The following is a 72,089-nucleotide window of genomic DNA, read 5'->3' as shown; positions in this document are numbered from 1 at the left end:
AGTCCCTGAGAATGAGTTCCCTTGAAGTATTTTCCACGCACCATTTACAAACTTCTGTTGTTTTCCACCGTGCCATTTATGCAATGTCTTTCACATAATTATCTTCAAATGTATTGGTTATGTGTTTGTTATAAGACACCATTTTAACAGTTGAAAAGTGCTCTCCTTGAAATGAACCCTTCCTACAGCTGACTGGATGAACACACTGCTAGCTGGGCTGTCAATGACCTTCACGTTTTTGCTTGTGAAGATAATTTCACAGATGTCCTTGCAACCAAACTGACAGCGTTAAACTAACCATGCATAATACATCAATCCAGAGAGGAGTGGAGATGTTGTGTGCTTGTCTGTCGGACGTCATAAAGTCTTGCTAACATTTTGAGGGTCTAATTCAAGCATTAAAGTGTAACAGGAGGAGCCTCCTTGATAAACCAAGCAACTTTCTACACAGTTACTGTCCCAAAATAGCACAAAGGATTCATATATCAACTCCTGTGTGTTGTTTAAGGTACATAATGATCTGCACGATGACAAAATCAGAAGCACTTTTGTTCTGAAAATGTAAATCAAGGAGATGTATGTGGTGTTATGGTGCTTTATTAAACTCTCCCTGTTTGACAATGACCGTTTGGTCCTCACTATATTTAGTCAAACTGAAACTCAGTTCATTGAATCAGTGCATGTTGAGGTTAACAAAGTATGACGTCCTGGTGATGCCTTTAGTGACTGCATGACTTTAACATTTAAAATCTCTCTGTCTCGAACACAAAGGCACAGTATTTATTTTTTACAGTAGAGAGTACAATATTAATGATTTCACAGCATATGCCTCCATCCTTGTCTTTACTTTATATTCCTCCATCTGAAGGGCACAGTGGCCTCTGTCAGGCTACTCTGTGGAGTCAGAGGGGAGGAGTCGTTAGCTTTGGATATTAGTCTGCTGTCCATCATCCACTGCTGCACTCTGGGGCCCCCAGAGACACTGAGAGAGGGGAAGAAGGAGGCGAAGGGAGGGGAGGAGGGGGAGGAAAGGAGGCGAAGGGATTGCATGTAATTGTGTGTGTGTGTGTGTGTGTGTGTGTGTGTGTCCATCAACCCGTAGAGAACCTCTAAAGTCCCAGACAGAGGGAGGTGTGTACTGCTGCAATGCGTAAAGGCATCACAGTTTCATGGCTTCATGCAGTGAACAGACTGACACTGAAAGCCTGAATGACTGACTTACTGCCTCAGGGATTTACAGCATGATATATAATGGGCTTATTATCTGAATAGCTCACATAATGTAGATGATTACTGAATTTATAGGCTTTTCAGGTACATAACACATCTCCGAACAACCACAGGTGACGCCATCGTGCAGGTCCATTGGAGTATTAACGGGTCAAAATAACTGCCCCTCGACTAATGTAAAGTCCCATAATTTTATGAAAATCTAGGTAAAAAGAGCAATACTAAATCACTGAAGTACTATTTTAGCAGCTATTTCCTACAGCTCTATGCCACACTCCACTCCTGGTTTAAAGGGAAGAATTGGGGGAAAATCCTAAAAATGACAATCCCTACAATACATTTTTTAATGTGTGTGTGCAGCAACCAAAGGGCCTTTCTAACTCTGTCTTGAATTAACAACCTATAGCTAGTGCACACAAATTTGAATAATTGTGAAGGAACAGCGATAGCTCTGCAGAATCTATTCTATAACTTCCTGATTCATGATTTCCTCAATGTCATCCTTAAAATAAGAAAACAAGTATTGCACATTTACTAATACAGGACATAACAGTAGCCAGTACAGTTTCACTCTACTGTTTCCTTTTAATCATTGGAACAAGCCAAATGTAGTAAGAAAACTAGCATATTCTCCTCCGAAAAAGGTGTCTTCTCAGTGTAGCCATTTATTCTCATTTTGACACATTTACAGTGATTATTCTCAAATAATGAAGGAATGTGTTCACATCTAACACAACTGCTACATTAGGTGTTTTTTTTTTTATCTCTTAGAGCCTTTAAAAACAATTGCGCCGTATGTTCCCTTTTAAACATGTTTCATGGTACAAGTGAATAATTATTTAATCACAAACCATTTGCATATAGTACTTCATATAAGCCCAAATACATTTCAAGTAAAAGTCCTGATGGAGAGAAAATACAACATAAAATGTCTTTCAACCAATAGCCAACACAGATGAGTTTGTACTCACTAACTCCAGTATCACTCCCCAAATAGCCACTGTCCATAAGCTTGTGGAATTTGAACACATTGTGCATATCTCAGTTGTCACATGGAAACCCTGTATGTTCCAAATATCTACTCCAAAATGAGTTAAAGGTATGATATTAACATTTCCACATTAAAATGTCTAAGACAACTAGACCTACCTTATATATAGCGTTGAGTTGTGTTGTACTTACATTAACCTACAATTTTTCAACAATGTTCAAACTCAAAAAAATCTTTCATTGTATTCAAGGTAGTGGTCCGTTACATTTGGTCGCCTGTCAACTGTCTCTGATAACCTTCACCCAATAGTTGCTCTAACTTCCGGGAAAACAAGGGACACACCAGATGATACATCAGAGAGTAATTGTAAATCATACAATGTCAGAATTATACTCAATAACAGTAATACAGTATTTGTTTCTGCCACACAGCATAATTTTTTTCATTAATTACATGCCAATTTGCAACAAAGTAATCCAGTAGAGAACTGATTTATTGATATGATGTATTTCAATATCGATCCAGCTTATGCAGCCACCAAGCTAATGCGAACGGTAATATTATAATGTTACAACAACTTTCAACTCGCCCAGTAGTTCTTTTTAGTATGACTGTTTTGACGACAGATAACGGCGCTGGGCTACCCCACAACGTCAGCTAGCTGTATGGGTATAAGTTAGCAGGTTGGTGAGTTAGCCAGTCACTCCCCGCCACTCGGAGGGTTAGGAGGCAGCTACCACCACAAGTACGATCTAATTACGTCAGAAACACTGCAGCTATTTCATTAGAATCAAATGACATAACGGGAAATAACTTTAATACATGAACTTGTCCGTTAATACATCAACTCGTCCACTATTTCTGCCTGAGTCACATCAGACAGAAAAAGTCTGTCTTTATTTTGATTGAAAGACCCCTAGCTGCAGAAATGACATACTATGTGTTTTGCGTTATAGTCTTTAAAAAGGTTTAATCCACTGTCTTTCTTAACCCACACAACAGCAATTAGACTTATCGTTCAATTTGACATTCAAATCCCCAAAATTCAAGTTTTTCACAAGTGTGACGCCAGAGTTTGCCATATTGTGGTGTCAATAGATCATTCGCCTCCTGAGGTCCAACAGCATGCTGAAGGAGTGGTGAGGGAAGCAGCTCTGTGTGACAACTGGAAACGCTCCAGTGTATGAGACGAAAACATGAAGAATGACATAAACAAGTGTAAAACTGTAAGGTTACTGTATATGCTTAACCGGATTTCCTCACTTAGCCTTAATAAGTGGGACAAAAGGAAAGGAAGGGTGCAGCTTAGAGACTGAGTCATAGCATGGTGGCAGTCCAGCAGGTATCACTGTGCCGTCGATGGAAAAGCACGACCAGGACTGGGCCTCTACAGACTCAGAGCAAGTTTTTCTTCTCTCTGTGCCCTTGTTGGCCCAGTCACCGGACTGTAGTGTTTGCCTGTATTGTCCACACACTTTGACTGCAGGCTGATGGCAGTGCAAATCCACTTGCTGCCTTCGCTCTCCTCTTTATCTTCGCCTGTACCTGTCTGAAATAGGAATACAATACTGCAGGAGGATGGGCCCCCCACTCTCCTCTACAAAAACACTTGGAAAGCATTCAGAGCGGAGCACATCGTGCCCTAGAAAGCTAGTGCAGTAGAACTGTCACGGAGCATTGCAGGGAAGAGAGGAACGTGACAGCACGGTGAGAGCTGGATTCACGCCCACCACACAGCCAAATATGAGCATGAAGGTAGTGCAGTGGACAGCAATAGCAGATCTCTGGATTTCTCTGAGTAGATTTAAGATTTAGTTTTTGTACAAAACCTGTAAGAGCCTCTTTAGGTTTGAGATATTGTCATGCAGATTGGACTGCCCTGCCCTAGTAAACATCATGGGGTGAAAACACCATCCAACTTGCCCTCTCTGAAGAAGGACTAAAGAATCACTTTCAAGAACTCCATCATGGTGTTCATCAAGTGTTCCCATCCAGTGGATACACTTATTTCCCTGAATATAACTTTGATAATAATTTTACAGAGACAAATTTTAAAGGGAATTTTGAAATGACGCAAAAAAAAAAAAGAAGCAAATTAGTCATGCTTCCATTAACTGGTTTGGAATCAATAAAATAGGCTAGACAAAGCATAGTTTTGTCAGAAGTTGGCGCTATAGTCTATGCTTTACACATGGCTGTAATCTGCCATTACAGTTTTTTCCAACAGCTTACACACGTTTTCAAAACTATGTCTCCTTTTTTCAAAACTCTACACACAATTCCTAAAACTGCACACACAAAATGCTAAATGCCTCACATCTCCTTCAAAATGAAACACTGCATTCAAAATACCATAAACACATCTCAAAATGAAGCATTTGCATTAAATGGCAAACACTTTTTTCATAATAGTAAATTTTTGGATATACCATGTACACACTGTTGTTCTAAATCTAAGGCTCTTTTGTCTTTCATAGGCTTATATCTTCATTTACAATGTTCTAGAGTGAAAGTAAATCTGCTAAAAGTGGTTGAAAAGTGCACCTGTAAAAAACAATGTAATTTTACAGTAAAACAGAAAATATTTATTGGGCAAAACATCACGTTAGTAAGAGTAGCACAGTGTTGTACTGTATACAGTAGCATGAAACAAGAAAACAAAAGTATAAACATATGTAAACCAAAGATATCATTTTTAGAATAAAGAATATGTGTGTGTGTGTGTGTGTGTGTGTGTGTGTGCATGTGTGTGTGTTGTGAGTGTTTGTCCGTGCTTGTGTGTCGGGGCAGGGGTGTGTGTGTGGGGGGGGAACAGAATTGTATGCACTTTGTGCAGAACAAAGTCTGATTGATTAGTAATGCTGAAATAGTCATTAGATAGTTGCATGCAGTATGGACGCCACCATAAAGCTACTCAAGATGGGCTTCTCTCCCTGATCTCATCAGAGATGGCTCTCCTTCCTCTTCTTCCCTCCTTCTCTTCCTCGTTGTTATCCCCTGTCTCTTCCTCCTACTCCTCTTACTCTCTGTCTATTGTTGGCATCCATTGTTCAAAACAGGTAATCTGACCTTTGACCTTTGTATAGGCCTATACTAAAGCAATGATTGGTTAGTGTTCAGTTATGACATAATGTGTTTGCAAATGTGAGGAGTGTGTGTGTGCCCTGGTAAATAAGTGTAGCATTTTGATTGGTTGTGTTTAGAAATGGATAGCAAGTAACTTCCTGTTAGATTTTTGTTGTCTTAGGTAGAGAATTGTGTGTAATGTTTTGAAAAAAGTGTTTTATGCAATTGAAAGCTGAGTGAAAGGCTGAGAAATAGCTTATGGTTTTGGAGATTTGCTGTGTAGTTTTGCACTTTGAGTGAGAGGTTTCCAAAATCGTGTGACATGAAAAGATTTTGTGTGTAAGCAGTTGGGAAAAAACTGTAAACAGAGGCCTTGGCCATCTACTATCTATTAGAGAAAAATGGAGAGAGGTCTTCATTATAATTTGTTTCAATTGGGCAACTTTTAATTATTCTTTCATGTCAGCTAGTATTGGCCATGTTTTATGCTGTCCGGAGACAAAGACATATTATGGGAATATCTGGGAAAGACGCCGACAGCGGAAACAGTTGATCAGTCCTGTGAGATGTTCGCTACGTCAGAACTTATTTGGCAAAGGCGTTTCCATATCCCAATTAACGCATCACATTTTTTTTGACAAAGGTAAAACACACCTTACAGTAAGCAAGAAAAAAAACTTTGTGCAATTCAGGAAGTTTTAACGAATTTTGCCATTTCCATAGAACTTTTCTAATGCGATACTTCTAAATGCACATAAAAATACGTGAATGGAAACACAACTAGCATTTTTGTATTGAACATTATAAAATGGAGAGACAGAATAACAAATGTATATATGGTTCACATTATCTTTTGGTTGGCCACTTTACAGTAGCTCATCGGCTCTAACTGGCTCAAAGGACAACGTCTGAGGTCATATCACAAATTTAAAAAGGCAATGTGGTCAAAGTGCGGTGAGTCTGGCTCACAGACTGCTGTGAATGCTTATATTAGCTTATCGTCATGATTTGATACTGCCTTGTCATCCCCCCCAAAGAGAAACAAAGGAAGCTGAATAGAGAGTAGTTGGATCGGGACCAAGGTGTCCTGTTCGCCTGAGGAGACAAACTGCACTGGAGGCCGTTTCCCACAGAGCACCTCTGACAGGTCGTCCCTGTCTAAACAGATGACTGTCTGCAATCATTTACACAGAAGGTGTAGATGAGTAAACAGATGACAATACCTTGTCTGTACTTTCACTCCACAGAAAGAAAAACATTTTTCGCAAGTGTGGAAATAAGAAACATTTTCTAATCTATTCAAGCAGGTTTTGTAAAACTGTCCTATTAGAGGTAGGTCTATTTGGCTGTGCAGCAAAAAAGAAAATATGACTTTTACCTTTTTGTCCATATCTAATCTTTTCATGGCTATTCAGTGGAGACAAATCAGACAGGATTTCAAAAATCTTTTGTACCTGTGTTACAGTAAAAACACACTTGCAGTGTCCAACCTGGTTTTGAGAAAAGAAAACAAGAAGACAAAGAAGAGCCTGCATGGAGAGTGATGCATGACATATGAGACTCACCACCCCCAGCTTTTAGTGCCTTCTCCTGTGTGTGTGTGTGTGTGTGTGTGTGTGTGTGTGTGTGTGTGTGTGTATGTGTGTCTGTTGGCTGTTCTGTGAAGTTGTCCTAATTAATAGCTGAAAGTGTTTGACTGAAAGCAATGTTCCTTAAATTAGAAAACCTTCTGTTGTCCGACTTGGCAGCATAAACTAGTCACATTAGCACCCATGTTCCAGAGAGTCATAACAATGATATGTTAATATATTTGCAGAGCACTTTCCTAAACAAAATGCTTTAAAGTACTATTTATGAAAAGAAAAAAGCTACAATGAAAATTTTTCACAAAATTTGCCCATCATTCACAGGAAATGAACACAACAAATATCTATCTATCTATCTATCTATCTATTTATCTGTCTGTCTGTCTGTCTGTCTGTCTGTCTGTCTGTCCGTATGTCCGTCCGTCTGTCTATCTATCTTTGGCTACATAACCGATTAAGCTGCAGGGTTTTTAAATAATAGTGAACATCAACCATACTGAAGGAGACTACATCAGCAATACGGGGAACGGGTGCTGGTAATGTGTGTGTGTGTCGGGGGGGGGAATGCTGTAGTGATTACAAGTAGACCTTGATGCAGTGATCACTACTCAATGTTAGTAGCTTTATGAGCTTCATTCGTCCAACCATCTTTTATTTTATGTGTAAATCCTTCACTTTCTCATTGTCTCTCTCTCTCACACACACACACTCCCTTCTGTGATTATGATTGTGCTGACAAAGCAGTCTTGTGTGTGTGTGTATGTGTATGTGTATGTGTATGTGTCTGTGTGTGTGTGTGTGTGTGTGTGTGTGTGCGCGCGTGCGCACATTTCCCCCATATGTCCATTGCCATAGGATGACAGAGAGGCAGTGAACGAGCAGGGAAAAGCCTTTGAGTTCTTCCCATGTTGAAAACACTGTTTACTCACAACATGGACGTGGTGCCAGTGACGTCACTCAAAACTTCCTGATGGGAGATTTCATATGGGCGTACTTCCTGCTTTGTCTCTTATTAAAGTAAAACGTAAACATTTAAATGTGGGCAAATAGGGTGGGAGTAAGGGGTAAGCTGAGAAAGGATTTTAGCAAGGCATTATAGCATAAAACACGTCTCTCTGTAAGCCTCAATATTACTTTTCTAATGAGACAATCATTCACAGAAATAAAGCAACATTTTAGACTTTTTGTGCAACAAATGTGGCCTTGGTATTTCAAGAGAGAGAGTTTGGATAATGGTTCATTTAATGTCACAGTAATAAAATCAGAACATGCCATCCACAGACTCTCTCTCTCTCTCTCTCTCTCTCTCTCTCTCTCTCTCTCTCTCTCCTCTCCTCTCTTTTCTTCCAGAATACTATGAATCAGTGTTTATTGATTATGTTTTGTGTCTTGTCCTGGAGACAACCACACACACACAGACACTCACAATAACAAACTGCTGATACTGAGGTTTCCAGTTCAGTGGAATACATAATGTACACTCAGAGGGGCCATGCATATTTGATGGCTATAAAAAGGTAAGGCTTGGGGGAGGTAATGATGGCTCTCCTGCTAATTCTCCAAGCACAACACACTTTCTACCTTAGAAAACTATGCATCATTATTTACAATACAAACAGCACAGTGAGACTATTGCCATTGCCCTGGTAGAAAACCATATTTATGACAAAACAAGTCGCAGCCATTACGTCGTCCAGCAAAGACAGTAAAACAAAACACCCTTTGGCCGTACAGTTTCAACCTCAAATATTTGCAGCTACAGCCAATGCAAAAAGCATTTTCTATTCCTCGGTATTGCTCTGTTTGCTCTTTAGCTGAAAACGCCCATACAGCTTCTCCCTGCGTTGTGACTTTGCAGATATGATGTGTGCCCTTGAAAGACACCTTGGCTTGCATTGCAGTCATGATGATGGCGATGAGAGCAGCACTCTGGTTACACCGCTGCCCCTCCGTGGACGATGTGGAGAAGTGCATCCGGGTAAAGCAGAAATGTGCATGTTATGATGGAACTACCTATCGTTTGGTCATGTGGGGTGGAGGGAATTCCCTGAGTGACTATATTATATTCTATTCTGAGTTATTAAAATATATATATATATAACAGATGCCATTTGTGTGACAAGAACAATAAAGAAGTCAAACACAATCTGTTGGAATCCGTTTTCAAATGCTGTCTGACACCAGAAAACACTGCGGTGTAAGCCTAAACATTTAAATGGAGTCAGGGCTCTAGTCCTTTAAATTGGCTTGTTAGTAAGTCTAGTTTTTTTCGTCTCGCCCTGCATTATTGAAGTAGAAACAGACTATGAAATTACAACAGGACTCTAGGACAACTGTTATATTATTTTGGTTGCATGGTTACAGTTGAGAATCATACACTGTAATAGGTAGGCTAACTTGTGGTACAATATTGTATATTATTTAAATGTAACCAATTCCATGCCAAAATATTCCTCCACTACTTTCCTTCTTCATTTCTTTTCTTTCTTCTTTCACTTCTTTTCTATATTTCCCAAAATTTCCAAAAATTTGCAGTATTGTGTATTTTTCATAGAATTTATTCTTGGAAAATAAATGCTAGACAAATACTAAAAATCATATTGTACAAAATAATTTCCTCATACTAGCGCCTGCTCTCACCCAAATACCAAACCTCTTAAAATGTCAAGTGATGATAATGTAATATCATTAGAGGCAAGCAAAATATGCATATCTTCTTATGTGTGGTTGTCAAAATCCAGTCCCACAGTGTTCCAACATCATCTACCCTGTTCCAACCAAACATCATCTATCACTGTGGCGTCGCTGTGGCAAATTCTCCTATCAAAAAATGTTTCCTTGTTTTGGCAATTCCTTTCATTGAGTCAAAAGGCTAGTACATTAAAGTAGGGCAGATAAAGCAATACTGAGCGGTAATAATTGACAACATGTGTGTCTGGACGTTGGTCTCGATGGGATGTTGTTTATCTGCTGCATTTGTTTGCTGTGTACTTGTTCAGGCAGGAAAATCCTGTGTGCTGTTATTTTACACATAACTAAGCTGCTCTCTGCACCCCGACCTAGCCGGTTAAAAAGAAAACTACAACTGGGCGATTCTTTATCCAACTGCAACATTGTGTCTACATGTGTGGATGTAAGAGAGGGAAAGAGAAAATCAGTGAAAATTAGGAAGAAAGAGAGATGCCTTGTGGGTATTCTGCATCACATGAACAGTAGGGAGGGTGCTGTTGCAGTATATTTTACTTTGGTATCACTTGGGCATGGTAAGATGAGGTATTGGATGTACATTTTTCTGTTTGGTTTTACATTTGAATAAGCTTTTATAACAATAAAGAAGAGTAAAAGAAATTCACTGAAGTCATTTTGGAGACTTATCAGAAAATAAAAATAAGGATCAATATTACCTCTAAGCTGATTATTTTTTATTTATGTTTCATTACACTGTAGTACCTTGTCAACTATCACTCCTTGCTTTGCTGTCACTTGCATTTATTCAAGAAAACAGAAAAGTCACCAAAATACCTTTAAGACATGGACTACAATAGCATTGTGACCTGAATGGCAGCTTTTATCCTACAAAACCACATGACTTAGTCACAAGTTGTGGAGTTCCCACATTTTAAAACCCTCTTTTTTAACCCTCTCTCTAACATCATTTTACTGCAGATATTGTTCAATATGCGATAAGCATTGTAAGTGAACCGTCCTATATAAACCTAGTCCTATTCACAATCATTTTATAGTTAATTTATACAGTACAGTGTTACAAAATCGTATAAGATCATCAGCTTTAGGGTGACCTGTGGTGTATGGTGTTTGACTCATATGTGTTCTCATGATGACATAGTGTCCCACATACAGTATATAAACATAGCAGACACCTCTTTATGAGCTTAAATAAAGGTGTCACTAAGTTATTCAGTTACATAATAAAAGCATATCATGTCACACTGAAATCATTGCAGAATTAAATCAAAACACATCTGAATCTGAATAGAAGGAAGCTAAGATACCGTGAGTTCATGGAGTTCATAGACTAATACCTATGTCATTGCAAATGGCAATACAATCTCTTGTATCTTTCATGAGAGAAATCTAATTTGGCTGAACAATAGCAGGTGTGTCATGTTGACTGGCACGATATGCAGAATGTGCATCTTTACATGTGCAAGTACAGCAAGTCAGCAGTGACAGCAGCCAGTCCTGCAGTGCAACGTTGATGTTAAAAGCTGTGATACAGAGTGCAAGAGGCCTCCAACCACACACACACACACACACACACACACACACACACACACACAGTAACGTATAGCAGTGTTTTGTGATATCTCAGAGTTGAGTGGAAGCACAGAAGGGATAAAATAAGTGCGTTTGAGTCTCTGTGCACGTCCTACTGCGTCACATACACACACACGCACGCATGCATGCACGCGCGCGCGCGCATACACACACACACACACACACACACACACACACACCTTCACTGTGACTCATACCCCAAGCCACCCCCTTTACCCCATCTCTGCTCAACTTCAATAATCAATCTTTCAATGCTGCTGTCTGCTGCCTCTTTTTCCTTCTTTCTTGACATCTTTCTTTCTTCCTTTACTTCTTTCTTTGCTTTACTCAGCACCTCAGCCATCGATTCTTCTACAAATGTGTCTCATTCTTTCTTAACTTTTTTTTTTTTTTTTTTTTCAAGCAAATCCCACCCAAGCCTTCTCCACCCGTCTCCCTCTCAGGGCTCTGCCAAATCACCATGATGCCGTCAGTTCTTATGCAACTGCAGCTATGGGGGAAATAGCCCTGCAATGCAGCACAGTTAAAAAAATAGCAGCAGCCGCTATGGGGGCTGCAGCTGAGACAAAATACTGCTACTTCCACCACTACTGTGTGGTTACTGCTCTGCATTGGTGTTGCTGTGAAACCCTTTTTCTTAAATGTCAAATCAGTGTAGCCTACTATAACCTGGTGGCAGGGCTGTTATTAGACACAATACATCCAACTCTCGTAATCCATACAGTCAGACCATGCTGAGACGATTCACTCTATATTAAATTAAATTACCTCAGTAATTACGTACTTAGAAATAAAATGGAGAACATGCAACATTTTAGACCCAAAAAACAGAATCTGAAAAGCTGTCCTAGACAAATGTGTAAACATATTGATTTGTTTCAGTCATCATTCAGTTTCATTTGGTTTTCCTCTGCAGAGGAGAGAGAGGAACGATGTCTCATTAACTATTTTTTCCCAGGTTAATCAGGTGGTCTGACGATTTACATGCTGCCTTGTTGAAAATTGCCACCATATGTGTTTTAGTGCATTTCCGCCAGTAGCCTAAATTACATCTTTATTTTTTTATTTTTTTTATTTTTTATTAGACTGCTCCCACGCATGTGCAGAACCGCTAAATAGCACAACTCGATAGGAGCATATCGATCTTTTTTATTTTTTTACAGTCACTGATCTCAACCACAGCCGGTTTAGAGAACGTGGGTGGAGTCAAACGTGTGACTCCACCCACATCGAGTGCCGAACTTCTTGCATTTGAAATTAAGATTTCAGCTCTGCAGTTGCCACGCCCCCTTTTCTTTGCCACTCAGTTTCCCCTGTAGTTCACCACACCTGCAATCAATTAGCCTCAGGGTAGGGTTAGGGTTAGGGTTAACCCTAACCCAATCAGCCACAGACTTTTATTAGACAGCACCTGTGCACACAGTCCCTTCCCTTTTGTTCTAACCACATGAAGGAATCCTTGCTGCTGAACATGCTTTGTCTCCTGCCTTGTGTGTGTTATTAAGCTATGTAAGTTTCATACGTTTTTACTTTGATGAAATGAACATGCTAGCATTCCTTTGTTTGTGTGCTGTATATTGAATAGGTTTACATTGCTCATTTGAGTTACCTGTAAAATATGTGCATTTGAGTAGTTATATTCATTGTTAGGTTAAGAACCGAGCAGATTATGTATTGTGGCCATGTTTGTGGCATTGTGACACTTACCGTATCCCATATCCTTCCCCCTCAGAAACCACACACTCAACCATACAAACCTGTAACCTCTTCTTGATAATGCTTGGAATAAAAGAATTGTGGAATTGAAAGTGACTGCACTGTTCTTACCAACCCCTCCACTGGTCTCAAGCCAGCCACCCACACAGCCCTCTCAAACCTCCTTTTCACACACTTTTTTAAAATTGTTATAGATGCTTAAAAAGAAAAGAAATGCTTAAAAATTTGACTTTAATTGCTAGCCTACTTAGAAGGTTGTCTATAATATGTTTTGAATTTAATTCATCTGAATTTGCAATGTCATCTTTATTTCCTTTTATAGGCAGACAATGACTATATTCCAAATATACCTGTGTACCATGTTTCTGCGGTGTTCATTAGTAGCCTACTGCAGTTTTGATGTTTGTGAATGTGCTACATGGCTTCCGCCACCAGGTGGTGCCGTTAAGTAAGTCTAATGGGAAGGGCGGTGCTCGACGTGGAGTCACCATTGGGAGTCACACGTTAAGCACCGCCCCGAATTACACACTGCAGTGAGTGACAGTGAGGGGTATTTGCACTAGATGCACGTTGGCTAGCAACCGCTGGAAACTCAAAGCAGAAGGGAAAGCAGTAAATATAACCACGGATTGTTTCAGTATGAGATGAAGACAGCGCCTCTGGATTATTCAAGGTAATTGTCCTCACGCGTGAATCCGCAACATTGTAACTTAACGTTATTATCTAAATGGATAAAGAGGGATTGATAACTTCAGTGTGAGGTGGGGTTCGACAGCTAACGTAAGCTAACCTTAACTGCTAATCTTCAGGGTGATGATTTGGGCAACGTGTCCCCAAACAGCAGTATAACACGACATTGATGTGATGGTGAGCAATGGTTTTAATCCTTGTCGGGGCTTGTCAACGAGCTAGCAGCACATCCTAGCATAACTTTAGAGCTAAAGTCAGATCGCAGCGTCGAAACGTCCACCGCGACGAGCGAGAAGTAAAGTTAGTGGAAGGAATGTTGCGTGATTTGTTAGCTTAATGTTTGTTAAAACGGCTAAACAGACTAAATCAGGTGCTTGTTATAAACTGCTGAAGTTGAACCTTTACCGTTAGCTTACAAACTTTTCTGCCAGCACAAAGATACAAAGACGCCTTTGTGCTACAGGGACCGAATAACCAGGAGCTCACGAGCATCATACAAAAACATTTATTCTGATATAGCTAGATAGCTAAGTTGGCAAGCCACCCAACTGCAAAATAATGCAGTATGTCTTTGTGTTACGTAACCTTAACGTTACATCGCACCATTGTTTTCCATTTCATCTTTAGCATTAACGTTACTGCTTTCAGTCTGGCAAACGGTTATACTAACATCTGTTAACGGTATACTGTTCACAAGGACATATTGTGTTTTCAACATCATCAGTTAAAGGGATACTTTGCCGATATATAACCAACTTTCTCTCATGTTGGTATTATGTGTAAATGAACTATGTTAAATTCTCTCCATCTTACCGGTGCCCACATTTACCCTACTCAAAAAAAACAAGTGACGCCTTTTGGCTTCACTTGAAGTGTTTCTGTTAGGCCGGGCCGTTTACTACTAGCTAGGGCTGGACTGGGACAAAAAATTGGCCCTGGCATTTTTGGCCCAGGCGGCCTACACCCACCGTGATTGGTCAGACACATTCCCTGCAGACAGCAGAGGAGTCCCCTTAAAATATGCGTGCATTCTATGATATGACTTGCCTAGTGTTCAGCGTTCATGTGATCGTTTTGGATCCTTCAAAAGGGGTCTCAAAACTTATCTGTTGATCTTACACTTAAATAATTAATTCATTCTTGGAGTTATGATTTGTATATTTATGGTATTTTTATTATTGATATTTTATATTGTATTGACATTACTACTATTTTGCTTAATATTGGCTTAGCAACTTTAAAAACAGTTTACTGTTAATTTTAACTTTTGTAAGATTCATATTTTGTCGCTTTGGACACAAGTGTCTACTAAATACAATAACCATAACTATAACCCTTCCCAAAAGCTACAATAAAGCTGAGAGTAGTATATGCCCTGGAAAAGAGCACCAATACAAGAGAAGCTAATTAAGCCATTTAAGGAACACTGATGCTTACTGATTTTATAGATCACTCAGACTTGTGAGCAACCCAACAGGCTAACCGCTAGCATTTTCAATGTAAGCTTAAGCAATTAGGTTACCTGAAAGCCACTAACTTTAATGTTACAGCCAAACAGCTCGTTATCGTTATGACACACACACACACACACACACACACACAGCCACAGCCAGCCTCCCTCCCTTCCTGAGAGTCCCTGTTAATTTGCCTTCTCCTTACCACATCGTCATCTAATCTCTCTTCCATCTTGATGTTGAAGCAGCTACTACAGCCCCAAACGTCTGAAAATTTGGCACATTTTGAAGAATCTGCCTGTATATATTCTTATTCTTTTTCTCCCGTAATTTCTCTGCACCTCCCTTACACTTTGGTGGTCGTTTGTCCATTTTAACGTGAATGCTAAACTTCCAGTATAACTATTACAGCTTGTGTCTCAGGGCCAGGAGGCGTGGCCATAGTGGGATTCGTAAATTTGCGGCCCGGAGTGGGGAAGGGGGTTCCTGGATTTGATTGGGTCAGGCCAGTGCCAATAAAGAAAATTAACCAATGGGCCGGCTGGCCAAAAAATAAAAAAGGCCTATTTATATCGGCGATTCGGCCCACCGGAAAAATGCCCGGTATGCCAAATGGCCAATCCAGCCCTGGGGCTGGGAATCTTTTGGTATCTTCCATTCCTATTCTTGGGGCCACGATTCAAACGATTCCCGATTCAGTACATAGAGGTGCTAATTTCTAATTTTGAATCTAGTTTCAAGTTATTGTCAGATGCACAACACAGAAGCAGTCCTTGTCACTGAATCATGGGTCTCGGGCTTCCTCCAACAATGCTAATTAAAGTTGTATAAAACAAAATCACAAGTAAAAAAAACTAAATGAGAATCTAAGACATGAAATAGTGCAAGTTAAAATATAGGGATAGGCATATAATAATGAACTCTACTCTAGTGCGCTGTGCATTAATACAAGTACTGTGGCAAATTATGGCATGAAATCAGAATAAAGTGTGGAATAGGATTATGGAGTTTCTATATTTGAAAACGTTTTATCAACTGATTGCAATTATGTAAAGGAGGTCTCCACTCTGCTGTCACATCTCTCTCTCTCACCCAAGTGAGGGAGTGGTTCCGCTAACCTTGATGTAAATATGCAAATAAATCAAAGAATGCACAGGCAGTTTAGTGATAGAAAATACTGAGACAAGACAGAGTAAAAATGAGTACTAATACACTGACGGCAGCTATCAAGCCAGCTCAGCTGACCGGAAGCGTTCGCATAAACAAATTCTCATAGGAGTTTTACGGCAGCCAACATCCACAAGGTTGTGTTGCTGCCACCTCCTGGAACTAGTCCATTCCTTTACCATGACAATTCAGTCTGATATTAGGCACTATCTAGGTTATTTTTTAGCGGGGGGTTGTGGATCGATTCAGAATCTTAGAAGATAGCAATCAGGATTCTAACATGAATTGTTTCTTTTCTCCAACACCCGTAGTAACTACAGACTGTACTTCTTAAAGTGGTTACACACCAACCAGACGGCCAACCCTCAGCAGAAAAGCCAGTGGAAATGATCAGTCGCGTCCCCGAGGTCCAAAAAGTGCCACAGAACACACCAAAAAGACGAGATGTAATACATCTCTATAACAGCAGGCGGCGCTAATCTGTAATGTCGCCCAAGAAATGAAAACCGGCAGCTGATTGGACGAAAGCGTCACATGGGTTTGTTTTCTGCGGAAATTCAAAACCAGACGTCATGGCGGCCGTTCAGAATACGATCTCATATTGTACTAAAATAGTTTGCTGAACATGTTTCTGAAAACATTTTAAGTGAGAAATAGGCCATGCAGTTCCTAATCGGCCCCGTGTGTCCCGGGCTTTAGGGCTGGGACGATTCGTCGACATAATCAACGTCATCGACTACGAAAATGCATCGACACAAATAATTTAAACTAAATTCACTAAATAAAATAAATAAATAAAACTTGCGTGCAGATAGATAAGCGTGTTCTAGGGGCACCTAATCTGTAGCCCCACCTTAGCTCTGAAGCTAGCCGAGCTCCTCCGCCTACATGCAATTTTTTGTCAGGTCGACGGTCCAGTGAGTGAGTCAGAGATAGCAGCACCAAAGGACGAGTATGGCGAGTGGTTGCGACCCTCTTTAAGATCGCAAGTTTGGGAAAACTTGGAGAGTGTATGGCTGCAGCCTGGAGCCTCCCATGTCGTGTCCTCTCGTCTCATGCCGTCCCCGCCTAAAAAATGTTGGTCTTCGGGTCAGTTATAGTAGACTACAGGCGAGAGAGTGGTGGATAAGACGAGGACTGTGTGTCGGCGTTGTTCAGCAGTTGTTGGGTATGTGAGTGGAAATACATCTAACATGCTAACTCATATCCAACGCCATCATCCAGATGTGCGCCATAAAAAACTGTCCAACTAATCCTCCCTACAGTGCTTAACCAGCCTTTAGATACAAATAATTAAAGTTAAATTAAAGGGAAAAGAGCTTGGATGTTAAACAAGAGCTTATTCATTATTTTACCTACTGTTAAAAAAAAGCAAATACAGGCTACTCTTTTTGCACATGCTCTGTTTACTTTAAGTTTTTATTTTTGTATTCCTCCTGAAAGTGACTTTATTTTGTGGTTGGATTGATAGCCTACATCTGGCTTCAGGTTGCACTACAAATTCATTTTACTTGAACAGTGCAGTGTTAAACAATTTTAATAAATAGAGATTTGAATCTTGTTTTGTGTAAATGGTTAATAATTGAGCAATGGGAAAATAATCGCCAATCAAAAAATGTATTGTTAGATTAATCAAAAATGGGATCGTTAGATTAATCGAAAAATGTATCGTTAGATTAATCAAAAAATGTGTCGTTAGATTAATCGAAAAAGGTATCGTTAGATTAGTCGACTAATCGCAAAAATAATTGCTAGATTAATCGTTTAAAAAATAATTGTTTGGGACAGCCCTAGTACTTACAGGGGTCACAAAGAGTATCTGATCCAGAGAGAGAGAGCAGCTCCTCTATCGCTTTCTCTATCTCAGACCAAACTCGGATGAAACTGTAAAACTACGCAGCGCTGATCAAATACAAACGATGATTATGTTACCGTGTTGCCTATTTCTCATCCAGTTTTGTTTTCAGAAACAAATTTTCATCTTATCGTTTAACTGTTATACGAGATTGTTTGTTTGCTACCAATCCGGCAGCCATTCTGTGTCAAAATGGACGAGCTTGACAAGCTCATATTACATCACCCACCAGCAGGAGCATTTATTGGTCCGGTGGGGCACAGTGCATTCTGGTAGTTGTAGGTTTTCTACATATCACAGCTTCTTTTCTGTTTTCTCTGGTCCTGCAGCACCACTTTCAAAAGTTTTTCTCCATTCTACTGCATAGACAGACTATTTTTATGCAAAGTAAAAGGTAAAATACTTCTTTAATTCAGCAGAACATTATCTAAGATCGGTCAGGCCTGGTTTTTGTAATTTGAGTCAGTGAGTGTTGACAAGAGATCTAGGTGGTTCCTCGCAGGAGTTACCAAAAGCTTTGCTTTTAGGTTAACATTAGGTGGCAGTATCTTAACATGAATAAGACATACCTTCATTTCATGTCATTTATAGAGCCTCAACTGTAACACTGTACAAAGATCATTTTTCATGATGCTTGATTGTTATCTTAAGCTATGTCTAAGGTTAGTAAAGCAGAAATCAGTCCTGAAGGTGAGAAAGAAAATGTTATATGAGGGAAAAAAATGTATAACTAAAACTAGGCCTACTCCAAGTTAAGGGTAAAATCATCAAATCAGTAAATCATAATTAGCTAGATAACATGGAATTTGGGTTTAAAGACTAATTATAGGAAAGCTGTTTTTTATAACAGAATTTGGGGAGCTTATGATCTTGACTTAATGGTAACCCTGTGGGGAAGCAGGTTCTGGGCATAGCTCATGGTCTGTGGCTCTGTTTGCTCTTTGAGTGAATCCACATTGTGACATCAGTGTTTGATGTGGTATTACCTGTCTTTTTTTGTACCAGGATGTCACACTGTGTCAACACAGCAGTTAAACCAGTCCACGTGTATATTTACAGCTGGCTTGTAGTAATGGTGCAAATATTGCATCCTCATGTCAAAGACACGAATGCAGTATGTGTGCTCACAATCACTTTATTTTTTTTAAAGGTTATTTTCATTTTTTATTAATTTGCTCTATTATTTATTATTTAAGTATTTGGTCTATAAAATGATGATAAATGCTTATCACAATTTTTCATAGGTGACATCTTAGATTAATTTTTTCCCCCCTTTTTTAAAATGAATATAAACATCTTGGCCTAAGGGCAACACTCAACACTGATGGATCTATGACTTATGACTATGGCTCTGGCACACCAAACAGAACTAGTAGCAACTAAGGCCGACTGTGGCGGCACCCCACGTCACTTTTGTCTTGGCCCGCAAATTGCACTTGAATACACCGCAAAGACTACAACCGACTGCCACATACGTTCTGCGCCTGCGTGAGGGGAATTAACTCTATGCCATAGGGTGGCGGTAATCTATTCGTCATTTAAAAAAGGAAACCGGATACAAACGTTGATATGATACTTAACTGCTACAACTAAACGGTGCTTGCTTGAATCAAAAGATGGCTAACAAGACTGTCCATTTCCAGAGCTGTCATCCGTTTTATTGGCAAATAAGTCTCCCTGCGGTGGGGAGTGGAGGGACCGAGCGAAGGGACCGAGCGAAGGGCCCACTGCGGCGCTGGCAAGTTAGCTAACGTTAGCTTGCTAATTCCACACAACATGCGTTATTATGGAACCCACCCAACTTCGAGGCAAGCCCCGCCCTTCACTAGCATTCACACGCTACTATTGGCCAGGCGACCAATCGGCTATCCTAACCTTAACCACTCATGGTCATGCCTAACCCCAACCAATCAACCTGCTTCTTAGGGCGGGACTTGTCTAGAAGTTACGTGGGATACATAATAACGCACACATGTCTTCACTGGTTACAGAAAATGAGCCGAACAAAGTTGTCACTCATCTGGCGATAGTAATGGGCTTTCCGGCGGTGTGACAAGACAGAGTGTGTGAATGAAACATTAAGTTGTTACATTTTACTAATGTAATGGTCTGCTTGCTGGCTGGTTAGTTAGCTAGATTGCTTGCTAGGGGTCTCAGTTGTCAGTCTAGCACCAACCACAGTGCTAAGAGAGATAGGTGTACAGTCTTTACTGTATATGGTATAGGACATTATTTTATTTTGTAATGTGTAGGTATGTAGATATTTTAAAATGGACTGTTCTTATATAAATGGACTGTTCTTATATATCTTTATCTTAAAAGACATGTTTATGTTGAAATAAATACACCTACAGAAGTAGTTATGTATCTCGCTTTACGTTTGCCATTATGGACATAATGTGCAAAAATAGATATTCCAAAAATGTGTTTTTTTTTTTCTTAACATTCAAACATCATTCTTGGCCAGTTTTGACAGCTCTCTGTGTAGCATATTGGATTGATAAGATGAGATGGAAAAATGCACTCTCCCATTCGTTTGTTTGCTTTCTTCACTACCTTTTTTTTCTTCTTGTGTACTCATTTGCTTAAGCTAAACAGCCATTCAGATGTATTGTCTATTCAGCTGACGCCAATTCAACATGTTGAATTGGCCAAAAAAAGTAGACGAAGGCCGACGCATGGCGACGGTGCTTGACACACCGCAAAAACTAGGTCGACGGACACTCACTGTCTGCCCTACTTGGACCGAAGCTCAATAATTTTAATTTGAATGGATAACTTAGGCAGCAGGTCTTTGAGTTTACATTTTTATCACTTTTTTTTTTATGCATTTCTCTGAAATGAAAATATGGCAGAGTTACTTGAACTCTTTTGGTAAATTGAGGGAAGCGGAAACCTCTAGGTCCCTGAACTTCTTAAATAAACAAACAACACAAGTAAAGGTGAGTCAGTGAAGAGTGAATCAGAGACGTGGCAGACTGCAGTAAGCTTCATCGTTTTTATGGCTTTGTCATATTTTGACCTCTGATCGCAGCTCACTTGGGACGAACCAATGAGGTGAATGCATGCAGATGGTGCAGTCTGTTAGTGCTATTAGTGAGACTGTGTAGGTGTATCTGTGTTGGTTGGTGGGAGTGTGCAGGTCTGGACAAAGACTGATTGTTACTGGGATGATACTCAGCCCATAAAGGTATATGGTCAAGAATCTTTTAAGATTGAAAAGAGCAACACGTTTCACTGTACTTTATTAGGCTTATAAAAAGATATAACATGCAGAGTCTCAACTGTCTCAACCTTTCGCCGCAGGCTGCTGTCTTTGCCTGCTGTCTTTGCCTGCTTGTCTCTGTCGCAATAAATAGGCCTAAGTAATTTTAGAAAAAACAATCAAAAACAGCAGTGGTTTATTCTATTTCTAAATAAATATAGTGGATGGGCAGATTTTGATGTTTCATCATGTAAAAATTGGACTCAAGGATAACAGCAGGGAGAAGGGCAAGTAGCCTAAATCAGGAGTAGGCAAGCAGGGGATGCATATTTGATCATTTATCACAATCCGATCATTTATACATAAAAAATATAACGTATTTCTTCTATATTGTTAATAGTTTCTTAGTGTGTTTTCTTGCAAGATTCACTTGCAGAAATGGGGAAGCGGAAATTATCGCTTAATAATAGATAAGGTCCAGATAAAGACTTAAAGGCTATTATTAGGCATGCTAATTCAGAGTTTTTTTCTGACAGCCAACCCTTGTTAACCGATCATTAAAGGTCGAATGTGTAACGTGTTTAGTTGTTCATTATCACAATCTGTGTTGCCCGTTCACAAACTTGCACGGAACATCGCACAGCTACGATGTTCCATGCATTGTCGTTGACACATGTCACACACAAGTCCACAGCAGTGTGTCAACGCTTGTCTCCATGGCATCCATCTGCAAGGTTGTCAGCTGTGTCTGCCGGGCATACTCCGTATGTAGGACGGCCGATTTAAACCGCTAGTCCTCATTAATACAGTGGCATGGGTCACGTGCAGGGATGGAAATTAGTGAATTTGACCAACCAACCACGGCGGCGGGTAAATAAAAAGCAGCATACTGTTTCACTCTGACACTTTAAGAGGAGACACACCTTCATTGGTTAGCTTACAACAAGACAAGCCAGACACTTTCTATTTGTGATGTAGTCAACACGCATAAGATGTCAGACAGGACGCCCTTATAGTTGCAGACGCCAGCTTGTGAAGCTTGGCAAGCGGGCCGCCCGTTGCTGGGGCAACACAAGACGGCCATCCCGCCTCCTCCTGTCTGAACCCGGCTGTGAGGCTCAAACACGATAAGCCATGGCTGAATCTCCAATGTTTCTAGTCATCTAGACGTGCGCCGCTCTTTTAGGTAGATGCTAGAATGAAGTCACTGAACGAGTCTCAGCCAAACGTGAGCACGAGCAGGGTGGGTGGGGCCAAGCCAGATCCAGGATGTTAGTATTTACCTTATGAAACTAACATGCTTGAGTATTGTAGATCTTGTATTATTTTTCACATGCAGTTACACACTTGCCGGTTAAAAACAAAACAAAACGTGGCTGGTAAAAAAAGTTAAGTGGCATAGTCATTTGAAGTATATTGTTCCTGACATGTAATTTTAGACTTGTTATTTCAGAAGAGTAAGTAGTCAGCAATGGTATTAGTACAAGGACTCACAAGACGATCTCCTGTGCTGGATGTCTAAAAGGATGCAGTGAAATGAAAAAAAAAATGTTCTTCCCTTTTACTCAGCCAATCACAAGCTTTAATCCAGATCAACCCAACCCCGATCTCACTCAGCCCCTCCCCCAGCTTTATGTCTGTGTCACCATTCCTCTCTCTCCTCCTTTTTCCATTCCTCTGCTGCTTGCTGGCTCGTTCATGTCCTCCAATCGTTGCCTAATGCGGCTGCGCTAAAGGGAGAAATAAAAAGATAGAGGGATTAGGAAAAGAGCAGTGAGTTATTTAAACTGAGAATCAACAGTGGCGTGGGATGGAAAAGCATCCAGCTTTTTTGTGCATAGATAACCCACATGTAAGTCATCACTCTCAAATTTTTTATTTATCTTCACATCCTTCTTTTCTGTCTCACTGTCTATCATTGCCTCCCATTTATTCTGTGTATACTGTATCACTGCCTGCCTCCATCGCTTTGCCATCCTTGCCTTTGCTCTCTGCATGCGTCCCTGCCCCCATTCCCTAACACTGGCTGCTGTTGCTGTCTTGTGATGCTTGAGTAGAAGTCACTGGTGTGCTGAATGAGACTCAGGGTAAATCCTAGTATTTAGTCCAAGAGGTTTTTTGTGAATAAAAACCTAGAATAGAACAAAGAAATGTTCTTATCTTGTTTTAACTGTCTCCCAAATACTGAAATAATTGGTATGAGTTGGCATTCACTCACTAGTTTTAGAGGTGTGGTACCCATAAGCCGCTGTTGATAGTAGTTCATTTCCATGCTTAAAAATAGGCTTTCTAAATACTGTCTTGGCCTTCCTTTAGCTTATCTGTGAGCGTTTATGTCTTGTAGCTGGTGTGATAAGCAAAACTAAGGTGGTGATGATGAAGATGATTAACCACATACAATTAACATTCAACCAAGACTAGTAACAAAAGTAATGATTTAACGGGAGTAAAATGAAATAGCAGTGGGTCTTCAATACGTTAATCAAGGGACACATTAGCCCTTATCTTTTTAATTACTGAAGAAAGAAAACAATCTTGGAAGATAGATGGGCATGGGTAGACTGGAGTTGACTGGTGACTGAGTTCAGTTGGCCAATGAGATTGTGTTTACTTTCCACCTTAGCCAAGGACAGTGTTTTGTTAGCAAAGTAGACCAACCTGAGGGGGAAAAAACGAGCCTTTTTTTACTGCAATGGCCCTGTAGTATTATGTATGACGGTTTTATCTATGAAACCGTTTTGCCAAGTGTGACCGGAACTCCAAATAGAGGTTATAATGAGGGCTGTCAAAAATGAACGGGATATTAACGAGTTAACGCAAATTCCTTTTTAATGCCACAATTTTTTTTGACGCCTTCTGTGATTTCACTCGGTAGTTTGGGAAATCAGGAAGGGTCTCTCGCTGTCGGTGCTTGTACATGGGAGCAGAAAAGTAGCCTACCTAGGATTGAAGTTGTTAAATATTGCAGTTTATTTTTTATTTTTACAGTTTTGACAGTACTTTCACACTGCTGACATGTTTGCTGATTTTTACTGTACATTTTCTGTATTTTCACAGTCCAACTACTGTAGAATTAAAAAGAATTTTAATCAAAAAACATATTTAGAATGTCAAACAAATGTATAAATCTGTACAAACACTGAAAAATATTGCAAAATACCTTAAAATTACATAATTTAAATGAAAACTGCTGTTTTCATACGGTTTTCTTTGGTAAATTCACAAAATTATCCAATCCATCCGCAAGAACTCCCTGTTAAAGTACAGATTTCTGGATGTAAAACACACAAAAATCTTGTCAAATTAATGTAAAATTACCCTATTTGACAGCCCATTAATAGCATCTTAAAAGCTTTAGGCATTTATTTTACATGATTATCCAATCAATTTACAGTAAATTCCTGTTTAATACTGGTTTTCTACTGTACAAAAAACAATATGTGATAATAACTTAATAACAGAACCATTATTTTATAGTCATTACTTTATATAAATTATTTATCAGCAATTACAATCAACTCTTCAATATGTCTACAGGCTTTTCTCCGTAAATGTATAAGGGTTTATTTTAGTGTTAAAAAGAAACTATCTAATATACTGTACTTTAATCATTAATATATTAGGTTTACTTTATACAAACAAACCTTTATAGTGATTAAAAGCAACTATTCAATATATCTACAGACTTATCCCATTAATTTACTGTGTGTGTGTGTGTGTGTGTGTGTGTGTGTGTATATATATATATATATATATATATATATATATATATATATATATATATATATATATATATATATATATATATATATACACACACACACACAATTAACTATCCAATATATGCATCAGAGACTCTTTAGAGGGTAAATATTGGTATAATGTAGAGTCCATTTTAGCTTATTCAATGTGGTCTCATACATACTGTGTGTTAGTGTTTTAATCGCTGTCAAACATCATCATGTCCAGTATCTCTTAATGCAAGTCTACTAAATTCTAGCCATAGAGTAGGACTTGTATTTTGCTTTGCAGTTATTTGAAGAGGGGTTAACAGAGGTACTGAGACAGGTAGGACCAGCTATACACATTTAATGCATTGAATGAGACTGACATGAACCCTCACTGCATGGCCTCAACAACTCCACAGCAAAAACCTACAAGCAATTGTTCTCAATTATAGTTGGATCAATGTAATTACATTAGAAACTACACTACTGTAATATTTTGCAAGCATATTTATGGTAATACAAACACTAAAACAACTTGGCAGCACACAAGCTTAAAAAACTGTACTGTACCAAATCACCACTGGGGCCAGTGCGAACAAAGATGCTGTATATGATGTATCTGTCTTTGTAAAAATAAACAAAGCCATAGCTTCAGTTATGGGAATGAATGAGACAAGAGTCAACATAAACTACAAGCCTTGGATGTACATGATGTCTATTTTAGTCCAAGTCTGTGATATGGTCATCACTATATAATCGTGTTTTGGTCTGGCGAATTAGTTGACAATCGTGCAGCCACAGTTCACATCACATAGGCCCACAACCCTATGGGCCTACAGGATGACAATACAGTACACAGAGAGCCAGGCAGCCTTCAGCCTGGGTAAGCCTACATCTTCACCATCCTAATATGGGACATCTGATGTTCTTGCCTCATTTCACTTCCGTGGAGGCCATGGGCCTATTTCAGATTCATGGCCCAACATCTTTTTCCATTGACTGCTTACTGATGTCCGTGGGGATGTCTTATACTGTGTCCACTCTGGCTTTTGATGTTTGTTCCTGTCTATGTCATGCAAACAGCTCAGAGCATGAGCTTCTAGCATCAACGTGAACATTGATAATCTGGACGTGAAGCGATGACCTTAAAATGGTTGATTAAACAGAAATGTAAACAGAAATTGTCTCTTTAGTCTATGTGCTTCAGATATCAAGAAAGTGCGCGGAGATTCAAATAATTGAATGTTGCACAATCATTGGATGAATCACACCGGGCAGAGACGATCTTGACCAATGATATTGTTGACTTCATGGGGGGGTGTGCTAACGTCAAACTCGTCTCGACGCAGAGACAGTGTGGATAATAGCGTAAGGCAGGAGTCAGGACTTTTCCACGGTGATTCACATTCAGCTTTTACTTAAGGTAAAGTAATAATTTTCTTTTTATTTACATGCAGTTTCTTCACGAGATATCAACTGGACACGAGTTAAGATAACACTTGCATACGTTTCACAATTTTAAAATATCAGCAGGGATAACGTTAGCATTTGCCGTTTATGTGCCTACATAAGACTGTCCTTATGTAACTTTAGCTTTGAATGTGAACCATGCACCAATCATAATGTTAGCTAGCTAGCTAAATATATAACAGTTAATTAGCTACATTAGCAATATTTGTCAGTTGACTAACGCTAACGTTAATTTAGTAACGTCAACGTTCCATGTTTAACTTAAGTTCCTATTTCCTCGTGCAAACACGGACCTTACAAAGACAAGTGGCAGTTACAGTAACTTAGTAGCGTTAACCTGCTAAGAAACGTAAGGTTAGTAATATACAGTTTAGCAGGTCAGCTTGATTAGCTGGGTACTAATACTTGGCAATGGCAATGCTGGGAAGCCTCCACAAATAAATCTGAAAAAATGTATAGTACTGTTACAGTCATTTTCAAATCTCACCCTAAGTCTTTAATCCCTTTTTAAGCAAGATGGAAGAAAGGAGGATACCAAGATAAGAAGATCAAGGAGATACAGAAAGCTATGTTCACCATACAGTATCACACATTATCATCTGTACCATACCACATCTTTCTCACCCATGTTATGGCTCTCATTCTGTGTTCAGTTTGACAAGGGTCAACAGACCAGACAGCTCTCCCACAGCCAGCCTGAGAACCTGCTTTATGGTCTGAATAGCCTGGGTGAAGACTTGTGCATCAGATGGCTGAGAAAAGGATAGCCCAGAGCAAGAGGGAGCCCAGCAGAGACTAAGAAGGAGGCAGCAAAGGAGTTCACAAACCCACATACAGCTGAAGGAGGTACCGAATGACATGTGGGGTCCATTTCAGAAAGCAGGTTTAGTGAAAACTCTGAGTTTGCTAACCCTGAGATGAGGGTAATTCTGGGTTTTCCGTTTCAGAAAGAGAGGTAACTTAACCTCGGACTCTGTGAACCTAGCCTGGTCGGGAGCAGGTTTTCTCCTTTCAGTCTCCTCCCTCTGACACAGTGCTCTTTTATTTCATCATTCATTTATCAGTTTTAATCAAGCGCATTTTAGCACAGTTTGTTACCTGCATGAATAAAAAAACAGGGTTGGTTTATTAACCATGTTAGGCAGACTATGAAACGTTTTTTTCTCGAACATGGAATTTCCTTTGGTCTACGATCCCATTGATGAAGAAGCTATATTACTTCGCAGGGAGTTAAACATATGTCTGGAGATGATATTGAAATCCCGACATTTTAAAAAAAAACTTCCTATTTGAGCGCTATCATTTTTCTTCACAGTCTATCAGTTATGTAGCCTACCTAACCTTAGCCATCCTTGTATCACTAACGTCTCCCATCGTTGACATGCCCTACATCCCAACACATTTTTTGTGTTACATTACATTTTTTTTTGCAAACGGCAGTTTTCTTTACAACATTGGTGATGCGGAGCATATTAGTCAGAAGAGAGTGACTCACTCTGAAACATTTTTTTTATGTTTTTGTAGTGTTCCCTGGACACAAACCAGTAAGAGCCATTAAAAAGATGTTTCACAGTATTGCAGGTGAATGATGTAAACCCTTTGACATAAAAGATTATGAATTATAATTCTGTTAATGATGGTGCTGCAGCCTCAGAATGGGATTAGTAGGCCTAGGATTTTTATAGATTATAGGTTCAATACCATTTCACCAGTAATATTATACTTATGATTAAATATGATATACACCAGTGGTTCCCAACCTTTTTTCCCTGGCGCCCCCCCTACTTATGTCTAAGAAAAGCTGAGCCCTGGCTGGACTACTGCAATGCGCTCCTCACCGGGATCCCTGACAAAAGCCTTCAGAAATTGCAGTATATTCAAAACAGCGCTGCTAGGATCCTGTTGAGGGTGCGCAAATATGACCACATCACCCCCATCCTCAAATCACTCCACTGGCTTCCTGTCTCACTCAGGGTTGAGTACAAGGTCTCCCTCCTTACCCACCAGTGCATTCATGGTGAAGCCCCCCCCCCACCTCAAGTAACTCCTCACCCCACAGACCTCAACACGTACCCTCCGATTTGCCTCAGCATATTTTTTTGAAACCTCCCAGGACAAAACTCTGTACAATGGGAGATCGGGCTTTCTGCTCAGCTGCTCCCAGTCTGTGGAATGCTCTCCCTGACCACCTGAGGACCCCACAGACTGTGGATGCTTTTAAACGTGGCCTTAAAACCCACCTTTTTAGGTGCCCTTTTCCTTTTATTTACTTTTTTTTTTTTTTTCATGCTCTCCATGTGTTTTTATAATTTTTAGCACTATCATGTAGCACTTTGAGATTTGCGTAAATATAAAGTGCATTACAAATTAAATGTATTATTATTATTAGGCCCCCACCCTGAAACCAAAGTTGAGGTAACTCTCGAGATAGAGCCTAACTTTCTTTTTTGATACAGATCAGTTATCAGAACTTTTACGTTTCTCCGTCATGTTTAATTCATAAAATAGTGATGCCGTGGCGGCAGGAAAGACGAGGATGATAGCAGCTAGCAGCTAACATTTAGCAGATAATAGATAGCAGCTAGCAGCTGACCTGATGACAGCAAGGGTCCCAGGTTAAGAGGTCCCGGAGGTTTGGCCTACTACGTAGCCTGCCTACAATTTTAAGCGAGAACAAAAATACATAGTTTTTATACAGACTTTTGTATACATTATATATTCTAGTGTATTATCATAATTTGTTTAACTTTTTTTTCCTCTCAAACCAGATAAAGACTTGCGCACCCCCTGTGATCTTTGCCGCCCCCCTAAGGGGTGCCCGGATCCCAGGTTGGGAACCACTGATATACACTATATTGGAACTAACTCATTGACTCCAGCAGCAATTTTCTCCCACGCAAATTCTCTCTTTTACAGCAGCTGCTCTGTGGATTTTTTAACTAAATACATGTTCAAACTCGCTGTATGTGTGCGTGAGTATTTTCGCCCACCAGTTTGTTTGTGGTTGTTACCATGGTGAATCGTAGTATCATTGCTCCATTAATGCTGCCTGAAACCAAAAACTCAGAGTTTCCCATCTTAGGGTAAATCAACTCCGATATCCGGGTTAGACTCAGAGGGCTAGATTTATCAAGCCGTTTGCGCCTGTTTCCAGGCGCTAATTGGTCGCAAAGACGGACGTAACTGATGCGGGCTATTTACAAACAGGGCGCACTTGGGTAAAATCGCAGATTGTCTGCCACATGAGCATGAAGAGACAAGTTGCGCTTTCAATATGCGTTCGTGGGAGGGTCGTGGGGAAAGTGGGAGTTCCACCCAAAAAGGTGGGAGGATAAGCGCAAAGTGCACCTAATTATATATTCCGTGGTATTTACAAAGACTGTCAGTAAGAGCGCGCCTCTATTCTGCGGGGGAAATTCTCTGCCTCTTAAAAGCAGGTCTGAACCAGCCGCAATCGAGTTTCCTTGTAGACCTTTATGCCGCTGGTGAAATGGCAACAGTAATTTGAGCAAGACGAAGACATAGGCGAGGCTGAAAATATTTTTAACACAAGAATCACACTTTGTCAGTGAACACAACATCATTTAGCGTTACAGATCAAGCAGCCATGCAATATTAGAGTTACTGGAAGAAATCAAAGATGACATTGAATCACCCACTCAGCGTTCACATTCCATTCCAGCAGTTGTTAAACTCCTCGCTACATTACAAATATTGGCAGCAGGATCATTTCAAACAGTCATAGCATCAGCAGTGGGAATATCGCAGTCTGCACTCAGCCATATCATAGCACAAGTACCGCTTCGCTACAGCGCAATTTACGGTATAGTGGGCGGAGAAAGACGCTGATTGCCTGATGGGTGTCAGGGTTGATAAATACTACGCAAAATGTGGAAGCATAGCGTGCGCTATTACCAAACTCGCATAAACAGACGCAGCGCAAACTGCGCCAGTGTTAGTAAATCAGGCCCAGAGTTTGTTAAACCTCCTTCCTGAAACGGGCCCCTGCATTGTTAACGGCTGCTTTACCTGGTCTGTGCTTGTAAACAGAAACAAAAAAACAACAACCAAGAGGTTACACCCCTTTTTGTTGGTACAGCCTTACTTGGGTCTAAACACAGTGACTTGGGACTTGTTCAAGATGGTGAAGGTTAAGACTTGTGACTTACACATGTGTGACTTAAGACAGTTACACACCGGGGGCGTGACGAATAAGCGACGCCAATATGCAAAATAATCAGCTGTGAATATTTCACATCAAAACTATTCACACAGACAGCGGTGCAAATTTGCCACAGTTTTCAATAAAAGTTTGGGATATTTGCGCCAGCTCTTCTACCATATCAGTCGGACAGATGCTGAAGAGAGAAAGAAAGTGACAAAAGATGTGATATGAGCGGACGAGAAAGAGAGAGCAGTCGGAGCAGAGGAGAGTTAACAATTAGTGGTGAAGATATTAAGTGATTGTACAGCAGCTAGATTCTGCAATTTGAGAACAAATAAATGTAGCAGCTCCTCACAATCACCAAAAGGTGTCCTGTCTGGTGTCCAGACTGCTGAGTGGAGGGACGGGGGTTAGCTTTGGGTACGTCCCAGGAAAAGCTGTAAATAAGCTACTGTAAGCTATTTATTGAGTTTCCTCCAACTCTTATTGAGTATACAGTTAATACTCAATTTAATTCCCTCTGCAAAACAGTGTAGTATATGTCTCAGGCTTATTGTGAAAGTTAAAAACGGAAAGATTGTGCTGCCTTTGTAAAGGTTGAAAGGAGTAATAAAGTTAGCTGACGTACAGTCTGTAGTTCAGACAGCAGCCTCTGTGTTGTTGTTTGGTGATCCTCATAAGTGAACACTACTTTTGACAAAAACAACAGTTCGAAAAAATATATTGACATGCGAAATAATCGCATGGAAAAAACGTCCCTGGTGTGCAACAGCCTTTAATCTCACCTCTGATATTTTTGATTAAGAGCTACTCTCCTGCAAAGCCACAAACCAGAAATGTAAGACTCAAACTATGATGTCATCAGGTTACTAAGCTGCTTCATAGACAATGAATGTGAAACTAATTTTGTAGAATTAAAAAAAAAAAAAAATGAGGTTTATTCTATGTTAGCGTTTCATTTCTGAAACAGAAAATCTACCCGTTACCTCCAAACATCCCCCTGGATGTTCTCAGTGTCATCTTTAAAATCTTTCTCAATTCATTGTTTTTGAAAAAGCTCCTGACATTATATCAGATGACATCACAAATTTGAGTTTTTGGATTTTGGAGAGTTTTTTTATGTTTACTGACATTTTGAACACACATATATGAATTCCCAAATTGCCCATAGTTCCCCTTTTGCTATAATGTAATGTACCAGGCAGTTTTTGCTCCCATAAGTTTATTCATATGTGAACTTTAAGGATAGCACTGTTTAAATAGTGCATTTATCTGTAAAACAAGCAGTAAATGGTCATTTTATGATACTTCCTGGTTATGATACATCTTAAAATCTCTACATCTCAAATAGAGATCTGTAGTGAATGGATTGGACAATGCTGTAAAATGTCAGCAGAAAAATGTATATATTTATTGTGTGTAAAAGTAGTTGATGCAACTGCACTTTTACATAGCCTTTTGGTTTTTGTATATTCAAAACCCCATTTACTAATGAGGAAATTGTGAACATAAATTGGATAGTAATAGTTTTTACTGTCAAATAATGTTTATGAAGTAAATCCCATGCACTTATAACAAAAGTCTGTAGATATATTGGTGTTGCTTGTTATTACTGTCAAAGTTTATATAAAATAAACATGTATGTGCATATAATGGAGAGTTGCTTGTTATTACTGTAAAACAATGTTATATAAAGTAAACCCCCTACTTCAATGAGGAAAAGTCGATATAAGTGTAGCTATACCAGATAGTTGCTTTTATGTTACTATAAAACAATGTAATATAAAGTAACCTCATATATTAATAGTAAAAGTTTGTGTGTGTGTATATATATATATATATATATATATATATATATATATATATATATATATATATATATATATAATATAGTGGATAGTTGCTTGTAATTACTATAAAGAACAGTTTATATAAAGTAAAACCCCATTCAATAATGAGGTACAGTCTGTAGATATATTGGACAGTTGCTTGTTATTACTGTCAAATAATGTTTATATAAAGTGAACACCCATACAATAATGGTAAAACTATGTGTATATATTGGATATTTGCTTTTTATAACCAAAAAAAGAATGTTTATTTAAAGTAAACCTCATATATTAATGGTAAAGGTGTGTAAATATATTGGAGAGTTGCCTTTTATAACTATAAATTAATGTTTATTTAAAGTAAACAACATACATTAATGGTACAAGTATGTAAATATATTGGAGAGTTGCCTTCTATAACTATAAATGAATGTTTATTTAAAGTAAACGACATAAATCAATGGTAAAAGTATGTAGATATATTGGAAAGTTGCTTGTAAATACTCTCAAATATTGTTTATATAAAGTACTGACTATTATTACGTTTCTGGAAGGTATTATCCCATTATCTTCTCTTTTTTGTACAGTAAAAAAACCGTATTAAACAGGAATTTACCGTAAATAGATTGGATAATCATAAAATAAACGCCTAAAAGAGGGTATTTGAAAGTCCTTTTACATCATTTTTGTGTGTTTTACATCCAGAAATCTGTACTTTAACAGGGAGTTCTTGTGGATGGATTGGATAAGCTTGTGAATTTACCAGAAAACCGTATGAAAACAGCAGTTTTCATTTAAATTATGTAATTTTAAGGTATTTTTGCAATATTTTTTTAGTTTTGATAAAGATTTATACATTTGTTTAACATTCTAGAAATGTTTTATAACAAGAATTTGTTTTAATTCTACAATAGTTAGACTGTAAAAATACATAAAATATTTACAGGAAATTTCTGTATTTAAAAAAAAGAATTTTCCTGTAAAATAATGTACGGTTTTTTACTGTAATTTGACGGTAAGTGTTTGGCAACTTTGCTGCCAGACTTTTTACCGTTTTTTTACGTGTTTCTTTTTTACAGTGTACCTATGACACTGATTAGCCTATTATTGCTAATTATAGACATTACAGCCTATTAATTTAAAATTGAACATGTTTTAAATTAGGCTATTACAATGGTGTGTTATATGCAAACAGCATTGCTAGTGTAGTTTATTTATTTAGCCTTTACCTCAGATTACAAGTATAACCAAATTATCATTTTAAAGTGTATGTTCTGCTCTTTCAATGGGTTGTCTCCGTTTGTTTTTAGCACTAACAGTCACGGAGATATTCAAGCAGTTTAGCACCATGGATTTCGTTTTTTAGTTTGTGCTCACTTCTTTGAAAAGAAGTCAGTTACCAATTGTTTCCCCTCCTTTCGTTTTCTCTCATTCTCCTGTATTTCCTTTCTTTTTGGTAGCCTGATTTGGCTTTCTTTGAGAGACATTTCTACAGCAGAAGTTTGCGCTCCACCAGACGCTCAACTGAACTAGCTAACGTAAACAAAATGCGTGCAGATGGACTAAACCATTTGGCCCATTACCAAGGGGTGGGTGAGACCTTAGTCTTTTTTTGTATACAAAATGTAGTCAGTCAATCAACCAAGTTATTCAGCCAATACACTAATTTTACATTTCATCTGACATGCATTATGAAATTTAATTAGGAAATGAAAATATCCAGGTGAAAAAAAATATGTTAGACTTTTCAAGGGCCCTCTCTCCCCTTGGGCCCTGATAATCAGTATCGGTTTTACCCCCAGTCCGACGCCCCTGAAGTTAAAACTCAAACAAAATAAAATGCCATGTTACTTCACGTTATGTGCCACTCATAACGTCCATGTTACGGATTTGAAATGATACATTTTTTTTCCCGGATTCCCGGGCAGCGGACCCAGCGGTAGCCGGTCAACGGGCCGCAAACGTTAGACCCAGCCCGCTGTTCAGCTCATTCTCTGTAAGCAATGCAACATGAAAGCACGGCGAATCTGCCGGTGTTAGTTAACTAATGTTAGCTTGCTAACTCCGCCTTAACGTTACCTCCTCACCACATCGTTGACCGAAAACGAGAGAGCCGGTGCTAATACGGCACTGGTGCCTTAACGACCGTTATCTACCGGACCGAATTGCAACGCGGATTTCGGTGCCACTGAAATGCCTGCACTTCTCTCTCATGCTCCGAGGCAACCTAAAACATCGCCGCATGTCATGCCGCATGTGTTAACCGCATGGCGCTAGTTAACGCTACACTTGGCAGCAGGTAACGTTAGCCTACCGTTAACTAGCAGCTAGAGTAAACACAGTCAAAATGCTGACAGCTAACGGTGTTAAAGTTTGTCTGTCTGTATTTCACTGGAGAGGAACGTATGACAGTGTGCAGCTGCTCTTTTTTTCACTTGTAATTCGCCTCGCCATCCTCGTACTGCCTTCAAAGTTTTTGTAAAATATCCTTTTCCCATCCAGTGGTCGTTTTTGTCATTTAACAGGAACTTACTGGTGAAATAAGTTATTGTTATAAGTTATTGTTACATTTTTTATAAATCATTTAATTTTGCCTTAGCAATAAACAAGCCATTCTATAATGTCGGTTTTTTTTGTGCTCCTTTTTGAAAAAAAAATAATAATAATATGCATATCAGGTAATAATCAACTGTAAAGTAGCTACACCTTTTAAAGGATCCCTTCGGTAAATCAGCCTCTGCTGGGTAGAAATTAGTGAAATTGTATAAAAAAATAATTAAAAAAAGTTAACACCAACATTTAGTGGCAAAATCCATTGTTATGTCTACAAATTATTTTAGATATAGTATAAGTTTAAGTCACCACTACCTCTGGTCAAAATATTGACTTAGTATCTCAGAATATAAACTAAGAATCTCAAAGTAATGACAAAATGTAAAATATTGACTTAGAATCTCAATATATTTATTTTATCTCAAAATATTGACTTAGCATCTCAATATATTGACTTATCTCAAAATATTGACTTAGTATCTCAATATATTGACTTAATATCTCAATATATTGACTTAGTAACTCAGAATATTGACTAAAAATCTCAAACCAATGAGAACATTTAAAATATTGACTTACAATCTCAATAAATTGACTCAACATCTCAAAGTATCGACTTAGTATCTCAATATGTTGACTTAGTAACTTAGAATATTGACTAGGAATCTGAAAGTAATGACAAACTTTAAAATATTGACTTAGAATCTCAATATATTAACTTCTGCACACCGGCGTGCAACATATTCCTTTGTATTATGGAGTCTGGAGATCCTTTTTTCTTGTTGAAGGGGAAATCTATTGTTGGGAGACGTTTGTTTCTACTGTTTCAACTGAATTTTATTAATGCTGATAGTGTTTGGATGCTTTCAATGGTTTGTTCGAATTCTGCATTATATTTTTTTTATAAAATCATGAATCTTTACCCGGACAAGAGACTTTTGTGCATGGACAAGTGAAACGTAAATGTACTTGTCCAAAGGACAAGTGCCTCAAAACGTTAATGTCAAGCCCTGCAGTGGCATCCTGAATGGAATTAATACAGGTGAATGGTACTCTCATGTACATTTCTTCCCTGTGGACACTGATTTCTTTTTTTTTTCTCCCAGAACAGGACTAATATAGTAACTAATATAATGTTAACATCACAAGGTAGGATTACACTCTGATGAAATGCAATGTTTCAGGTAAAAAGAGCAGATGCACTTGTTGGGGATTTCCTCCTCTCTGTCCCCCTTTTGGGACAATGTGTCTCACTCCAAATAAAAGACCTATATATCCCCCCGCATTTGTTAAATTGGAATTACATTGATCCTAAGCAAGAGCCAAATAAGACGATAAGATAAAGTCAAATACATTTGTTTAATCAGTCAAGCATCGGAGTTTCAATACACACATCTGTGGGATCACAAAGTATGCAGAGACTCAGTTTCTCTAGCAACAGACAAAAAGCCAGAGCCGGTCCACGTATCTCTAGAGTCAGACCTTGTGAGCCCCGATTTATTCTTCCCCTCATCTCTTGTACTTTATTTCTTGGGCCCCCTCTTTTCTCCAGCACAGGGAGTGTTATCTTCACATAACACCCGCCAGGGTCGAGGCCCTGTGCTGTGTCTCGTCTTCATTTGCTCTCACGCAAAGTGGTACATTCTGCTCCTGTTTCACTTGTTATTATTACTCAATGTACTTTGCTCGAGGCCACTGTGATCCTAACTATCTTATAGTTATGGCTTAAGCTAAATAATAGGGGTGCACGATTCAGAAAATGTCTTGATTCGATATTGATTTTAGGCTCAAAATTTTATTCAAAATCGATTTACGATTTGAAAACGATTCTCGATTAAAAAAAACTATTCACAGTATGTAAATGTAGTTACTTTTCCCATGTCATTGCAGTAGTCTACATATATAATATATATATATATATATATATATATATATATATATATATATATATATATATATATATATATTTTTTATTTATTTATTTATTTATTTTTAATAGAAAAATATATATTTTTTTATTGAAAATAAAAAAATATGAATTGATTTTTGGAATTCTATGAATCAATTTTGAATCGGTAGAGCTTGAATTGCGATACCAGTGTGAATCGATTTTTTTGCACACCCCTACTAAGCATACACCAAAACACACTTGGTCTCTGTGTGCGTGTGTAATGTATTTTTACTGTCACTGTTAATTAAAGTAAGCTGATAAATCTCTATGAAGGGTTGCCGTGAACGGCGCATGTTAAAATCCGGTGTTTATAGGGCACCGGTGCCTTAACGAGCGAATGTCTGCGCTGCTCTCTGATGCTCCAAAACTGACGTTACAGGCAACAACAGAAGCATCGCTGCATGTCACGCTAGTAAACCCTAACGTTACACTTGGCATTGGGTAACGTTAGCCTACCGTTAGCTAGTAGCTGGATTAAACACGATTCAAGTTCAAGTTTGACAGTGGTGGTGAACAGCATTAAAGCGTTGCCATCGTCCTTTGAATAACGTCTGTTGTGATGCCATCCCATTGTTTCTAGTCTCATTGGCATTGGGATTCTGGTACAACCTGTTCATGATTATCAGATGGTCACGTGTCACAGACAGCAAGCAGTATGGCGTCAGGAACATTGAGTTAAGCAATACTGGATTACTGTGATGTGACCACATGAATGAAATTAAGTTGTGTATGGCGGCATTACTAAAGCAGCTGCACTCACAAGACATAACAGAGTCCTTTTTAAAGGACAAGGCATTTTTTTATTTGCAGAGTTGAGATGTTCTTTGCTCTTCTTCGATAAAGGGCTCTGTGTTTTCCCCATTGATAAACCTAATAAACCCTCTTTTGTTATTCTCTCTTCATGAGTAGTCCCCACAGTGGGAAACCAACTCATTTGATCTTTGTTTGCTCATTGTGATGTCAGTGACCCTCTATTCCTATTCCCAGAAGTCCAAAGGAGTGAAATACAGCTCCGTCAGTGGCTAAATCTAACCGCGGGAGTTTTTAAATCCCAAGCACTCAATCCGCTCTGGAATTTAAGGTCTCTCAGACATTGGCTCAAATGTATAAAGTGAAAATGCCCCCTGGAAATTGGTGTTTTATATTTAAAAACTAGACTTTGAAGGTTTAATTGGGAATCTGTCATAATGCATTCACAGCAGCAGATGGCAGCAAATATTTGTAAAATAAGGATTCTCTCACCAGTTATAGTTTAACTTATGAGCTACATTTATAGATGGTATGATGGTTTATAGATGGATTCTCTCACCAGTTATAGTTTAACTTATAGGTGATGAGCTACATTTATAGATGGTAGGTATACGTGACATACAATATTGTGACATCTGCTGTTGGTGCACACTGTTGAAGGCTAAAGAGAAGACGGAATTGTACCAAAGATTATTTTAGGACTACTCAGTGATTTAATCTTGATTGCTTTACTAATATCCCAGTTTGACTGAAGTTGTTTAGTAAGGTCTGACCCTCAGGTGACTCTAGCCCTCTAATATATCAGAGAAAGGATAATGGAGGTACATAGTTAAAATTAAATGGACTGACACATTTTTATGTTTTTAACATATACCAACAAAAAAAAAACAGATCACCAGACGACTACAGACCTGTCACCTTGACCTCTGTGGTTATGAAGACTTCAGAGCGCCTTTATACTGTCTCAATTCAAAACCATCGCTGACCCACTCCTGTTCGCCTACAGAGCCAACATGTCTGTAGACAGTCAACATGGCCCTTCATAGGGCTGCACGATATGAGGAAAATATGCAATATGGGATAACGTTGTTGAATACCGCGATAACGATATTACTTGCGATAAACATGTTACAGTGTACTCAGTTCTGCAGTTCTGCTGCTTTTAGTATTCTAATAAAATACAACAAATTGTTGAACCTTGAATTCAACAACAAAAGGAAATCATTTCTAACATTCTTTTATTGAACAAATTGAACATTGAGTAGAAATCACAGTCTTCCTGTCTGACAGGAAGCAGCATGTAAAGCTGAGAAACATGTTTCTGACTCTCAGACCATCCGCACCAGTTTGCCTAAGATGGTTGTGGACTTTAGGAAGGACACAGCCTCACCCGCCCCCATCACCCTGGGTGACTCCCCAGTCAACATTGTGGAGTCCCTCCGCTTCCTGGGCTCCATCATCTCCCAAGACCTCAAGTGGGAGCTGAACATCAGTTCCCTCATCAAAAAAGCAAAACAGAGGATGTACTTCCTGCAGCAGCTGAAGCCGTTCAACTTGCCAGAGACAGTAATGGGTCACATGTACACTGCCATTATCAAATCCATCCTCATCTCCTCCTTTACCATCTGGCACGTCACTACTGAGGATGAGGGCAGACTGCAGCGTATCATTCGCTCTGCTGAGAAGGTGATTGGCTTCAACGTGCTGTTCCTTTCAGGGCCTGTACGTCCAGGACCCTGAGGTGGGAAGGAAAGATTGTGGACAACCCCTCCCACCCTGGTCCCACAAACCTTTTGAGTCACTCCCCTCTGGCAGACGGCTGCAACAGGACCAAAACCTCACTTCACAAAAAACGTTTCTTCCCTTCTCCAGCCGGTCTCATCAACCAGGCCCAGGACCTGCACTGACACAGACTATGCATTACATTATCAAAACACCTGGACTATTATCTCTGTACATTCCACGTATTCTATATATTCTGCACTTTTTCACATCCCCTAATCAATATTTTTTTGCCCATCTTGCACTAAACTGTACAGCTTTCTCATTCTAAAACCTACATATTTGTTATAGTATTTTTTCATATTTGCATTGTAATTTTTTTTTCTATTTCATGTTTTTGACTGTTGCAGTAATTTGTCGTTATTTTTATTTCCTTTTAATATGTTGTATGCACCAACACCAAGGCATATTTTCCTTGCAAGTGAAAATCTACTTGATCTCCTACTGTGCCCCTCATCTGTGGAATGGCCTCCCACTACATGTTAAAGAAGCTCACTCAGTTGCATAGACTGTAAATATTAATGGACAATGCATCCGGTTCGGCAAATTTCTGCAGATGCGGAAGTGCCTTAAACCTGCATTCTATCTGAATTCCAGCAGGGGGCGACATGTGCGGTTGCAAAAGGAGTTTGGTTTCTGTAGAAGTCTATTAGAAAGTGACCCACTTCTCACTTGATTTATTACCTCAGTAAATTTTCATTTTCATTTAATTTTCAAATCATTTTCATAATGAGTTTATGGTCTCAATCGCTAGTTTTAAGTCTTCTGCAACACAGATATTTGCTGATGCTGTCACAACGTCAAATCTCACTTTTATTGCAAGCAGTGTTGTGCAGTAGGGTCACTAGTGTAAGTTCTTATCAGTAGCTTTGCAGTTTCTTAATCAAATGGCTTTTCAGTAGCTTAGCTGTTTTACTAATCAAGTAAAGTTGTAAAGTGCGTTAGTGTTCACACAAGCTTCATTTCCCCGAGCATTCTGAAGCTCTAGCACAGCAAAACTTTCTGCTCTTTTAGTGGACTGCTAAAGAAGGCTGGGACAAATTAAACGTGTCTTGGGTAAGTTTCGATATGTGTTAAAAATCTGTGATGTACGGTTTCCTGGAAGATGTTTAACTGAGAAACTTAAAGAACTGAGTTTGTTTTAAACTGTGGAAGACCAGAAGTACAATTGTTTTACAACAGATAGCAACACTGTGTGTAAGCAGGTGCTCTATCTCTCTCCTCCGAAGGAGGAGATCTGTGGACAAAGACAAGCTCCTTCCATGGAACAAATGAAATAAAAGATCTTGGACTTCACGCACTTGATGCACTTTATTATGTCTTTATTATATTTTGCACATTATGCACCGGTTTGCACGTTTCTTTTTAAACAATATAACATGTAACCTGCTGTAGGCTTTTTATGAACTTATATTGCGTAAACTTTAATAAAGGTCTTTTAAAAAAAGAAACTGCGCGTGTTCTGTTTGTTTACTAGCATTTTAATTTGTTTTTGTGATGACAAGATGATATGTGGCAGTTAGTCTCAAAGAAAAATAAAACCCAATGTCATTTATGGGCTTCAGTCCTTTCATCAATTTCCTCCTGTCATGTGACCATAGTGTAACAGCAGTATGACCGTCACCTTACCATGCAAAGCACTGTCCCATAGCATGTTTCCCACCTCTGAACAAATGTGTCAGCATGTGTTCTCTATGTGAAATGCCAAACATTTTTAGTGTAGTTTTGTTGTGTTTCCATGCTACAGCATCTGCATATTCGGAAGGCCCAAGTGAGTATGACCTGCGCGTTAGAGTGTTGAAAATAATAGATAATATTATGCTTTACAAACCCATTACTGGATCTCACCCTCTCTATTGTCATTGTTTTCCAGGAGTTATACTATCTAAGAATGCTGAGGAGCAGAGAAAAGATGGAGAGGAAAAAGATGGAAGAGGAGAATCAGGTATAAAAATATATATATAAAGCCTTTATACATGACAATTATAGTATTCCTGCAATAACAAACTGTGTGTGTGTGTGTGTGTGTGTGTGTGTGTGTGTGTGTACCTCCATTTGGTGTAGTGCAAGAGGAAGTTGAAGGTGTGTGTGGCGACATGCAACAGAGCAGACTATTCCAAGCTGGCCCCCATTATGTCTGGGATCAAAATGCACCCTGACGAGTTTGAACTGGAAGTTGTGGTGCTTGGCTCACATCTCATTGATGACTATGGGTATGATGACGTCCTTCTAAAAAAGCTTGTTGCAGATGTCCCAAATCAGTAAAGTAATGTATAAATTAGGGATCGGCCGATACTGTTTTTTCAAGGCCAATATCAATACCGATTATTAGTAGTTAATGAAGCCGATAACCAATATTTGGAACCGATATGCATTTACAGGGAAAATGAAAATCTTTAATTCAAAATTAGGATTTTGGAATGTTACAAACTCCAACACAAAACTTTGTTTAAATGCTTTAAGCAATTATTTAATAAATTAGAAACTGTCAGCATTATACAGTAAAAGACAGTCAGATAGTGTTGTGGGCGGGACATTAAGTCAGACTCCGTGGTGAGTGAAACCAAAGCGGATACACAGACAGACCTTTAGCGGAGCCAAAGTAGCGCACTTTTTAATTGATTAACTTGATCGGTTATCAGGCAAATAAAACACAGATAGAGCTAATCTGCAAACTGCCAAAAACCGATCCAATAATCGGCCAGGGCCGATAATCGGTCCATCCATAGTATAAATTGCAATGGACGCTTTAGCCAACACAACAGACCATAACCACCTACAGGTGTTCAATGGGTTTAGATCGGCATTCATTGTGAAACTCGACTCATTTGTTTAGGTTTCTCCTTTTAATTTGTCTTTTCCTACTTCCCGCTCTGCAGGAACACTTTTCGTATGATCGAGCAGGATGACTTTGACATCGGCTCCAAGCTCCACACCATAGTGAGAGGAGAAGATGAGGCAGCCATGGTGGAGAGCGTTGGCCTGGCGCTTGTGAAACTCCCTGATGTTCTACAGAGGCTGTCCCCCGACATCCTCGTCATCCATGGTGACCGTTTTGACGCGCTGGCCCTAGCAACTGCTGCAGCGCTGATGAACATTAGAATACTTCACGTGGAGGGAGGAGAGGTGAGGAGGCACGGCTCTCGAATATAGGAGAGAAGTTCTACTGTGATTAATCTAGTCCTACATTTTATTTCATGTCACACTACACACAGCGTGTGAACTATTCGGTTATATACTTTTTCTTTTTAAGCGGTACAGAGAACAATAATGGATTAAAGGAATAAATGACAAGTGATTGACAGTGCAGGATTTTTAGCGCGTTCTGGTGTACAAAAACTAGTAATTGTTAGCAAATGACATGAAACATCTCTATTCTCCCTTTTTCTCAGGTGAGCGGTACAATTGATGACTCAATCCGCCACGCCATCAGCAAACTGGCCCATTACCACGCCTGCTGCACGCGCGGGGCAGAGCAGCACCTCATCGCCATGTGCGAGGACCACACTCGCATCCTGCTGGCTGGCTGCCCTGTATATGATAAGCTGCTGTCAAGTAATCACAGAGACGACTACATGGATATCATCAAGAGCTGGCTGGGTGCGTGAGGATACAGTCATGGGACAGAAATACAGCATGAGACATTAGAGTATGTTTGTATGTCACGCGCGGGGTGTTTATACATGTTGCATGTTGCAGGTGATGACTCGCAAGAGTGTGAATACATTGTGGCTTTGCAGCACCCAGTTACCACTGACATCCAGCACTCCATTAAGATCTATGGCCTGATGCTGGATGCCTTGCTGTCCTTCAACAAAAAGACCCTCATCCTCTACCCGAACATTGATGCCGGTTAGTTTTGCTTACTGGTCCCTTTAGCCCTTACTTGTTTTTCCAGGCTATGTTTTCCTCTATGTGAGCGTTTTGTCAAATAAAACTACATGTAGGATGACAAACACGTTTGGATTGGAGATTGTCGTACATTTGTGAAATTGTATTAATTTAATGAATATGAATGCGTGTACACTATGTCACTTGACCCCGTCCCTTCTTATGTAAACAGGAAGTAAGGAGATGGTGCGTGTGATGCGAAAGAAGGGCATCGAGCAGCACCCCAATTTCCGGGCAGTAAAGCACATTCCCTTTGAGCAGTTCATCCAGCTGGTGAAGCACGCCGGCTGCATGATCGGAAACAGCAGCTGTGGTGTACGAGAGGCAGGGGCCTTTGGCACGCCTGTCATTAACCTGGGAACAAGGCAAACTGGCAGAGAAACGGGTATGTATGACCGAAAACGGGATTATAGTTACCCGCTACCCATAATTATGGTCCTGATTTGCTATCTGTCAGAGGAAGGTCAAGAGATGGATTAAATCACTGATGATGCATCACTTGTGCTGAAATACGGTGCAGTTCTGAAAAAATTGTTTCTACATTTGGTCACAGAGCGTTTTTAGTCATTACTTTTGTCATCTGACCCAAGGAATTGTTCTAAATATTAGAGGATTGTGGCAGCTGGAAGACAAACATGCTGCTAAGGTATTGTTAGCAATACAAAGCAAGCGTTATTTTCTGCCTCAGGTCTTAACAACCGTGTTGATGACTTTTCCCTCTCCCCCAGGTGAAAATGTTCTACATGTCAGAGATGCCGACACTCACAATAAGATATACCACGCTCTGGAGCTGCAGTTTGGAAAGAGATACCCCTGGTATGACTAATGTACTGCCTGCCTGTCTCAGTGGGCCTTTGTCCTCCAGTTGGTCTCTTGTAAATTCTTTTTTAATCTCTCTGAACTCTAGTTCCAAAAGCATTGATTCTTTAATGTGAGCATACATGCTTGCTCTGGCTATTATTAAGGCTTACCACAACAAGTCTAGCCTTTATAGTACAAGTAGTATAGTATATCTACTTTATATTTAGTTGTATTTCTGTCTTTTAAATCACTAAGCCCACTGTCTCAGTCAAACTCGCTGCTCGTCTTCCTTAACAAAGGAGCAAGCCACATAACTTTTCTAAACTGTCTGGCAGATTGTTTTGATTAGTCGAAACAGTGTTTAAAAAATCTAATAAATAATTTCACACATTCTCTGGCTAACGCAAGGAGTATTGGGGTCTGAAATAAGAGTAAACTTGGGGCCATAACAGCCTTTGAAAAGTATTTCATGCTGTCTACCTTAAAATTAGCCATTGAGATGTGATCATTAGTGCAACGGTTTTAGCTCATAGAGATCTGCAACAGTAATGCTCTGCCTCTAGTGCAAATGTTGAATTTAAGTACAGGATTGATGCTTTATTACTTATAAGTCACGTCACCATGTTTACACCTTACAGATCCTTAAACATGACTTTGTCTTTCCATGGTTTTCTGTTTTTTTAAAAGTAAGTGTTTCTCATTAGCTCTAAGATTTATGGCGATGGCAATGCAGTTCCTCGTATTCTCAAGTTTTTACGGGCCATTGACCTGAATGAGCCCCTCCAGAAGACTTTCTGTTTTCCCCCGGTGAGAGACTGCATCTCCCAGGACATCGATCACATCCTGGAGACACAGAGCGCTCTGGCTGTTGACCTGGGCGGGACCAACCTCAGGGTGGCGATCGTCAGCATGAGGGTATGCTGCATGGATTCTGTAATCCTTTAGACGGTTTTTATGGGCCTAAGTATTCATCCCAAATGCTAGGTGCCACTGCTCATGAACATATTTGTTTCTCTCTTTGGCATTATGAAGGCATTTGCTTTTAAATGGTTGTCAATAAAGCTGTGATTCAAATTGAGACAAAAATAACAATAATAATAAAAATATGATTTATAGGCACTAATAGCCTTATAGAATAATGTGTCTTCATTGTAATTTAATTTTGCTATCTGCTATAAACCCATGCTCTTCTTCTCTTCCTCCTTTTCTTTCCCCACCACCACTCTGTCGCTCCTCCTTTTACCACCTCTCTCTCTCTGTCCAGGGTAAGATAGTAAGGAAGTATACTCAGTCCAATCCAAAGACCTTTGAGGCCAGGATGCAGCTCATGTTAAAGATGTGTGCCGATGCCATGCAAGACACCGTCTCCCTCAACTGCAGAATACTCGGTGTTGGTATGAAAACGCGCACACTCAACATTACTCCAATATAATCGGCTGTGATGCTGACCAACGCGATATAAAACTATAATCTCTCACCTCCATCTTAGGAGTGTCCACTGGCGGGCGTGTAAATCCCCAAGAAGGTGTGGTCCTGCACTCCACGAAGCTGATCCAGGAGTGGTCTTCAGTGGACCTGAGAACACCCATCTCCGACGCCCTGCACCTACCCGTCTGGATCGACAATGACGGCAACTGTGCTGCGTTGGCTGAAAGGAAGTTTGGTCACGGCAAGGGGGTGGAGAACTTTGTCACTGTCATCACAGGAACAGGTGAGTCAGGATTTTCATTCATTAAATAATATGGTCATTATTTATCACAGTGTAAGCAGGGTAGGTGCAAGTAATAACGTTTAACAAAGCCATCATAATCTTAGTTTTACAACTGTATTTTGGATGAAAGGAGCATTATCTTCTTTAAAATAAAATTCAGCAGTTTGACATCATTCTTGATCATAGTAGAGCGTCTATATTATACAGTAGTATGGTATACAGTAAATGCAGTCCATTTAGATCTGGTCTTTCTTTGGACATATCTAGGCCGATCAAGACATTTGTAATTCTCCAGTTTGGTGCCTAAGGAAGAATAAATAAGGAATCCTCTTCTGTACTTAGTGTATCAAACTGTGAGCCCTGTATCATGAAGCAAATTGTGATCATCATTGAAAGTAATTGATGAGCTGATGGTTCTGACTGTCTTTTAACTACTGAGGAAGTACGTATCTTGACTCTGTATGTAGGTATTGGAGGAGGGATTATCCATCACAATGAGCTGGTTCACGGCAGTACCTTCTGCGCTGCAGAGCTGGGCCACATTATGGTTTCATTAGAAGGCCCAGAGTGTTCGTGTGGCAGCACAGGATGCATAGAGGCCTACGCGTCCGGCTTGGCCCTGCAGAGAGAGGCCAAAAGGCTGCACGATGGTGAGAGCTCGTTGCTGAATGTGTGAAGCTTCTAGGAATGTGCTGTAACTCAATTACACCCAGACTGTGTGTGTGTGTGTGTGTGTGTGTGTGTGTGTGTGTGTGTGTCCTGAAAACAACTTTTAGTTTTGTTCACACTCTGGCATTGCATGTGCATAAAGGAATAGTTCACCTGTGGAGATGACGCAGGCGTGAATATAGGTTGGTTAGATTTATTGGTTGGAAGAATTTTAAAGTCATGTCTTTGCCCTTTTTTTTTTTTTTTTTTTTTACTTTAAACTAAAAACTAGTTCATCTTATGATTGATGACTTTGCTGAAATCTAGCAGGATGCAGAAAACCTAGCGAATTGGTTGTCCTTCATAATTTCCATACATACATCTGAACTGTGTGGGTGTGTCTCTCAGAGGACCAGCTGAAGGTGGATGGGTTGGATATGAAGCTCACAGAGCCAATCACTGCTGCCCACCTCATCAACGCAGCCAGACTGGGGAATTCCAAAGCTGACGCTGTTCTGAACAAAGGTGAGAGTACAAAGCAAAAATCCATGCGAAATAAAATAACAGAAAAAAAAGCCCCCTGTCATTGTAATTTTCCTGCCGCCCCTAACCGTCCTTCAGAGTTCATATGTAACTCCTCCTAAAATTTGCTACTAAAACGAGAAAAATCTAATTTCTATCCGTCTTCATCTTCCCCTATCCAGCCTCCACAGCGCTAGGTATAGGCATCATTAACATCCTCCACATAGTGAACCCCACGCTGGTGATTCTGTCCGGAGTCTTGGCCTCTTACTACCAGGCCCCAGTGAAGCGCATAATCTTGGAGAGAGCCCTCGACTCTGCACAGAAAATCGAGGTTGTCACAACAGACTTGGAGGAACCTGCTTTACTTGGAGCGGCCAGCATGGTGTTGGACTATGCAACCAGAAGGCTATATTGAAGGATATCATCCTGACGCTTCACACAGGACTGCTACTTTTGGAGCAATTACGCATCAGCTTTTGAGTAAACGGCAACGCCATCTTCCAGTCAAAACTATCCTTACAGGGTAGGACTCCCTCACTCTGCTTGCAACCTAATGTGATGGAATGGGTCGGTGGCTGGAAAAGTCTGTCATTATAGAAATCTTGTATCAGATGTGACCAAAATATTGCTGAAACATTCTCCTGCAGCTTCCTCTTAATTCTCCTTAACTGCTTGCTATCTCACTTTTCTTTAAATCTCGTATGGAGTTTTCATTCTCAATTTGATTCGTTTTCAAGATAAGGGTAACCGTAGTTATTTTACATTTCCATGTTTTGTTATGAAGGGAAAATGATTTAAGATGTTGGGGGTGGGGATGGAAGTACATAAAGACAATGGTTAATCTAGTTGGTGATTAGGACTGCACGATTTGGGGGAAAAGTATGAATCACGATTTTTTTAGCTTAGAATTGATCTCACAATTCTCTGCCACGATTTTTATTCTCACGAAGTGTAATGTTTATTGCACACATGAACCATGACAAAACAAAACAACTTGGCAGTACCAAACATTTTTTTTTTGGCACCTATAGCACATTGCGCATCACCACAACCCTGTAAACATAGAGGCTTCAATGAATAAAGTATAAAGTACATACTGGCCATGTATGTACAGTAGGCTACCAAAAATAGTGACATATAACACATTGAACTAAATATGGCCCTGATACAGGCTCTATCTGAACTCTTTGAATATGTCTTTACATGATTAAAACATATCAATCAAAATGCTACAGCTTCAGTCTCTAGAGAAATGGAGTTTGTCAATTGCCAATTATTTCTTAGCACACTCTTTAACTGCTTGCCTTTTATGTCTTCAGCTATCCTATCAAAATAAAGGCCGAATATGCCCCCTCGCTAACAGGGATGAATCGAAGATTGCGATTTTATAACGATTAATCGTGCAGGCCTATTGGTGATATTGAAGACTTACATGGTGTGAAATTGTTAATCAGTTGAAATACTATAATGAAATATTAAGGTAGCAACTACTTTAGCCTATTAGCAGCCACAGCATGAGGAGGGTCGGAGGGTGAATCTTTTGCCTGAATCAGGTGAAGTTTTTTCCATTTAATTTACACACACATTATGAAGATTTGAAATGATTTTGAAGTTTCCTTGCCTTTCAGAGATATATTGTATCTTAAAAATATTTCCGTGGTCTGTATGTAATAACATTTGGACGAATTTCTTTGTAATCTTTTTGGTTTATTTCTGTCTTGTTAAAGATATACAAAATAAATAAACGTGTTTAAACAAGTGAGGAAAGCCAGGAAGCACTTTTTGCAAAAGCCCAGTCCATATGTGTGGACTGGGCTTTGGGTTGCCGTCTTTGGCTGTTAATGCAGCTTCTTAGTTTGACTTTGAAGTAGACTGAGCTGTTGTTTCCCATTTACTTTTTAACAGTGACTGCCACATTTCTGTGTTCTATCATATGAGTCTAATGGATATTTAAAGTCCCACAAGGACTGTAAATGGCACTTTTAATATAGGAACAGTGGCCACCCATTATAACCCTTTGGATTTCTGCACTCTATATCCCATATCAGTAACGCATTGGAGCTTCAACAGAATGCAGTATCTAAATCTTCCACTATAGTTCCGACTGTACGACTGCTAAGTTAACTCCCCCCAGTCCATTCAAAACTCAGTATTGCACCACTCACACTTGTGACTTATTTGTGCCCTGTGAGCCATTTTCAGTTATGTTCCATCTTCAGTTGTTTTGACGATGTTTATGCCTGAATCACAATTATCATGAAAACTAAAATTACAAAAAAAGAATAGCATTTTTATGAGTTGTTTTTTCTATGCCTTCTTTTTAATCATTAATTCAAACATACAAATACCTGGGTGTTCACTTCAACAATAAACTGGACTGGTCCAAAAACACAGTCCTCAAAAGGGGCCAAAAGACATCTCCACCTGCTGAGGAGACTCAGGTCCCTTGGTGTGTGCTGGACTTTGTTAAAATCCTTCTATGGCACTGGTTGCGTCTGCAATCTTCTATGCAGTAGCCTGCTGGGGAGCCGGGAGCACAGAGAGTGACACAAGATGACTCAAACTGGTGAAGAGGGCAAACTCTGTACTGGTCTGCCCTCTGGACACCATAAAGGAGGTGGGGGAGAGGAGGATGCTAGCCAAGCACCAAACTGTGGGTTCGCTAGGCTGATCCTTCAGCAGCAGACTGCTGCACCCTCTCATCGTTAGCCCCGATCTATTCTTCCCCTCATCTCTTATACTTTTTTTCTTGGGCCCCCTCTTCTTCCTCCGCACCGGGACTGCTATCTTCACATAACACCCGCCAGGGTCGAGGCCCCTGTGCTGTGTCTCGTCTTCATTTGCTCTCACGCGAAGTTGGTACATTCTGCTCCTGTTTCACTTGTTATTATTACTCAATGTACTTTGCTCGAGGCCACTGTGACCCTAACTATCTTATAGTTATGGCTTAAGCTAAATAGGCATACACCAAAACACACTTGGTCTATTATGGAAACCTTTTACATTCTTATTATATTATCTGCAAATAGTAAGAACATGATTCTACACTCTTCAACACGACAACATAATGAGCCAACCCTTCCACAATATTCTACACTATGTATAGTTATTTATTTATTACTGTGTCACCTACTGTCACCTGTGCACCATGCCAATACTATTTGTATTCATCTGTATATGAAAGGTGTTTATAGTGTTAATATTACTGTATTACTATAATTCTTATTTCCTATTCCTATTTTTTATATATATATATATATATATATATATATATATATATATATATATATATATATATATATATGTGTGTATATGTTTAATATTTTGCTATTGTATTTCAATATAATGTGTATTTTTTTACTTGAGCTGCTGTAGGAGCCAGGTCATTGTCAAGTCCTACATCCTTATTATCCCCCAAGATGTACAAAAATGCAGTTGTATGAGATGTTTTTACTCACCTGTGCAAAAATGCTCAGCTGTGTCAGCAAGGAGACTCACCTTTGTTTTTTCAGAACCTCTACATCAACACAGGTTTTCATTTCAGAGCAAAAGGCCAGAGTTTGTCGTTTTTTAAATGTGGTCCTAGCTTAGAAATACTGTAGTACTGAGTCCCGCCCTGAGTCCCTAAGTGTTTGGTAAGTTTCCCTGATATTGTTCTGTTTTTAAAACAAATGGCCTTCCAGCTACATACCTTGAGTCAGGTGAGTGCTTGCTTGTCACCTGAGCCCTTTGAGACTTTCAGAGCTGTTAATAATTAACCACCATGACAGTGTGCTTGGGCTGGACACCACAAGTGTTGCCAGGGTGCTTTTGGCAGAAGGCATGTTCTATGATCTGACCAAAATTAAGAAAACCCTTCTTAAGTCTGCCTTAAAATAGTATAACTGAGCCCTGAAAAAAACAGTAGAATGCGGATTTTTCTCACTGCTCTGACTTCTGATAAACTGTCTATGGCTCTGACACATAGCAGGTCATGGGACCCGTACGCAGGAGCGTTTATAGATTTGATTGGTTCCATTTTGAGGCAGCTGTTTTGTGATTGGTGATTTGTACTATCAATCACTTATCCTGGTTTGTGATTGGTTATTCGTCCGTTTCCGCTTCGCAAGCTTTTTATTGTCGTCCTTCTTCCCGTTGAGCTAGTCGGTTTCGGTCAACCGCTACACCTGCCTACCGTTACTGATAGTTATCCTCCAAGAAGTACTCACAACATGGATGATTTTGACATGCTGAACGCGCCCTCGGCTGGAAACGGTGTAGGCTCGGAAGAGGACCCCGCTGCCGCGTTCTTGGCCCAGCAGGAGAGCGAAATCGCGGGGATTGAAAACGACGAAGGCTTCAGCATCCTGGACAGCGGAGAGGTCCCTTCGTCGCTGGTAGACTCCTCCAACGGTGACTGACTGTTGTGGTCAAGCAGAGGCAGTTTCCCTCCGTCCAACGTTAACATAGTCCGTCTAGTTAACGTTAGCTTTAAGCGTAGGGTATTGTGTCAAATTTAAACTTCCGTTAAATCCTAATTTCGACCTAAATGGACACTGAAGTTGATGCTCTGTTGGTCAGCTTAGTTTAGCTAGCTAGCAAATTAGCCAAGTGGGTTTAGCTGGGATTAACGTTAACGTGACTGTCCACGCTATGTAAAATTGACAAATGAGCACGAAAACGGACAACTTGGAATGATTATTTGTTTGTTACGTGACGATCCAAGCGTTTCTAAAATGAATGAAGCGGTCTGATGATATCAGCTCTAACGTTCTTGGCCGTGTCATTCATTGCTTCATATTGAGCTTGAGTACGTTACTTGCTGGCAGCGCCTATTTGTCAGCTAAACTCACAGGCAAAAGAGGAAATTCATGGAGCTTAACGACCTTTGGCCATGACTGCGTCGTTTCCTTGAGGCTGTAGCTTCGTCGTGGTTAGGCAATTGTCGTTGGTCAGAAGTGCTGACATATCCTATTATAAAATGTGCTTATGCAAATCTTGAGGATTCAGCAATAGTAAAAGATTCCCAGTTAGCCAAGGTCTTGTCAGTTTTTGTTGTTTTCTTCCTAAACATATGTAATCGTGTCTGCGGTTTTATTTGTCTGCTTGATTTCTAACAGCCATTTTCCTTGTATCTTTGCAGATGGTGCTGTCAATGGAGATATTCATGTGGTAATACGTTTTCACATTTCACAGTTTTTGTTCTCAACAATTTAGCTCATTTCTATAAGTTATGATAACATTGTACTCACCAAAGTAGTTGCTGAGACCTAGCCATCATTTCTATCAGTAATTGTAACGTTGAGCTCGACATTGCTTAAAAGAAGTCAGATAGATGGGTGAAGAAACACAAGCTGCCAGGTGATAGGGCAGGTTGTAAACAAGCCAACAGTTAAACCACATTATTTACACCACTTTATTTGGATTTGTAAAACAGAAAGTTAGCCCACCTGAAATGCTGGTAATAAACACTCAATGAACAGAAAAAAAGGTGTGCACGCACAACTACATCAAGTGTGGTAGGCTGAAGTTGAACCAGGGAGTCGGCCTGTAAATTGTAATGGATGTTTACATTGGACAGTGTTTCCCACAGATTAGAAAGCAATTTGTGTTGGGGGGGAGAATTTTTGACACACATTAGTCTGTGTAGGAAACACTGTTGGATACATTACATTGGATCGTCTGGGATTTTTCTTCTCTGGAAAGTTTTGTTAACCTGGGGTTTTGTTTAAAACCTGTCTGACTGTTTGGACGCGAAGTTGCCTAATGTCGACAATTTAGACAAACGTTAAAATGACTGAAAAGAATGATGGCCAAAACTACAAAATGTAAAACCAAAGTTGTATTAACCAGATTTATCCTTTACCTGAATTTATGAGATGACTCTACAGTTGACTTGCTAATGATGTTGATATTCACTCCAGTGTTTTTTTCTACATTTTATGCATCAGTTGTGCAGCTTTTTCATTGTATAAAATATAAATAAAAGACAGTTGTAGTATTTAAGTGGTGGTCTTGAAAATACTTGTTTCCTTTTTAGCACTAGTAGTGTGATTTCAGTGCTGACCTCAGAGGTTTGACTATCTGGCTGATAGATTCGCTCCAACTTCCTTTTCCTGTGCTGTCATTGCAACATTGCTGCCTGAATTCTTTCTGGCAGTGAGAGAAGCTACGCTGATGAAACTCAAAGTGGGCCAAATGTGGTTTTAATAAAGCTTTTTCAAACTGTATACAGCTACCTTTTAAGAACAATCATACTATATGCATATTGCAATCAGACCAAGAACTTTCAAATCATAGTTGGAAAGGTGAATAATACAGGATGAGATTATTTCTTCACCATATCTCCGTATATGACATTGATTACATGGTTTTCTATGAAGTCATTTAATTATCTCATAACATCAGCATATCATCCCCTCCTCTGTTTTTCAGGAAAGCAATGGTCCATCTGACGCCTATGCAGCAATTTCCAGTGCAGACCGGCTGCAGGCCGAACCTGAAAGCCTACGCAAGTGGAGGGAAGAGCAACGTGAACGGCTGGAGGTGCTAGGTAAGCACTAGTCTATATCCTTGACGTTCCACTTCCGGGGTTGCTCCGCTGCCGCAGGAAATTCCGCCGGATGCATGTATTTCCCATTTCCTTCCCCTTTCTTTGTGTTGGAATTTTGAATTTGGTGGATTTTTCTGCAGGGTAAATTGAGACAGCTAGCTAGACTCTGTCCAATCTGAGTTTTCTCTCACACGACTATTTTGCTAGCGGCTCTGTGCAATGCTTAGCGCCGCCCTTGACTATTCTGATTGGTTTAAAGAAATGCCATTAAACCAGAGCACGTTTTCCTCCCATCCTCGAATGCTATGTGGAGTAGCCAGGCCCTTCTTCAGCGCGCTTTGGAGGAGGGTCTGGCAAAGCGAGACTAGGTAAGCACAGACCAGAGTGTTTTTATATGGAACAGGACAGACCACCGCTGTCTGAGTAACAAAGGTTGATATCACGATATCTACACCAAGTGCTCGAGATTCAAATCTAGCATTTCCTTTTTCATAGTAAGTGGGTTTGTGTTTAAAATGTTTCCTACCCTGTCATTCATATCATTTTTCACTTCTTTATCGCTTCTCTCCACGATAATCTCCCTGCCCAGATGAAAACTCTCGCAAGCAGGAGTCAGAGTGGAAGGAGAAAGCCAAGGTGGAGCTGGAAGAGTGGCATGCCAGGCAGAACGAGCAGCTGGAGAAAACCAAAACCAACAACAGGTACTGGCTTCATAGAGGGGTAGAAACTGGACATAAGGAACAGTGAGGGAGGGCTCATATTATCATGAACAAGAACCCATTTGCATTTTTTGTCTGGACAAAAAAAAGCCATGATGATATGGAGGAACTTTTGAATGAATCTTTCAAACTTCTGAATATTTAAAAAGGGTGTTAAAAGTTCTTAAATATTAGCAGCAGTCTTTTCTTCAGGGGATTCAGCCACAGGTGAGCATATAACCAAATACTGAGGTTTGCCTCAGTGTGTAGGATCTCCAGCAGGAACAGAAATGGGTCCACCATAGCAAGGCTCCAGAAAGGCAATGTGCTGCTCTCCCAGCACGTCAATGTTTCTATCCCTCGCTAGCCCAGACCCTCCACAGGGCTGTACGCTAATTTGTTTTGCAGGTAGCACTGGTGCTATAGAGGTTGGAAGTTTTTGTAGCACAGGCCACAAAATTGTAGCAGGAGTAAAGAAGTATCAAGGAAATCCACTGTAGTTTGAGACCATTCAAATTCTCTGTTGGGGCAGAGTTTAAAAAGCCTTTTTCAATGAACTTTCAAATGAATATAGTACTGAAAAAATACAGACATTGTTTCAAATATTTGTATTTATTTAATATTATTTAGTCATGGACATGGGAAGTAGGGGGGCTGAGGGGTATGCGGCACCTCCTCAAACCAGGTATGCTAAAAACCATCAATTGATAAACAAAAAGTTTAAAGTTAATGGTCAACTGGTTCAACTTAAGTGAATATGAGACTGAGCTAACCCCCTTTACTTTAATCAGCAGGGGGAACTTGGCTTGGGTCTTGAGGAGTTTATTCTCTGACAAATAGCCTAAACACACTGTACACACTGACTGCACTGCTACATTCACAGCTATAACCTTACTGCTAACTTAGTACTCACAGTCTCTAAGGTAGCATCTCATGCTTTGACACACACACACACACTCACACACACACTCACTCAGTCACTCACTCACTCACTCACTCACTCACTCTCTCACTCACTCACTCTCTCACACACACTCACTCACTCTTCAATAGCCCTGCAACAAATATTTCTGTGTGGTGGTGCGTGTCTCCTCATAAACATAGAGGTTCAGTTATGTTGCTTCCCAGCACAGCTCTCTTTACTCAATATCTTTTTAATTCAACAGCTAAAGTTAGCTCTTACTGTACACTGGATTTAGTCAGGGATGCCTAAAGCAACTATTGTATTGTGTTTGTATTATTGTCTTAGATTAACTCCACCCGGTCACAACTTCAGAGTGTGAGAGACTCCTTGCTTTTTTAGAGATGGGAAGATTGATCTAATCTAAACATGCCGACTGCTTTAGTAATGTATCGTTTCACAGTTGAATTGGCAACGTTTTTGTCTCAGTTTCTCCTGCACTGTAATGCAGCTCTGCTGCCCTATTAATAATAAACTACTTGCAGCAATGACACTCGACTCATCTGGCAACCCTGTGTTTGGTGGGAAATTGATAGTGTCGATGTCGTGATCTTTATCATATGGATGGTCTTTGTCTGGTAAAAATCAGTAACGGAAATAAATAACTGACATACAGTACAAAGGTAGGAGAATTAGGGCTGCAACTAACACTTATTTTCATTATTAATATTTCTTCTTTACCAAACTAATCAATTAATCACTTGGTTTATTAAATGTATAGAAAAGACAGATCCATATCGCCCTAATTTACCATTTATTTTTGAGCTTTCAAAAAAATGCCAGAAATCTTTTTTTTTTTTTTTTTAAATAATGTGTAATTAATATGAAGATAAGCAAATGAGTCCTCACATTAGATGAGCTGTAGTCAGTAAATATTTGTTTTAATCTATATTCATTAGCTATAGTTACAACATATCATGAGGGTTCAATTCATTGACTAATCAGTTCAGAAGGTGGAACAATTTGAAGTCACTCTCTCACTTCTGGATTTAAGAGCTGATGCTGACGTGTAATTAAAGATTTCAGGGGGCGGACGCAATCGGCTGACAGCTTCCCCTGACACTGCATTTAGAAGTTCATTCCGAAACCCTGAGCCTTTTATGCTATGCCATATCTTATTCTTGTATGGTAACCTATAATGCCTGTGTTTCCATTCTCTTCTCCCTTTTATCGCTGTCTCTCTTCTCTCCTGCCTTCTTGCTGCTCTGTTCGTTTGGGCGGATGTTTGTCCAGGGTGCTGGATGAAGACTTCTACAAGCAGCCCTTCTCTGAGCTCATTGGTTATGTGTATGTTGCTCCAACTAACATCCTCCCTCATCATTTCTTTTTGCTTTTTTTCACCCTCCATTGTCCTCAACTCCCAGCATCCAACCATTGACGGCATCTCATTAGTTACCTCCCTTTGTGTTGCCATGTTTTAGTTCCACCTTTTTAGTTTTTCATTTTAAACTACTTGCATTTCGAATTGTCACACGCGTCATCTAGCTTTTTATTTTCTTTTTCAAATGTAAACTGCAGTAATAATGTTCACCCCATATGCCTGCATGTCCATTGGTAAGTGGATGCCTATTTCAGTAAAGAGAATGACTGCATGCCACCACGCACACACTGCCACGCTCCTCTGTGACATCCATGACAATCAAATGAATTCTTTTCCTAACTGCGCCTCATCCATGATTCACTTCCATACTATTTAACTTCATTTCAGCAAAACATTTTGCAATTACATGACATGAATTTCCAACAATTAACACTTGCTTACATTAATTGTATATGCTATTCACAGAAAGTGTTTGGTTTCTATTTAACACCTTTTTTATAAACATGCCCCCCCCAAAAAAAGGTTTTTAATCTACATGCGTATAGATTTGTTTGAAGCAATTGTGTATTTATAATTGGACTTGGGTGTTTGTTTGGGTGGCATCGCCTAAATATTCCTTTTTTTTTTCTTTTTTTTTTAAATCTTGGGAGTTGTTTACGAAACGATATGATTTGACCGAACAGTGTGCAAAATTGACATTGTTCTCGGTGATGGTTCCTTCCTCTGAATCTCGACAAGTCAAATTTCCTAAGCATTCACACTAACCTCCCACATCCCCAGCCCTAGCCACTCACTCGTGTAAAGCGTAGGGCAATGTGCAGAATAGGATAGTGCCAAACTGCATGTGAAACAGAACTAGAAGTTACTGTCATTTTAAATACAATGTGTGAAGTTGTATTCCTTTTTTCAGATTTTAATTTGAGCTATCTCCAGCATTCAGAAGCTCCAGGTGATAGCTTGTTTTGCTCTTTGAGGATATGTTATAATCTGGTTATACAGTTTTGTTTCCATCATTTTGGTTCTTCAGTCCATTTCCAGGTAGCATTGAACAGTTTAAAATGTGGGTTTCTTAAACCTGCCTGACTTGTAATATTGAGTCCAGCACTCACTATCTCTCTCACCTCCGTCTTATTGCAGCTAAATTAAACGCCCAGCAAAGACTTTATTGATAATGCCACTGGTCATATCATGGCAACACAACTGCTTCAAACTGCTCTGTGTTTATGTTCTAGAATGTTAGCTGCTCTGTAGCTATAGTACTGCTGTCCAGCACGATGACATGCTAATTAGCCCAGCTAGCTATCCAATAAGCTGAGCTGTGCAGCCTTTGGTTTTGCTACCAAATTACTTGGGAGTGCCCTTAAGACTGCATTTTGGTGAACACTTTTTTTGTTCGATGTATTATTATTTATCACCTTTGGTTTTCAAGGACGAGGAGAGATCAAACTCATAGCAGTGTTCGACTGTCCTTAGTTATTATATATATTATTATTATTAAAATAGTGTTTTTTAGAGATGTACAGTTGAAAGCTATTGTTTGATGAGAGTAGTTTCACAGTTTCCCTTCCCTGGTTCTTTCATTAGGTTGGTTGTTGAGCTGTTAAAATTGGCATTACATTTCCAATGTTTTTGTAAGTTATTAATAATGTGCTCATGTTTAATATGGCCCTGGATAAAATGCATTTGTCTCATGATTAGGGAAAGGGGGTTTTCATTGTGTTTTTCAATAGTGGTTTATTTTATTTATTTTTTTATATGTGCACACCTCAATGCAGTTAATGCAGCAGATGATTATCTTAAATGTGGGATTGAGCCCCAGCAGTGTTGGTGTAGAATGACACTAAATCACACCTCTTCCTCCTTCATATTGTTGGTGTGAGACTGTGAGGGGGACTCCAGGGGCATCATTTATAACTAAATAAAATAAATAATTAAGTAAGAACAAATGGACTTGAATAATGTGATTACCAATTCCCACACAAATGTTGGGAATAAAAAAAAAAAAAAAAAAAAAAATGTGACAAGAGAATGACTGCATCTCTACACAATCTCTGAACAATACCTGTTTTTGGAGAGTGGGAGCTGAAATTTTAGTCAAATGAGTTTTGTGTCTTGTGACGAGACGAGATCAAATTGCTTGTAACATTTTATAGATCAGGATGTTAAGATGATGGGCTCGTGTTTTGTCCCTACTTGGAAAATAATCGACAGTTTTATAAATGAGACCCCAGGCCGTTATGTCCTTGTGTGTGTAACCAACAGATATCTGGCACAAAGTAAAAATTATTTTTCACTCACCAAACCAAAGGCTGCACACTAATCATTTTACATTTTACACAAAATTGGCGCTTTTGCATGCTGGCTTTCAACATCTGCATTATGCTCATTTTTGTTGTCTTTCATTTCGTCCCCTCTCTCTCTCTTCTAAATTCTGACTTGTGAAACTGTTTCTCCCTGTTTTCTTTTCCTATGCACCTTAAAGCACACACATTAACCATCCTTGCTACCGCCTAGACCAGTTAAGTAAAATTATGAAACCCCAGAATCTCCAAATCTTTTCTATTTTTGACAGGGGGTAGATGCAGTTCTGTGTGTGTTGTGTGTGTTAGATAATTATACGTTGCACAGATACCCAGTTTACTTTCCCAATAGTTAGTTCCACTGCCTAGATAGAAGTTTGTTAAAATGTCCCTTATGTGATGTTGTGGTCCTTTTAGTCCCTTTTGTGTATTTGTAGTTGGTTGTGACAGTGAATGTTCATTGGCTTCTCATCCCCATTTTGCTTTGTGTACTGTGTTGTAGTTTGTAGCTGAGTTTGTGCTTGCAGGTTGGGTGGGGAATAGAAAATAAATCCTTGTAACTAGAAAAGTATTACGGCAGTGGAATTATTACTGTTTATGGGTGGGATGAGGGCTTACATTTGTGTAGCCATAATCAATGGCTTGCATCTCAAATGTCTTGTGGTAGTGGCACTGATCCATTTTCAGATTTAAGTTTTGTCTTTTCTTTACTTTTGTGTTATAATTTAAATTCACTTAAAGTGCTATGTGGTAAGCCCTGTAGTGTAAATATTGTTTGTTTTAAATATTGTTTAAATGCACCAAAGCCGTCCCCAACAAAACGGTAATTGATCGGCTCCACAATTACGACACAAGAAATCAAAGTAAACGCATTCTTTGCCACACCTCCAAATAGCCTGCTTTTCAGCCGCAGTGCAATGCATGGCTAAGGCCCAGCAGTGCTTCTGGTTCTTTTTGGCTTGGTTAAAAGAAAAAAAACACAACTTGCCATTATTGTTCCTTTTTAATCAAGGACGCGTATATAGATGAGCTCATCATCCCTATACTTAGTTCTTGCTGAGGAAAGAGAACATTGTAAATATGCAACGACAGGGCAAGTTGAAGTGTGGGCAAAGTCCCCTCCCCCAGTTCTGTAAAGAACTGCATTTTTAACCAACCAAAGATGCTTATCAGACCGTACAATTAATAATCACAATTATTATTAAATAGCTTTGGTTTGTTTTTGTTTTTTGGATTTCTCATTGGTGTTTTATACTGTATGTACCTCCCTTTTACTGTTGTGGAGAATCAAAAATACAGCTGACTGTACTGTAATATGTAGGCAGAGTTGGGGGCATGCCACAGGTAATGAAACTGCTGTAGCTTGTTTCCCTGTGGGGGCCTAAAGACAGTTGGATGTCCGTTTCTGTGTGGTGATTGGACTGTCCTGCCCTGAGGTAGACTCTGCTGAACCATCAAAGTCCCACCGAGCCATTTAAAAAAAAAAAAAAAAAAAAAAAAAAAAAAGAATTATGCGCAATAGATTTGAGGAGTATTCTTCCTGAGTATTCCTGTAAATGTAATTTAATATATCTGACAAATGAATCCTCAGAGGCACGACGAAGTTTTCCACCCGGACTTGTGTGTGTGTTGGTGATCAGCAGCAGAGGACTTCCTCAGAGCTGCACGTGAACTTTGCTGTATCTTGCTTCTTCCTGCACTGATTGTTTTCTATTCCGTGTCCTTTCCTTGTCCTCTTCCCTGTTGCGTGTAGGGCGGCTGAGGAGGCCATGATTTCGGACCTGGATGAGAACGACCCCGGCACGGAGTGGGAGCGGGTGGCTCGGCTCTGCGACTTCAACCCCAAGTCCAGCAAGCAAGCCAAAGACGTGTCTCGCATGCGCTCCGTCCTCATCTCCCTGAAGCAGTCCCCGCTAGTCCGCTAAGCAGCCAAGGCTGCTCAGGGCGTCATTCCATGTCATCCTCTCTCACCACACACCAACCAACCCAAACGACCACAATCTCTATTCTAAAGACAGGGGGCTTACATCCCTTCTGCATATGTTTGCCCCCCCCCCCCTCCCTAGTGGAAGGATATAGCCAGTGGTCCTGACCTCCTCTATCTCCACCTGGCAGGTCTGTAGAGATTATAGCCTTAAAGCACTAGCTCACCATTTCTTGCCCCCTCAAAGATTTTCATCTGTGTGCATATCTTCCTCAGACCAATCAACATCTTGTTATTCATCTTCCTCATTGTTTAACACACTAAGATCGACACCAGGTCTGTTTCGATGTTGTGTAAAACTTGTGTAAGGGTGGTGAGTTGGGACACTAAAAGGGAAGGGCTGATGTTTGTTTGGGCCTCCAGCTACACTACAACCTGCTTCACACGACCCCCCCCATCAATATCATTCCCATCATGCTGTACTTTTAACTCTGACCTACCAGGTTTGATTGGTGTTAAATGGTTTTATTCACCTCTTTGTTTCCCATCCTTACAAAAAAGAAAGTATCTTCAGAATGTTTCTTTTTTTTTTTTTTTTTTTTTTTTTTAAGGACCAAACTCTAAGACAAAACTCAAAATTCAGTGTGTGTACTTTTGAACTGTGTGTGTAGAGCCAGTTTGTGGCATATTGTGTTAAATTTTCCAACCTATGCATTTCCTTTTGAAAGCCTCTCCCCTCTCCAGTCAGGAACTAAACAAAGTGTGTTTAAACCTCAACAGTTTGTGTGTATGTACTCTATGCGTGTACCTATGTACATATACAGAAGGCAATATATATACAGTATATAAAACGTTAATGTCACTGAAATTACACAGTTGTGGTTTTAAAGAGAACTAGATGTTAGCCAGCTGTTGCTTGACCATGCGTGTTCATTGTCCATTTGATTTCAGTATCAGTAAAAACTGAATAAAAGCAGTCTTCCTGTCATTTCTTCAACTGGATATTTAATGTTTAAAGTGTGAGACCTTTAACAGAGTAACTGATGGGACCACAGAGTGTAGGCTGTTGCCAACAGGAACCGTTCCAATAAGTGACCTGAATTGTGTCCAATCCGTAGAATGTATATTAGTCTATGTTTCAACCATGTGACACACCACTTGTTAGTAAGATTGAAAACTTTGTGAAATATGTGTTTGATTAGAATGCTAGAAATCAGAAAGTTTCAGGTGAAGACCATCCTTTCTAAAACACGAATGTCCCAGAAGAGACTGAAATCTGATATATAAAAAATATATTTTATGTACTAAACGCACCATCTACACTGGTGTACTAGGCCAGATGTTAGTGATAATGCAGTATTACGCAACACCAACAAAACCTTAAAAAGCTCTATTGTCAGAACAGGCACTTGTCAACACAAGGTACACATAAACAATGCTATAGCAATATAACACATTTAATGAAGCCTTAATATTTTATATTATGCATGTTCATTTTATTCCTCTTCAGTTTGAGGAGTGTCCACAAAAAAACAGACTGAAAACTGAACGCTGTTTAACCAACACCCTTCCATCATACAGACTAACAAACAGAGGAGAAAGAGCGTGTGCTGAATTCTTACTGTCAGGGGCGGATTAAGGTGGTCAGGGGCCCCTAGGCTGCTCTTTATGTGAGCCCCCCCCCCCTTAATCATTGCACTTTACTGGAAAAATGTATTTAGACACACAAACACACACGCACCAATTACCACCACACCACATAGGTAAAATAAGAAAACTACATCATAAAACTAACATTAACAGAGATGTAAGTGGAAAGAATACCAGATATTATCCTCTGCCACCACAGCACCAAAACATTTACAATGGAAACGTAACTAAACAGCAAAGCAGCAGAATTCCCTGGATTCACAGTTCAACAGCAAGCTGGTAATCACTTTTAGCTTTCTAAACCAACAGGTAGGCTACAGCATCTGCATCAGTGCAGAATACCCAGCTTTACTCAGGCAAAATCACAACATCATTACCAGTGGTGGAAGAAGTATTCAGATCTTTTACTTCAGTAAACGTACTAATACCATACTGTCCTGCATTGAAAATGTTACTTAAGTAAAAGTATGTAAGTATCATCAGGAAAATGTAGTTGAAATATTAAAAGTGAAAGTACTGAATGTCGAAAAATCCTCATTTTTTTAAACAAACCAAACAAATGTATTGTCAATCAACTAGTGTTTAATGGTCTCATCATCTCAGCTGACTTGTAGCCGTTATATTGTCGGCTAGTTTACTTTAGAATCAAACATCATGTGTTCTGTGTGCAGTAATCTTAATGTGTAAAGTAACTAGTAACTAAAGCTGTAACAGATGAATGTAGTGGAGTAAAAAGTATTAGATTTATCTCTGAAATGTAGCGGAGTAGAAGTAGAAAGTGGCATGAAAAAACTCTAGTAAAGTACAAGTACTTCAACATTTGGACTCAAGTACAGTACTAGAGTACATGTAGCCTACTTAGTTACATTCCACCACTGATCATTACTGAGACACAAATCACTGTGCAATACACTAAACTGTGAAGCAAATAAAAATAATAAAAACAGCAGCAGCAGCACATAACTATGTTATTAACAACAATAATGAAACAGCAGCACAACATGTAGGCTACATATTGTTGCATAATCATCACGCCTTTAGAATTTTTTTTAGAATTCACATGCAGGATCCGAGCTATAAGTAGCACCAGGGACGGACTGGGACCAAAAATTGTTTATTTCGTTTATTCGTTTATTTTTCTCACGCAGCTTCTCTGCACCTCCTTTGCGTTTCTTCTCTATGATCTCTATCACTGTATTAGCCTGGCAGATGCACACACGAAACTGCATGCAGGCAGAAATCCCAAAGAGGGTGCTGTTTAATATGCTGTCCTCTTCATTGTCTTGGTTAACGTTATCCTCACCTAGCGCCACTTCACAGCTGCTGCTGTAGCGGCATATTCATCGCTTTGGACTGTTGTTCATCATGTCTGTATCCCCAACAGTAGTCGTAAAGAAAGTTTGTCATTCATTCAGCGTTGCCAAATACTTATCGGCATCTTTTTTCTTTTATTTGAGCCGCTCGGGTAACTTCGTTTAATTTTCGCGTTTAGACTCGTCTTGCTTCGTCTCTGTTTGAGTTCTCCTGTCACTGTGTATGGAACGCCAAAAAGCTCACATTACGTCACTTTCCTACCTGTTTTGAACGGTCAGGACGTCGTCTTTTACGTCGTCTAATGACAAAACGCCGTAAAAAACGCCGTGGAATGCTCATCTAACGCCGCTTTTTACGTGGCTCAATACGCGTAACATAACGCGCCAGAAGTAATGTAGTATATATGATAATGAGTTCCAGCCTGTCTTTTCCAAAGCCAATACATTTGTACTGTTATCAACCAATCAGTAAAGAACAACAACAGACCACATTAATCCAACCCAGCACAAGTATGAACAAAGCTTGGTGGATTTGGGAGAGATTTTCTTTTTTGTACAGTTTATTTTTCTATTAGTTTGGCAATCGGTAAACTAAAATTGTAGGCAGATAAACTTGTGTTATCTTTGAATAGGTTATCATTTGTGAAAGGTTTGCTGCAGATATAATTATATAAAAGGTGATAAATTTAATAATTATTTTAACCAACTTTTATTTACATAAGTCAAAGTTTTTGAAAAAGAAACCAAGCTTTTTGGAGCTGGCTGCCAATATTAAACAATACATTTTTTTCCATTTCTACCTGTACAAACAAAAAAGCTGTTTGATCATATGACCTTTGTAAGCTTTACAAAATATTTGTATGAATTTGTCTTGCTTTGTTTTGGTTTTGTTTTCCTTAGTAACCCCCCGGCTCGTTTAGAACATAGACTGTTAAGATGTACAGAAGACGTTCCTTCCTAATGTATGTCTACTTTCTTCAATAAAGTAAAAAAATAAATAAATAAATAAATAACGCCGATGGCATTACAATAAGGCTCGTTCGAGATGAACTGCGCCTCGCCTGTAAAGTAGACGAGAACAGGCGGCAGCAGCCGGGGGCAGTGACAAAAGTCCGCTCTCAAGTCGAACAGTTTTCCAGCTGATTCCAGCAGTATTCAGGCTGAACAGGAAGTGACAGAAACTCTGGTGGTCCGATTCCGATTTAATAAAATTTCATCAGACCCATATATCAGCTTACGTACACAGTCTCCAGTTGTTTTTATTATGACAGATTAGCTGTCAAGATTCTCTACATGTGATCTGTTGCTGATTTTAATTAGGCTAACAACAGACTTAGATGATCTGTAATCCCAACCGATTAAGTCTCTCTGAATTCTAAACGTAACTATCAGCCACACAACATGTGTTCTGTAAAGAATCAGCTTTTAAATCAGAAAAATCGCAGTTAAAATCCCAAAATCAATAAAAAGTTTATATAAAACGTCATCATGTTGAGTCGATTCTGAACCAATCAGCTGTTCGATCAGCTGAGAGGCCGGCGTTTCCAAGCATGCACTGGGTCCACCTGCGTCCGCCTGGCTCTTGCAGTTGGTGAAAAGCAACTGCGCTACCTGCGTCTCAGAACTGCGGCCGCCTTGGTCTCGTGAGATTATTGTTGCCCACGTGTGCATGACGCCAGAGCAAGTCGGGATCAAGTCGGACACAAATCTAACCGGCATGCATTGGGCGGCGATCGCCGGTGATCGATTCTGCGCAGATCTGGCTCATCTCGAACGAGCCTAATGGCGCTTTTCCATTACATGGTACCTACTCGCCTCGCCTCGACTCTACTCACCTTTTTTGGTTTTCCATTACGAAAAAAAGTACCTGGTACCTGCTAACAGGTACTTTTTTTAGTACCTGCTCAGTCGAGGTTCCAAGCCAGCTGAGGCGAGCCGAGAAGGTGACGTGAAACCCTGCAGGCTGCTGATTGGTCGGAAAGAAGCGTCACTGATCACTGCATTGCTAGCGATAGACGGCATTTTTAAATAGTTTAGCCAGCGGTGTTTTTTTGCTGCCGGCTCCACGCAGAGCTTTCTCGGTAGCATACACAAGTGGCCTGATGGTTATACTGGTGCGCTGGTGTGTGAATGTGTGATGTGTGTTTTGGGGAGCTAGTGAGCGAGGGAGAAGTGAGAGAGTGACGGCGATTATCTCCGCAGGGAGTAGCGACTCTAGAGTCATATATATATGAGAGAAACAAAGCGAGTAGCGACTCTAGAGTCATATATATGTGATCACGGTGGGAAATCTGGAGCAGTAAACGTTAACTATCTCTTTGATATCATGTTGTTTACGGAGAAGGAGAACCAGGAAATGAGTCGGGGGAAATGGAGGCCACTAAGCCACGCCCACGGCAGTCGCTATGACGACCAGCCACGCTGAGGCGATACTAAAAATCTGCAATGGAAAACCAATGTGGAAAACGGACGCACAGCGAGTCAAGGCGAGTAGAGTCGAGGCGAGTCGAGCAGGTACCATGTAATGGAAAAACGCCATAATGTTCTCTACTGCTGTTTTCTGCATGTGCACAGCAACCACCACCAATGTGCATAAATGGTTAATAATTATTATTCTTTTGATGTTTATACATTTTGCATTATTCGTGTGTCGTTTCAGAAGCTGATTAAGCAGCCTATAATACTTTTTTTTCTTCATCCACTCCAGCTGCAATTCAAATATAATGCATACGTTTATGCTTTTATTTTTAAGGAAATCCGGCTTTTACGTTGAACTATAACGCAGAGGTCCTCCCACATCCTGGATGTGCATCATATGAATGATTCCGGTCGGCTTTCACAGTCCAGCTAACGCTTTCCCCTCGTCCAGTTCGCCTGCTAAGTAACTACTTTCACGGGTTTTACGTGTCCTTTTCTGTGCCCAAAATGCCTTTAAAGTTCGAGCTGTGTCCCGGTAGAATGATCGGAGGAAATCACCCGTGCTTCATCATTGCTGAAATCGGACAAAACCACCAGGGAGACATTGAGATTGCCAAGAAAATGATCAAAATGGCAAAGGTAACGTTAGCTAATACAACTGACAAGCGTCGCTTTATTTTGAATGTGAATATTTAGCCTATTATTTTCTGTTGTTCTTATCTTAAACAGCCAGGACACACAACAGAAACTAACGTAGGCTGCTCAGAACTCAATATAAAAATGTGCCAATTTAATATCTTTGTCGCCACATCGTCCTCGTCTGAATCCTATCTTTCAATAGAATATAAACTTCGCTAGTGCGTGTTTGAAGACTCATTTGTGGACCAGGCAAGTGGCTCAGAAGTATTTTATGTAGAAAGGATGTGTCTATGTATTTTATGTAGAAAGGATGTGTCTATGTTGTAGAATGTTGAATTCACGTTACCTGATTTGTGAATGGAGTTTGGCTTGTCTATTCACGGCCATTCAGTGGCCATACTAGCGTACTGTATCTATACCACATGTAACATTACTTCAGCTGCTGCACATGCACGTTTTATTTAAAAGAAATGCTCCTTTTAAACCCCAGTACATGTATTTGTTCATTATTAACTTTTTCCCATATATGTTGATATTGATTGGTGTGCTTGCTTTTAAAAAAAAAAGAAGAAAAAAAAAGATTTAGCTCACCCAGTGAAAACTCTTTGTTACACTATAAATTCATTACAATAAAATTTTAAATATTGCATTACAAGTGTAGAAATGTAACACTTTCCCATCTAATTAGTACCAAATTACACAATCCTCTCCAGAAAACCTTCCTGTGAATTTACAGTTCAGTTTAATCTGTTACTTTCATCATTAGGACCTCTAAAATGAATCATTCCTATTCATGTATGTTCTTTTTATGCCCTTACTTATATCCCCCTTCACAGGACTGTGGTGCTGATTGTGCCAAATTCCAGAAAAGTGAATTGCAGTACAAATTCAACAAGAGAGCCTTGGAACGCCCCTACACTTCAAAGCACTCCTGGGGAAAAACTTACGGTGAACACAAGCGCCACCTGGAGTTCAACCATGAGCAGTACAGGGAACTGCAGAAGTATGCTGAGGAGGTGGGGATCTTCTTCACTGCCTCTGGGATGGATGAGGTAAGAAAGAGACTTTTGATTAAGGCTTTATGACGTTTTAATTAGGTTTGAGTTTAACCATCACTTGTTCTGTCTTTAGATGGCAGTGGAGTTCCTCCACGAGCTCAATGTGCCTTTCTTTAAAGTGGGCTCTGGAGACACCAATAACTTCCCCTATCTGGAGAAGACTGCCAAGAAAGGTCAGAGTGAACTGTCACATCTGGGGAAATGTTTCAATCGCCAGATGTATTTTATTCAATTCGATTCAAATAACTTTTATTTGTCCCAGAGGGGCAATTTAAAGGCACGGAGATAACACAAAAGAAATTGAAAAGACAATTTATGTTGAATAAACAAGCGCTAAAGTCAGTTTATCATCATGTGCAGTGAAAGGTCATCAGTGCATTTCAGAACTATTACGCATAAACAAATAGAATATTCTGTAGAAACAATAAAAGATCAATAGAAGCAGAGGAAATGCACAAATGTCATGTCTCAGTAGAAATTAGTTACAAAGTGGGGGAAAAAAATAAATGAATAAAGTTTGAATGTTGAACTGCAGGAATTCCTTAAGAGTAAAGATGTTGCCTTCTGGCCATGTTAGGCATAATGTTTACCAGGCTGTTGCACTCTTGTCTGTGTCAGGACGTCCTATGGTGGTGTCCAGTGGGATGCAGAGCATGGAGACGATGCGTCGGGTCTACAAGACCGTGAAGGAGCACAACCCAAACTTTGCCATTCTGCAGTGCACCAGCGCCTATCCTCTGGAAGCTGAAGACGTCAACCTCAAAGTGCTGACGGTAAGAAGAACAGAATAGAGCAATGTATTACTCCTGTATTAAAAAGGTTGCTACAAAACAATATGTTCTTGAAAGATTTCTCAACCATGTTGAGTTGCCAAATTGTCACTCCATTTGTAAAAAACAATGAAAGTTTTTGTTTATCTTCCCAGATATTATTAGACCCAATAGATTCCATTGAAAGCACCTCTCTCTATACATACAACAGATCAAAGGAGGAGGACCTAAAAGCTTATCTTCTCCTTCTTCTTAAGACCTTTACTCTAATGTCCATAATTTAATCACACCATACTTGCGTTATATCCTCTCATGTCTGCATGTATATATAAATATACTGCCACTATGTATATATTCTGTTGTTGTTTTTTTCAAGATTAAACAAACAAGATATAACTTAATGTTTTAACTAGTGAGCTTTAGAGGTGCTGGTAGGCAGATTTAGTGACTGTTGGGCAGCGCTGTGTTTACCCGTTTTTAGACTCTAATGCTTAGCTTAGCTAACTGGCTGCTGGCGATTTATTGATTTTTACCTTTTTATAGATATGTAAAATAAAAAACATTGTATGCCTATAAAAAAAAAACAGTGTATTGTAATTTTGTAACACAATAATAGTTTTTTCTCAACTCAGGAAACAAACATTTTTATAGCAGTTTATGTCCCTAGAGTCTCACCAAAGTAAAAGTTTGACATTTTGGGAGTAGATGGATTTTGTTACTGTTGGGCAGAGCCAGGCTAGCTGTGTCCCCATTTCCAGTCTTTATGCTAAGCTAAGCTAACCGGCAGCTGGCTCTAGACAGTGGCATCCAATCTTCTCAGCAAGAGATTTAGGAGTAACACTCGCCTACTTGTCAACTACAGGAATACCAGAAGGAATTTCCCGATATTCCCATTGGGTATTCCGGCCACGAGTCTGGGATCAATATTTCAGTTGCGGCTGTAGCTCTGGGGGCAAAGGTCATCGAGCGCCATGTAACCTTGGACAAGACGTGGAAAGGAAGTGACCACGAAGCCTCGCTGGTGCCCAGTGAGCTAGCCGAGCTTGTCCGTTCCATCCGACTGGTGGAGAGGGCGCTCGGGGACGGCGTCAAAAGGATGTTACCTTGTGAGAAGCCGTGCCATGATAAGGTGAGATATCCTCCTTCCACAAAACATTCGTTTTTTAATGTAGTAAAGTGGCATTTTCACTGTTAAGGAAACATTATACATTGCCAGACCTTCTCCACAGCGCTGTGGAGGAGGGTCTGGCAAGTCCACACAGCATTCCAGGATGGGAGAAAAACATACTCTGGTTTATTGGCATTTCTTTAAACCAATCACAATCATCTTGGGCGGCACTAAGCACCATACGGAGCAAAATAGCCTTGGGAAGGAACTTGTTTTGGTGGGACGTGTGTACGTTCAGAAGTTGTTTTAGTCGTGCAACAGAAACCTCAGATTGGACAGATAGTCTAGCTAGCTGTCTGGATTAACCCTGCAGAGATCTTAGAAAAGGTTAACTATAGTCCTCATGAATCGACCGGAGTTTAAAATGGCAACACAAAGAAAGCCCAAGGCAATGGATATCCGGCCGAAATGAGTGAAATCCGGCAACGGAGCAATCCAGGAAGTGGGACGTCGTGGATATAGACTAAGGAAACATTAGAGCTATTAGTTTTCATCACTTCTTTTCTTTCAGCTGGGTAAGTCCTTGGTGGCCAAAGTCAAGATCCCCAAAGGAACCGTCCTGACTCAGGACATGCTGACGGTGAAGGTGGCCGAGCCCATGGGGGTCCCAGCGGAGGACATCTTCCAGCTGGTCGGTAAGACCGTGACGGAGGACGTGGAGGAGGACGAAAGCATCTTGCCAGAGGTGGTGGATACGTACTGCAAGAAGAAGAAGTGCTGAGGTTGGCAGACCGATTTAAAATTGGTAGAAAAGGGCACTTAATTTGAGAGGAAATGTAATCGATTCCTGTGGGGATAATTCAAAAGGAGCTTGTGGGATGGTAATTTAGTTTGGTGCTGCGGAGATTTCTGACACTGAAGTAATGGACGATCAGTAACTACCTGCATAATTGGACAGTGCATTAGTCTGATAATTGGAATATATCGCAGCTGATGTTCAAACAGATAACTCTTTGCCAAATGATTTTTAATTTTCTAAAATCTGCCTTACTGTAAACCTACATTGTGTAATTTTTTGAGTTGATTCTTAGCAAAAACACTTTGTTCTTTCACAAATATGTACTCATTCATGTGTTATTACTTCCTCCAACTAATCAAAGTATTCTCGTATGCGTAGAATCTGCCATTCAGAATACATATGAGCGAGTCGCTCGAATGACGGCAGACATGTAGCGCCTCCATCTTTTAAAATACATTAGCCAGAGAGGGAGATACATCCACCTTTCGCCCTCTTACACTTAGTGGCACCGTGACGAATGCGAGGGGGAGATTACTCGCCAGGGAAGCAAAAAAAAGAATTAAAACGACAACGCGACAGGCAAAGCAACAAGACCAAAGTTAATTTTGGAGTGGCTAGAACAGCTGTGTCTAAACGAGGGAGATACTAAGAGCTAATTTCGGGTTTGGCCACCGTAGCAGTTAAAACACGCTTGGAATATGAAGGGCTAGAAAGTAATATTCAGTTGGTTGTCATATACAATTTCACCGCTAGATGGGAGAAATTCTTACACAATGTAGCTTTAACATAATACACTAACGTTTTGGCAAACCGGCTCCTAGATAAACCCACCATTATCTTACAAGAGGCACAGTAGTAGTTTCAGCTCTGTGGTCGGTTCTCGTGCAGGGCTTTCTGAGGTGACACAAAAGCCGGTTGTTACTCTTAACTAAACATACTTTGCACTATAGTTTACAGACATTCAATTAGTATTGAACACACAAAGCTGCTACTAGTCCTGTGAGATCACAGAGCCCATTTGTCAAAGGGTCATTGTATTCTAGTTGTGCTTGCTCATTAATTTAAGTTTGTGATATCGGGCAGGGTTTGTATTTGTACTGCTTCTTTGAGAGAAGTGAAATTATGACTACTGGAGCCAGATGCTTTTCAAAACCAAAAGAAGAAAGGAGCATTATAATGGTCACTCTCCCATTAACCTTGTTTTGGTCCTGAACCCATCTCTTTCCGTTTTTTCGTTCTGGCACCGACAACGTCCTCTTATCACGATTGCAAGGTGACTGATGTTAACGTGTCAAAATCTGTTGAGACTCTGTTAATGATGTTCTGAAAAGATGAAGCCTCCAAATTAAAAATCCTAAGTCCCTCCTTAACCTTTTTCTTGTCTTTGCAACATTGCTTTGATGCTCAGATCAAGGTGTACTCTTGTGTCTCACGGTAGGTTTGTTATTTGTGTTATAAGTTTCTGTGTAAAAGAAGAAAAAAAAAACTACTACACTGATATTTTCTGAGTGTGCATTTGCTTGGTGAGTGCACAA

The 72,089-nt window shown here is 39.7% G+C and overlaps 3 protein-coding genes across 5 annotated transcripts; all 3 read left to right on the top strand.

The window, feature by feature from the left end:
* The first annotated feature begins 13,386 nt into the window (after positions 1 to 13,386).
* Positions 13,387 to 48,051, top strand: gne (glucosamine (UDP-N-acetyl)-2-epimerase/N-acetylmannosamine kinase). Of its 3 annotated transcripts, XM_028603689.1 has the most exons (15): positions 13,387 to 13,561; positions 41,235 to 41,258; positions 41,361 to 41,432; positions 41,552 to 41,700; positions 42,367 to 42,613; positions 42,880 to 43,087; positions 43,187 to 43,339; positions 43,551 to 43,763; positions 44,107 to 44,194; positions 44,884 to 45,094; positions 45,444 to 45,573; positions 45,669 to 45,890; positions 46,358 to 46,540; positions 46,947 to 47,063; positions 47,243 to 47,478. In XM_028603689.1, the coding sequence occupies exons 3-15, from the start codon at positions 41,379 to 41,381 to the stop codon at positions 47,476 to 47,478; spliced, it is 2,211 nt and encodes a 736-aa protein (XP_028459490.1). In that variant the 5' UTR covers positions 13,387 to 13,561; positions 41,235 to 41,258; positions 41,361 to 41,378. The 3 variants fall into 3 exon arrangements, with proteins under 3 accessions (XP_028459490.1, XP_028459482.1, XP_028459472.1); XM_028603681.1 differs by lacking the exon at positions 41,235 to 41,258; XM_028603671.1 differs by lacking the exons at positions 13,387 to 13,561; positions 41,235 to 41,258 and adding an exon at positions 13,656 to 13,755 and having other exon boundaries at positions 47,243 to 48,051.
* Positions 48,052 to 51,151: 3,100 nt separating this feature from the next.
* clta (clathrin, light chain A) lies at positions 51,152 to 61,787 on the top strand. The gene is made up of 5 exons (XM_028602085.1): positions 51,152 to 51,455; positions 52,186 to 52,214; positions 53,478 to 53,595; positions 54,185 to 54,296; positions 60,629 to 61,787. Exons 1-5 carry the CDS (start codon positions 51,275 to 51,277, stop codon positions 60,798 to 60,800), a joined length of 612 nt encoding a protein of 203 aa, XP_028457886.1. The 5' UTR covers positions 51,152 to 51,274; the 3' UTR covers positions 60,801 to 61,787.
* Positions 61,788 to 66,257: 4,470 nt separating this feature from the next.
* Positions 66,258 to 70,857, top strand: nansa (N-acetylneuraminic acid synthase a). Its single transcript, XM_028600680.1, has 7 exons — positions 66,258 to 66,361; positions 66,515 to 66,819; positions 67,656 to 67,871; positions 67,951 to 68,050; positions 68,496 to 68,650; positions 69,510 to 69,776; positions 70,327 to 70,857. Exons 2-7 carry the CDS (start codon positions 66,688 to 66,690, stop codon positions 70,534 to 70,536), a joined length of 1,080 nt encoding a protein of 359 aa, XP_028456481.1. The 5' UTR covers positions 66,258 to 66,361; positions 66,515 to 66,687; the 3' UTR covers positions 70,537 to 70,857.
* Positions 70,858 to 72,089: the final 1,232 nt, after the last annotated feature.

This window comes from Perca flavescens, chromosome 2 (genome assembly GCF_004354835.1).
Source record: "Perca flavescens isolate YP-PL-M2 chromosome 2, PFLA_1.0, whole genome shotgun sequence".
Taxonomy (NCBI): domain Eukaryota; kingdom Metazoa; phylum Chordata; class Actinopteri; order Perciformes; family Percidae; genus Perca; species Perca flavescens.
This window is presented reverse-complemented; position numbering and strand designations above follow the sequence as displayed.

Bases quoted from the DNA above. Each gene is read 5' to 3' on its own strand.
- nansa (XM_028600680.1), top strand. From the start codon at position 66,688: ATGCCTTTAAAGTTCGAGCTGTGTCCCGGTAGAATGATCGGAGGAAAT. The intron at 67,872-67,950 runs GTAAGAAAGAGA...TTCTGTCTTTAG, and splicing joins CTGCCTCTGGGATGGATGAG to ATGGCAGTGGAGTTCCTCCA. The intron at 69,777-70,326 runs GTGAGATATCCT...CTTTTCTTTCAG, and splicing joins AGAAGCCGTGCCATGATAAG to CTGGGTAAGTCCTTGGTGGC.
- gne (XM_028603671.1), top strand. The intron at 41,701-42,366 runs GTATGATGACGT...CCCGCTCTGCAG, and splicing joins CATCTCATTGATGACTATGG to GAACACTTTTCGTATGATCG. The intron at 45,095-45,443 runs GTATGCTGCATG...CTCTCTGTCCAG, and splicing joins TGGCGATCGTCAGCATGAGG to GGTAAGATAGTAAGGAAGTA.
- clta (XM_028602085.1), top strand. From the start codon at position 51,275: ATGGATGATTTTGACATGCTGAACGCGCCCTCGGCTGGAAACGGTGTA. The intron at 51,456-52,185 runs GTGACTGACTGT...GTATCTTTGCAG, and splicing joins GCTGGTAGACTCCTCCAACG to ATGGTGCTGTCAATGGAGAT. The intron at 52,215-53,477 runs GTAATACGTTTT...TCTGTTTTTCAG, and splicing joins TCAATGGAGATATTCATGTG to GAAAGCAATGGTCCATCTGA.